General features: G+C 53.3%; 2 protein-coding genes and 1 long non-coding RNA gene across 3 annotated transcripts; all 3 read right to left on the reverse strand.

Moving 5' to 3' along the window:
• Positions 1 to 15,454: 15,454 nt before the first annotated feature.
• Positions 15,455 to 33,352, reverse strand: LOC131504215 (chymosin-like). The gene is made up of 9 exons (XM_058716252.1): positions 33,004 to 33,352; positions 22,771 to 22,921; positions 21,810 to 21,927; positions 20,869 to 20,987; positions 19,507 to 19,706; positions 18,005 to 18,118; positions 17,106 to 17,250; positions 16,500 to 16,598; positions 15,455 to 15,729 (listed from the first exon to the last, which is right to left on the reverse strand). The coding sequence occupies exons 1-9, from the start codon at positions 33,051 to 33,053 to the stop codon at positions 15,592 to 15,594; spliced, it is 1,134 nt and encodes a 377-aa protein (XP_058572235.1). The 5' UTR covers positions 33,054 to 33,352; the 3' UTR covers positions 15,455 to 15,591.
• Positions 33,353 to 45,622: 12,270 nt separating this feature from the next.
• Positions 45,623 to 53,779, reverse strand: PROK1 (prokineticin 1). Its single transcript, XM_058716253.1, has 3 exons — positions 51,118 to 53,779; positions 48,472 to 48,597; positions 45,623 to 46,889 (listed from the first exon to the last, which is right to left on the reverse strand). Exons 1-3 carry the CDS (start codon positions 51,187 to 51,189, stop codon positions 46,770 to 46,772), a joined length of 318 nt encoding a protein of 105 aa, XP_058572236.1. The 5' UTR covers positions 51,190 to 53,779; the 3' UTR covers positions 45,623 to 46,769.
• A 4,711-nt stretch (positions 53,780 to 58,490) lies between these two features.
• Positions 58,491 to 60,058, reverse strand: LOC131493318 (uncharacterized). Its single transcript, XR_009252562.1, has 3 exons — positions 59,080 to 60,058; positions 58,860 to 58,932; positions 58,491 to 58,711 (listed from the first exon to the last, which is right to left on the reverse strand). It is a non-coding gene; the product is annotated as an uncharacterized LOC131493318 (long non-coding RNA).
• Positions 60,059 to 60,948: the final 890 nt, after the last annotated feature.

Here is a 60,948-nt window from a genome sequence, read left to right on the forward strand (position 1 = left end):
AGAGCTGACCACGACGGGTGTCTGCCCTTGGGGAGTAGAAGTGGCCTCTCTATGAAGCAGAGCTCTCCCAATGAAGGAGGAGAAAGCCTGGCTCACTCCCTGCTCCCTGGCTCACTCACACTGGAGGGAAAGTGGCTCCGTGCGGCTTACTGTCTACCGGGTCCTGGGACAGAACCTACAGAAGCGAGGGAGTAATGAAAGCTGGGTTTTCCCACCGCTTTCAACCCCCCTGGGAGGCCAGTCACCACATTCAACTAGGAAAGAATCTGAAGCCCTGGGGGGCAGCGGGGGGGGGGGGGTGCCTACCAGTGCTGGACACAGATTTTGGTTCAGGAGGGAGCTCTTGCTGGAGAAAGCTGAAAGAGCAAAATGTTCCCTTCTAGTGCTGAAGAATAAAGGATCACAATGCTTCCCTTTGGGTGGGGAAAGGCAAAACGAGGTTTGCATTTCCCAAGACAGAGTCATCTGCCTCATCTTGGAGAGAGTGGGGACCTCGCTGCAGGGGGTAGAGAGAGACTGGGCCTGTGGCTATCTGTCTCTTCTTGAGGACAACAGAGGGGCACAGACAGGAAGAGAAGCGTTGTGGCCTGGGAGCTAAGAGACTGGGGGTGGGCGGTGGGGGGGGGGGGCGGGTAGCTGAAGTCCAGCACATTGGAAATAGAAGGGGCTTTTTAAAAAGCTTCAGTAAGTGAGTGGAAAGAGCACTCAGCTCCGGCCTTCCTTTTGAAGCTGGATAAAGGGGAAGAAAGAGGGAAAAAACTAAGATTAAAAATAGTTGCTTGGAGAGGAAAGAAGTCTTCAGCTGTCCCGAGGCTTGTTACAATTTTCTCTGAAGCATCATCTAGAAGTGAAATGTTCAAGGTCAACTGTTCTCACAATAGGTGGGTGATTTTTTTATGGAAACGAGGTGCAGATCACTTTCCTTGCTTGGGAAGCACAAGCAGAAATCACCATATTGAATCTGGAGGGTCAGTATGTAGAAGGGAATCCTGGTTTTACAGGACTAACATGATGGGTGCAGGTTCAGATCCCAGTTTTGCTGCGTGACTGTGACCAATTTACTCAAACTCTCTGAGACCCAGTTCTTTCAACTGTACATTGGGACCCACTGTGCCTTTCTATTAGAAATGTCAAGAGAATCAAATGAGATGTCAACGATAAGCCCCCTTGCATAGCATAGGCACTAAATAAATAGTAGATTTCTCCATTCATGTGGGATCTCAAAAAATTGTTCAAAATGTAAGTAGGGCCCTTGTTGCCACTTGGTTGCAGCATACCTGAGTTCAGATTGGGACAGTAAGCACCAGGGGCCACTGTGGGCTCAGGTACTTACTCACATGTGAGACTAAGACAGTCTCACATTTTCCACGAAGAAGGAATGTCTACCTCCAAGCTTCCCTGGACAGTTCTCTGTGTTCTCAGAATCCCCTCCTATCCCAGGAATGACTACAGCAGTAATCAATCAATGCCATAGAGTTTGGAAAATGATTTCACGCGTGTGTTTATCTCATTTGAACTTCACAGTAACCCTCTGAGGTATTCAGGAGGGTTAGGGTGGAGTTGGTAAAGCTAAAATTCTGACAACCTCGGTGACTTGCCCGGGTCTCACCATCTAGGCATTGGTGGAGCAGCACCCCGAGCCCGCAGCCCCTCCCTGACGCCACAGTCACCTCCACGCGAGCAGGGGGTGGGTCAGCCCAGCTTACAGTAACTGAGCATTTGCTCTGAGAGGAAATGGGGGTCTCTCCCTTCTACGCCACGGAGAATCGGGTCAGATGCTTCCTCTGCGTCTTCTGGTGAATAACAGAATGTGTGGCTCAAACAACCGAAATGCGTCATCTCATAGTTCTAGAGGCTAGAAGTCCAAGGTCACAGGTTGGTTCCTTGGTGCACAGATGGCTTTCTTCTCTCTAACTTCTTCACATCATCTTCCCTCTGGGTCTGTTTCTGTGTCCAGATTTCCCTCTTTTTATAAGGACACCAGTCATGTTGAATTAGGACTCACCCTAACGACTTCATTTTAACTGGATTACCTCTGGAAGGACCCTATCTCCAAATAAGGTCGCATTCTGAGATACTGAGAAGATGCCACCATATCGTTGGGGGTGGGAGAGGGGACAGAATTCAATCCATAAAAATTATCAAGTCCCCTTTACAAATGAGGAAACCAGTTCGGAGAGGTTAAATCACATGCCCAAAGTGATACCAGAGCCTGCGTGGTCACCGACAACACCATGTTCCTGGCTCATGGAGCCCACCTTGGGCACAAAGGGCACTGGGCTGCGGAGTGGCCCCTTATGACTGTGTCAAGGATTGGAGTGGGGAAGGGGAGAAGGTTCCCTGACAGCAGCATTGACCTTTCCCCTCCCCTACGCTGCTGCCTCCTGGGCGATGGGGGTGGAGGGGGTGAGCAGAAGACCTAAAGATGTGACAGGCAAGGAGTGGGTGGGAGGGAGAGGAGGAGGCACAGCAAGCCTGAGGGGTGCTGGGGTTGCCAGGCAAGTAAGTCCCCCCGTCCCCGGCTCCCCAAGCCTGCTTGGTGCACAGCCATCTGAGCAGAGTGCCCGAGCAGGTTCTGGAAACAGCTCCCACTCATGACTCGTGAAATGAACTTGTTTTTACTCAGATGCTTGAGTCACGTTGTGGAGTTTCTTAATGGCTTGGTTTTCCTGCCTTGGGTCCCAGTAAAGGACCCCTGAAGCCAAGAATTAACCCCGTACAATACACATGCACGCGCACCACTGGCCTCACTCATCCACAACGTCCCTGAAGTCCTTTCCCAGGGACTGAGGAGTATTTAGGACTGGGGGCAAGGAGGGAGGTGGGAGGCAAGATCACTGTGGGGGTGTGACACGGGCCTGGAGCAGAGCAGGGAGGCAAAACAGGCAGCCCAGCATAAAAGGCGTTTTCTACCAAGATGACATTCACAAGGTCTGCTCTGCCTGGCTGTGAGAACAGGGGCCCCAAGCCCCGCTGGCCACACCCTCTATTTCTGCCCCACTCACCCGGCGAAGAAAACTCCCCAAGCACACTCTGCAAAAGCAGATGCTTTTCCTTTTAGGCACCACTTTACTCCTTTGTCTGGATTGTGTTCCATTTGCCCAGGAGAGCGGGGAGCCCCGTGCTCTGTGCTGGCCGCAGGGCCCAGCAGGGCAGTCATCCACCAGACAAGTTATGGTAAGAAATGCAATAGATAATACATGAAATTGCTTAGCAAACAGTAAAAGGTGCTATGCAAAGTAGGGGGGAGGTGGACGGTGACAGGTCCGTGCTCAGCTGACGTTGTATGAAAGGTGCATAAAATCTAGATTGGAAACTCACCAGTAAGTTGCAAACCCTTCTGGAGCCATGGCTGTGACCTTTTCATGTTACCATTCCCCACACGGCGTCTGGTGCATGACAGATGCTCCAGAAATGAAAAAAGGAAAAGACTAAGAGAAAGAAAGAGAGATGTTGCAAGAGCAGATCACGTCCCTTGAAAAATATCAGTAACCCACCTTTATTGCATGCTGCGCACTATTCTTTTTTTTTTTTTAATGTTTATTTGTTTTTGAGACACAGAGAAAGACAGAATGCCAATGGGGGAGGGGCAGAGAGAGAAGTAGACACAGAATCCGAAGCAGGCTCCAGGCTCTGAGCTGTCAGCACAGAGCCTGACATGGGGCTTGAAATCACGATTCCTAAGATCATGACCTGAGCACAAGTCAGACACTTAACCGACTGAGCCACCCAGGCCCCGCCCCCACCCATGTGCTATTCTAAGATGCTTAATGTAAACGAGCTGCTTGAGGCTCATGATGCGCTATGAGGTAGGATGCGTCATGAACCTGACCTTATACATGAGGCGGTGCAGTCACAGGGCAATCACATAACTTGCCCGAGATGCTCCAGGGAGCAAGTGGCCAAGCAGGACTGGAAGCCAGGGGCTCTGCGGTAGGTATCAATGCTTCCCCATCGCCCTTCTCTGCTTTCCTCACAGTGCTGTCTCAGGAGAGCCAGGATGACTGAGCCCAGACTCTAGGTAGAGCCCTCGAGTCCCTTCCTCCTCCTCCACCCCATCTCCCATACACTACAGTTCCCACACTCGCCTGACCATTCTGCGCCGTTGCCATTGCTGGGAAGCTGCCGGAAGATGCATCCTCCCCCCATCTCACCTAGTGTCAACCCTATCCAAATGAGAGGAGCCAAATCTGCCCAGCTTTTTCTCCTCTGTGGTCGGCTCAGTGTCCCATGCTTAAAAACACTTTAAACCAGGGGTGCCTGGGTGGCTCAGTTGGTTGAGCTTCCGACTTCGGCTCAGGTCATGATCTCATGGTCTGTGAGTTTGAGTCCCGTGTTGGACTCTGTGCTGACAGCTCAGAGCCTGGAGCCTGCTTCGGATTCTGTGTCTCCCTCTCTCTCTGACCCTCCCCCACTCATGCTCTGTCTCTCTCTGTCTCAAAAATAAATAAACATTAAAAAAAATAAAAAATAAAAAAACTTTAAACCACCTCTGTTCCTTCCACCGTGACATACCCTTTACCTTATTTCTGCCTTTTGAAATCCTCCCCATCCCTCAAGATACTCTAAATGCTCTTCTCTCCATGAAGCTTGCTCTGATCTCACCTTGCCCATTCCATGTCTACCTGTCCCCGTCCACTGGGAGATCCTGGAGGGTGGAGTCTTGTCCGGCTCATCTCCATAGCCTTACAACCCTGACACCATGCACCCGGCACAGAGTAGGTGTTCTGTATTGCCCTCACCAAGTTAAAAGTTCAATGATACTGAGATTCCTTAGTGTTGAACGACACTTTATAGAGTGCATTAGCTATCTCTTGCTGTGTAACAAATTATCCCAAAATTCAGCAGCTGCAAACTTGCATTTATTGCCTCATGGTTTCTGTGGGTCGGGAATCCAGGCTCAGCTGGGTTGGGTCCCCTGGCTCAGGGCCTGTCATGCCCAAGGTGTCAGCCGGTGCTGCAGTGACCCAAAGACTCAAAAGGAGGTGGATACATCTCCAGCTCCTTCACATGACCAACCACGGGATTCGTTTTCTTCAGGGCTGTTGAACTGAGGGGGACAGCTCCCCTCTGGCTGTTGGCGGCAGATTGACCGTCGGATCCTTGCCATCTGAACCTCTTCATACGGCAGCTCACAACAGGACAGCTTGCTTCCTCAGAGTGAGCAAGCAAGACAGTTGTTTGTCTTTGCAAAACGACCTTGGAAGTGACACTCCATTGCTTTGAGCATTCTGTTTGCAATTCAGTAAACCCGGGCCACACTCGAGGGGGTGGATTACACCAGGGCATGAATCCGTGGAGGCCGGGATTATTGGAAGCCATTTGACAGGCCGCCAACCACACAGGGTAAAGCAGTTCATAGGACGTTATTTGCCAAAGTGGAGTCAGGCCTGAGGCAGCAATGGTCAGACCGAGAGGAGCAGGGGCACCCGGGTAGCTCAGTCGGTTAAGCATCCAACTCTTGAGTTCAGGTCACGGTTCGTGAGTTCGAGCTCCACATCAGGCTCTGCGCTGGCAGCGAGGAGCCTGCTTGGGCTTCTCTCTCTCTCCTTCTCTCTCTGCTCCTCCCCTGTTCACATGTTTCTCTCTCTTTCAGAATAAATAAACTTAAAAAAAAAAAATAAGAGAGGAGCACATGGGGAGAGGGCTATGAGTGTTTTCACCACATGAAAATATAAGGTCTCCCACATCAGCTCAACTCCTAGACCACTCCAACTGCCCGCTTCCCCGTAGGGGCTGTCCCAAGGTGCCATTGTCATCCCGGTCCCTGGACTCCCGCTGCTGAATGCTTCCCAGCCTGCTCACATTCCCTTTATAACAATAACACTCCTGCGTGGCATACCCCTTTGTACCTTCATTTCCTCACTTTTCCTTATTTCTGCCCTTGGTGGGTAGTTCTTGTATTCCCATTCTACAGCTAAGGACACTGAGGCCCGGGAAGGTCAAGATCACAGGGCCTAATGAATGGCAGGGTCGGAATTGAACCCAGTCTGACAGCCTCAAGTTTATCTAAACTGTTAAAAACTGGCTTCTTTTTCAAGCCAGTCACACCTCTAAGTAGAAGAGGTTCTGTAAACCGACGGCGAGAACAAGACAGTTGTATTTATTTCTCCAAAACTTAGCATCGAGGCAGGGCCATCTTCCTCACGCTCGTGGCTTCGGTGACCACATGCTCCCTGACACCAAGTCCAACACCCAGAAGGGCCCAAGCGCCAGCCCTAGGACCTCAGAGGGACCACCCCCCCAGCATCGGCAATTGCAGGTTTTAGCAGCGGCTCCTTCCTTCCCTTCCCCTACAGTGGTGCCCTCTCCCTAAGCTTAGACACTGAGAAGCCAAATATTCTCCCTCCCTTCGTAGAAACAATGCTCAGTAAAAAAGACAGTGAGGGGCACCTGGGTGGTTCGGTCAGTTAAGCATCCGACTTTTGATTTCAGCTCAGGTCATGATCTCACGGTTCATGAGTTCAAGCCCCGCATCAGCTCAGATGCTGCTTGGGAGTCTCTCTCCCTCACTCTCTGCCCCTCCCCCACTCACATGTGTTCGATCTCTCTCTCTGTGTCTGCCTGTCTCTCTCTCAAAATAAATAAATAAACATTCCAAAAAAAGCGAGGCTTGGTAGACTGGGCATGGGATCTGAGGGGACAAGTGTCTGGCGGTGATGTCTTAGCCCTCAGCTCACTGAGTTTTTGTTAAGGAGATCATCCTGCTGTGGTTTGGGGGAGGGGCGCTGATGTTGAGGGAGCTGGATGGTATTCTAATGAGTTTGTCCCCAACAGCCGTAAACAAAGGTCACCCCCAGAGGACAAGGGCAAGGTGTGCTCTGAAGGCAGAGGACTCTTGATCGTCATCTAAGGAGGATAGTCGTGGGCAGGTCGGAGTGATGAGGCCACCAGCCAAGGCACGCAGGCAGCCAGTGGAAACTGGAAAAAGCAACCAAAAAATTCCCCCCCCCAGAACTCCCCAAAAGAGGGCCGACCTGCTGACCTCCAACCTCCAGAACTATGAGCTAATATATTTGCGTTGTTTGGAACCACTAGGTCTGTGCCAACGTGGTGCCCTGGCAATAGAAAACTAACACAGCTCACACCCATCATGAAGAAATTGACCAGGAGGTAGAGTGGGTCGACACCATAGCTCTTAAACCCAACTGTCTGGGGACACGTCGCTCTAGTTTACTCCCCTTTGAGCCATCCAGAGCCCATGGACTACAGCTGCGTGCCTATACTGGGGCTGGAGAGCTGGGATCAGCACCTTCAGGGTGTCGGGTGGTGATGATGGCAGAGGTGAGGACCAGAGACCCCCAAGGGGGAAGTGACTTGCCTGAGAGGTCCAGCCTCTGCTGTCCAATGACAGAGTCTCTGGACAACAGTCGCCCTGGAGAACCAGGTCCCATTTCATCAAGGAAAGAAGTCATGGCTTTTAGTTCCCCACCCCCCTCCCCAACACCCTCTGTAGGGCCGGGAAGCCTGCTGTGAGGGTCCTCAGCTCTAGGGCCCGATACACTGGGGCTTCCCACCAACAGACCGAGGAAGATAGTCAAAGCTGCCCAAAGCCTCAAGGGCAAGTCCTAGAAATGCTCCCTCTCTCCGCTCACCAGGCCCAGCTTTGGTCCTGGAGCACTGCTGAGCCTCCATCGCTGGCAGCCCACTGAAAGTCTCCTTCCTAGCTGTCCCCATAGGTCATAGCTCTCGGCTGTCCTCTGGCTCCCGCTCTCAGACCCTCTAGCAAACCCTGTTGGGATTATAAAGGTCACATCCCGCCTGGGGGCCCTTTGTAGGTTGTCCAGAAGCTGTCAAAGTCCAGGTGGCCCATCTGGAGCAGCCGAGCAGGGGGGCCGGTCCTAGAACCGCCGGAGACAAGGACAGGCTTCCATGAGCCAGCATGGCACCTGCCTGGGGGCCCCTGAATGGGGACGGTTTCCCGATGCCAGACCCTCTCCCCTTTCCTCCATTCAGCTCCCTATGCCACATCAGGGGCTCAGAAGCACAGGCTGAAATGGGGGCTATACCTTCTAGACTAAAAACTGGGACACTCGCTGGCACGAGAAACAATCTGGCAGATGGAGTTTGATTTCAGAATTACCAGCTTTTTTTAGGACTCTGCAATCAATTGAGAGAACAATAAGACAGAGTATTTAAAATGTAAAATATGGTCCCTCTCAATAAATCTCACCATGATAAAGCTCCCGATTGCTCTCGTCCCTGCAACACGCTACGAGGACAAAGACCATGGTTCGCTCACCACCACTCCAGCATCTCTGCCCGAGGCATTTTGTAAATCTGTGGTGGGAGAGAAGGAGAGAATACACTCTGGCAAGGCCCAGCACGTTGTTAGCCCCAGACGTCGGGCCAGGCCCCCTGGCTACACGGGGAAGACGGGAGGCCCCATGTCACCCTCAAGCTCAGGTACTTCCAGTGGGACAAGTGACTTTCCAGTGTTCCTCTGCTCGGGGAGACATGCTGCTCCCACCTGAAACCTGTACCCCCAGGGGCCGACTAGCCCCGGAATGAGCTAGGGGTCTCTGAGCTGCCAGGGCAATTTCAGCCTAGGTGGAGCGGCTGCTTTGGGGGCCGGATGGAGAAGGACCGATGAGCAGCAAGGAGGTGTAGAGGTCACAGGCACAGTGGGGAGGGGAGGTCACTCAGGATCCCACTCGTAACGGACTCAACTGTGTCCCTCCAGAATCAATGCTGGAGCCCTAACCCCTTCAGTGAGTGCATTTGGAGATGGGCCTCTAAAGAGGCAATTAAGGTTAAATGAGGCCATAAGGGTGGGGCCTTGATCCAATGCGACTGGTGTCCTTAGAAGAAGAGGAAGAGACAGGAGGGGTGTGTGTGCACAGAAGGAAGCCCTCTGCAAGCCCTGGAGCCAGCCGGAGAAACCAGCCCCACCAACACCTTGACCTTGGGCTTCCAGCCTCCAGAACCACGAGAAACAAATGTGTATTGTTTCGGCTGTTGGTCTGTGGTGATTTGTTATGGTGGCCTGAGCAGCCTGAGACACCACACCAGGGGAGGAGGTGGTCAGAGAGAGGAAGGGGTGAGGGAGGCACAGTCCCGAGTGCCCAGTGACCTTGGCCAGGGAGCACCCCATAGGCAGAAGAAACCCCTTCCTCTCCCTCGTGAATCTAATTAAGTCCTTAGGATGCAGTCCAAATCTATAGCCCAGCTGCCACAAAGTGACTAGAATGTCCACATGGCACCTGCACCAGCCTGTCCGTTGGTCCACCTGACTGTCAGGCCAAAGGCCATGGTTTCTGAGGTTTCTCGGGTCCCCACTCATTCTCTTCCTGACCAGCCTGTGGCTGGGACTCCCTGGGAACGTGCAGACCCAGGAAAGTGGTCGCAGATTCTCTACTCTTTGCATATTATCCAAGCCCAACGGGGACATAGGCCGGGGCACTGGAGATGCCCTCAGATGAGAAACGCCCCTCAGATTGCTGATGTGAGGACCGAGCCTCCGATTTGGCACTCCCGGGGGAGGGCCTGGCTTACAGAGCTTCCCAGGCAACGGTTCAAAGCTGCTGCGGAAGGTATGGCTGGGCCCAGCCCAGGACACTCCCCAACACACGAGCAGCCTCTCCAGAAGCTCCTTGTTCCCTCCCAGAGGTCCTAAAAATAAAGCTCTAAGGACACAGTTATTCTGGTGTCCGTGCTAAACAGAGCCCTGGGAAAGAAAGGGGCTCTCAGGTTTCATGGCTGAGGCCAGAGGACAGAGCAAGGACAAAAATGTGGGGGAGCTCAGTACCTATAGATGGAGCGTCGGTGTCATGCGGAGGAGACCAAGGTCACCAGCCCAGAGGAGGTGGCCAGAGCCATGAGCAGTCCTCCTAAAGGAGGTGTTATTCCACCAGCAGAGCAGGCTCTGCATCGTCTCTAGCCCCAGCCCCGGGGCTCCAGCTGTCCTGGCTGCCTACAGACCCGCTGGAGCTTAACTCCTTGGGGTGAAGGCTTACCCTGCCCGCCTGGATGGGCTAATGCTGTCCCCAAGCCCCTCAGCACACACAGCAGGCATATCTTGCCCTGGCCAGCTCTAGCTCAAAATGTTATCCTGGGATTACAGACGATCCAGAAAGATCAAAGGAGGAGGAGATCAGAAAACAGAGAAGGGAAAAGCTAGCCCTCGAGGGGTCCAGTGAGTGAGGGGTTTGAGGACAGAGACCGTGTCCCCTGTGTCTGTGCCTCCTGCAGAAGCAGGCACTGTGCCCTGGACATAGTAGGCACTTAGTAAATTCTATGATTTGCTTGGCTATTGCCCCCAACCCCTGCCAAGGTGGCCTGCTGGGGTGGAGAGAAAGAAGGTTGCAGGATACAAAAAGGTATGCAAAGCTGGCATTTGAAATTGGATCACTAGAGGGCGCTCCAGGACAAGAGCTGAGTCGGGGCCGCCCAAGGACAGTTTGGAGTTTGTTTATTCATTCAACGCACCTCCGCTGAACACTCGGCTGTGTCAAACGCGAAGTGCTATGAAGGATACAAAAGGATTGAGATATGACCCCTGCCCTCAAAGGGTCATCTCAGAAAGGTACGAGGGGGAAGCAGATGATAATGTATCCATATTTACCTATGGGCAACTTCTGTCTGTTAAGTGCTGGCTACTTTTCACACACTATTCCTTTTACCTATAATACTTGTTCCTCTTTCATATCCGTGTGTCACCCCCTTTTGCATGTCTTTGTCCATATGGCCCCTTCTCGTGAGGCCTGTGTTCCCCACCTCATTTTATTTTTTTATTTTTTTTTAATTTTTTTTAACGTTTTATTTATTTTTGAGACAGAGAGAGACAGAGCATGAACGGGGGAGGGGCAGAGAGAGAGGGAGACACAGAATCGGAAGCAGGCTCCAGGCTCTCAGCCATCAGCCCAGAGCCCGACGCGGGGCTCGAACTCACGGACCGTGAGATCGTGACTTGAGCCGAAGTCGGACGCCCAACCGACTGAGCCACCCAGGCGCCCCCCCCCCCCCCGCCACCTCATTTTAAAGCATATGGTGTTCTCATGGCATTCGTTGTCCTTCTCCACTTCCTCCCATGGCACCTAAAACCAGCCCACATCCTACACAGCCTGCGTCCCCACAGAACTCCGTGGCAGTGGAGGCTTCTGTACGGCGTGTTTACCGAGGGACTCAATGCGTGGAGCAGTGCTTCACGCGCAGTACAGACTCAAAACACTTTTTTTTAATGTTTATTTATTTTGAGAGAGCGTACGTGCAAGTGGGGGAGGGGCGGAGAGAGAGGGGGACAGAGGATCCCAAGTGGCGTGCAGAACTCACAAACTGTGAGATCGTGACCTGAGCCGAAGTCGGACGCCCAACCGACAGAGCCACCCTGGTGCTCCATCGAAACATATTTTTTAGTAAATAAGGTAACAATTCTAAATAGCCCTGGGTAAACCGAGCAGCCAGGGGTCAGTGAGCAAGCATTGCTGGGCTTTGGAGGGTTTGGGTGAGGTGGGCATCATGTGCAGTAGGGGCTCTTCTCAGAGGAAGTGACATTTAAGCTGGTCTTGAAGGATGAAGAGCAGTTCACAGGTGGGAGAAAGTGGGCGGGGCTCCCGGCAAAGGAAGCAGCATGAGCAAAGGCCCAGAGGCCAGCCCTGCAGGGTGCTAGGTATGGCCTTGGCGGAAGGTCAGCGCCTCCTGTTCTCAGCAGGGAGCTGCTGCAGGTCCTGGCCTGTAGGGGGCGGGTGTGGGGGAGTGGCCACAACCAGGGCTCCTGGGCGGTGGCCAGGCCACGTCCCTTTGCCTGCCCCAGGCTGTCCCTCACCCCCCCTTCCCATTGCCCACTTCCTGCTCTTATAGTGTGTCTCCCTTGCCTCTCTTGCTGCCTGGGGCTTCCTGACATGGGGCAAACTTCTACCCCCCGCCTTCAGTTATAGCCTCCCTTCTGCTGCTGCCAGCAAGAAACCAACTGCACAGCTCAGAAAACAATCCATCATTTTGTCATAACATTTCCATTTCAAAGACTTCCTTTCCAAGCTTCTCTCTGGCCAAAGCTTCCTCTCATTAGCATGAGAGGAACTGGCTTGGAACTGAGTGACAGGGGAGGGAAAAGGACAGAGGGCGGGGGGATGGGGCTGCGAGCTGAGGCCTCTGCCCCTGTGTATGCGGGGGACAGGAAGGGGCGCTGGGCCAGCACGTGTGCCTGACTGTGTGCATCTGTGCCTGCGTGTGTGTGCGAGTGTGCATGCTCGCATCCTCCTGAACTTGTGTTTCCCCGCACTCGTGGTTCATGCTACCAGGCCATAGATTCGCCCGCTCACGTCACACAGCATAAACCACCCTTGGGTGCTTGCTCAACCTCCAAGGCGTGCCTGGCGCCCCCGCCCCGCCCCCCACCCCAGGCACGGAAGACTCAGAGAGGAAGGATGCCCATGCTGTCCACCAGACGCTCAGGCAGAGAGCGATGTGTAAGCGAATAAATACGACAGGACAAATCTGTTGTAAAGATCCCCGCTGAGCAATCAGGAAGCTAGAAGAGAAAGTCTGGCGGAGAGGGGTGTCACCTCCGGGGACACTTAAGCTGATCTGGAAGGATGAGGAGCAAGTCATAGGTCAGAGAGAATGGAAAGGAGAAAAACTGGCAAAGGGACGGCAGGCACAAAGGCCCTGAGGCCAGCTCTGCAGGGGGTTAGGTGTGGCTAAGGCGGCAAAATGTGGCGGGGACGGGAGCAAACACTGAGGCTTCCCCAGCTGCGGTCTCCCTGCCTTGGCTTTTTTGTGAGCAGCCGGTGCCGGTGGGGGAGCGGGGAGTGAGCAGCTGGCCCCGCAGGAACCTCCGCCCAGCATCGCAATTCCCCACTGGGCTCCAGGTGGCCCCTCTTCACAAGCAAATAGCAGATGTGCTAACAGCCCTTCCAAGGCCCCTTCATCACCTGGCAGACCCCACCCCACCACCAGAGAGCGGGGCCTGGTGCAGAGCCCAGTGTGGGCCCCTCCGGCAGAACCTTAAAGCCCTGGAAGCAGCGGCGGCTGCCTTCTGCCCCTTCATTGTCCCAATGAAGGTGAGCCATTCCCCAGGGACAGCAAAGAAGGGGGAGCATTGCAGGCTCAGCAACGAGAGGGAGAAGATGCAGAGAGGGCCCAAGTGTGGTGGGTGGGTGGGTGGTTGCAAGGATCCGAGAGAAAAGGGGGAGACCAGCAGCGAGCAATGCAACTCTTGAGGACCTTACTGATTGAATCATTCATTCGTTCATTCATTGATGATATTATTCATATCAACAACACTTGATGAAGGCATTCCATGGTTTAGGTACCCAAGATATCAAAATGAGAGACGCAGTGTCTGTCCTCAGGGAGCCCCCAGTCGGTGAGGGGGACAGATGGAAAACAAGTGTTAGAAAGCTAAGCACTGTGCTAAGGAGAGCACGGGGCACAGGGTGGCGCACAGGAGGGAACCAACCCAGCCTGGTAAGAGCATCCTGGAAAGATTTGCACTCAGCTGAGGTTTGAAGGACAAGTGAAAACTGAACAAAGGGGTTGGAGGGCGGAGAACCTTTCCAGCAGGGTATTCTCTGCAGCGGGGAGAAACCCTAGGGAGGGACTGGCCACTAACCACCTAGGACAGGGACCGCCACCGGGGTCCAGTGGGCTAGGGTCAGCAGTGGGGGGCCATTCGGTCTAAGCCTCCCATTTATGAAAATCATCATGTGGAGACTTTCCACATGATCTCTCATGGAAGTCTGGATGTTTAAAATGCAATTTGCTAAGTGTAAGCCATTAAAATATGACACAATTTTCGTGAGCTTGTTCGGGACTTTTTTTTAATCTACAAGAAGCCTAAAAATAATGAATGTGGCCCAGTTCTGTCTCATGCTTGGCAAACAGACAGTATTGGTCTTGGATGAGAAAAGCGAGGCTTGGCAAAGTTGCCCAAAGCCAGAACTCACTCCTTGACGCCATGTTGTCCTCCCTGACCTTGTAGGAACCAACCACCAAGGCCCAGCCTCTGTTCTTGAAGTCCTGGAATGTGTTCCTGTAGCCTCTGCCCCAACCCACCCTAGGCTCCTCGGCTCAGCTGGGGCTGCCGCCTGAGCCCTTCCTCCTCCACGTAGGCCCCCACAGCCCAATCCCGCTCCTTTCCTGCCAGAAACCACTGGGTGCTTCCGGGGCCCCATGCTGGCTGCTCCACCACAGACCCACAAAGGCACTGGGGACAGCATTTCCACTGCCCTGGGTTCCTCATCTTCTTTGGCTTTGCATACAGCTGAGAAAGACCCCAAGAGATGGCCCCGGGGAAGCCTGTTAACAGGATCCTGTCTGCCAAGCCCCTCCCCCCACTCCTCTTCCTAAAGCACAGTCTCCTTTGTCCTTTGTGAAGTGTCCTGGCCAAATCCATAACATCAAGCTCTCCGAGACTGCTGTGTGACTCACTTGCTCTTCAGCTGTCTGCAGGGCAAGAGTGGTCAGGATTAGGAGGGGCGGGGGCGGGACCTAGATGCTAACCCGGCAGGTGTGACTTGAAGCCCAGTCCCAAAATGGGGGCCCAGACTGGCTGTGGTTTAGAAAACAGAAGCCTGATCAATTATACTGCCTCCGGTTGGGAGGCTGCCAGGAGAAGGGGCCCAAAGAAAACGGAAGGAGGGTCAAGGGAGCAAACGTGTGCAGATCAGCAGACCACTGTTGCAGGGGGCCCGTCAAGGGGCTCTGAGCACTGAAATCCCCCCAGGAAGCTTGTCTGCCTGACCCCCCTATGGTCTCAAGGTAGCATAAGTGAGAAAAACACTTAAATCCACCTGGATCCCTTTGTTCTAACCCTCTGGTATCTCTATTTTCCATGTGGCCTCTCTGTTTCCAGAAAGAAGCCTCAGGAACCTGGGAGCAGGAGTGGTCTGGCCACCGACTGCTGGGGTCTTGACTGAGCACTAGGGGGTCTTCACTCAGCTCTAGCGGTCAGCACTGAGCACTGGCATGAGCTTTGACTGGCAGCCTCTGAGAGCCCTTGAACGTGGGTCTGTCCCAGGGATGGAGCCACTCTCCACGTGCTGGTGGGTCAGGTTCAGAGCCTCTAAGACTGAGGATGGGACTCTCAGCTGTGGTTCTTCCCCAAGGTTAATGGCAACCTCAGGACCTTCAGATCTTCCCACGTGCCTTCTGTCTACCCCACTGTCTTCTTCAAAACACCCAAGGCCCTTTTCTTAATGGACTTAGAGCTTTTCTCTCCTCAGCCCCACACCCCAAGCCCTTGCTCCTCAGGGACCAGCCTCGTCCTCCAAAGTCTCCCCTACTGTACCCTTTCCCCAGAAAGATCTAGAGTGAGAGAACAGAGAGGCAAGACGTGCCTTGGTTTTACCTGGCCTAAGCTTGAAGTGGCCAATTCCCTTGTGAAAGTCTCCACCCACCAACAGGGTCCTGAACCCTCCCCCAGTCACGAAACCCCAATGCTGCCAGACGTACCACATGACAGTCACTCCCCACCCCAAAACGGCGCAGGGCTTTGGCCCCACAGAAGCCACACTTTGCAGCGATATGGTGTTTATTGAAAACCATCTGCCAGAAAACCTGGTCCATATGTGTGCGTGTGTGCGTGTGTGTGTGTGTGCACATGCATGTGCGCTTAGGGAGTGCATGCGTGTTCCACGGTCGGCGGTGCAATCAGATGGCCTTGGCCAGCCCCACGCGGTTGTTGATCCTGTCAAAGACACTGTAATACTCCCGGATGAAGACATCTCCCAGGATCCACAGCGGGTCGTCGCCCTCACCCTGGAAACCGCTGGCGCAGAAGCCCAGATCCTGGGAAAGGCAAGGCTGAGATGAAGCTGGTCCCAACCACAGTCACCACATCTGATGACAAGCCTCCCCCACCACACCCCACAATTAGTCTCTCAGTTATTATTTCCTGTCATCCTTGAAATCACCCTCCGAGGTAAGCAGACAAGTATCAGACTCATCTCACTCAACAAGGTGAAAAAACCGATACTCAGAAAATCAAGTGATGTAATGCAAGATCACTTGGGATGGTCCCCTGACCCCGCTCCTCCTCACTTGTCCTCTCTAGCCTCCAACCCTCCTCTTAGCACCTACTGCCCTGAGGACCAGCCAGACCAGGCTGGGTTGGGGGGGGGGGGGGGGCGGCGGGCGGCAAGGCCTTACTAGTTGTATATACTCAAGGCCAGGCCAAAGCTGAGGCCAGTGGGTCGGCGGGGGTAAGGGCTGGGTCCCCACAAAGCCCAGGTTATCCACAAAAATCCTGGACAAAGCTCCAGAGCCCTGGGCTTAGAAGCTAGAACAGTGGATGGAGGTTCCCACGGGAAGCTGTGGTCCTGCCTACCCCACCCTCCCTCAAGCCGCTGGGCTCTGTCCACCCCATGTCTCCCAGGATGAGGCCATAACAGCCACACGTGAGGCCCAAGGACAACAGGGCCCCACTCAGAAAGGCCAGTTGATCTACATGTACCTCCCACACTCTCCATCTGGGCCACGCCACCAAAGAAGTTCGCTGACTTGCCAGGAGAGAGAAGGGGTGCCGGGTGAACCCAGGCTTCCTCTCCTGAGACTCATACCTGGCTGGTGTAGGCAGAGGGGGGCAGTGGGTACTTCCTGCCGTTGATCTCAAAGACCACCATAGGCATGCTGCTCAGTTGCCCGCAGTTGATGTCAAACTAAAGACCAGAAGGAAGTCCTCTTAGATGGGCAAGGGATGTGATCTGGCTGGAAGAGGCAGAGGAAGGCCGAGGCACAGCCCCTTCTTCTACACTGGAGCCAAGCGGTGGGGAGAGGCTTGCCCACCCAGAGGACTCTAGGGAGATTCTCTCTCAGGCCTCAAGAGTCACAATGATGAGGACCTGCTGTCAGTCAGTGCAGGGACAGACCCCAGCTTGAGACAGAGGGACTGGCCTCAGTGTTTCCCCTCCAGTCTCAGCCAGGACACTGGGAGCTCTTAGCTGTCAGGGAGGAAGCAGGGAGACCCGTGGGGTGGTGAAGGAACAAGGAGGTGCAGCAGAGCTCGGGGATGCACGGCCCTCCTGGAGACCCGGAGGCCAGACCTTGGCCACTGCAGCTGCATGAAACGTGAGAGCCTCAACGGCAGTGGTGGGCAGAGCTGGAAGGCCATTGTGAAGGTGTTCGGAGAAATCCCAGCCCCTGGGGGGAAATGGGCCTGGCCTCACCTGGCCAAACTCGTCCTGGGTGGCTCCAATGGCCGTCTGGATGTTGAGGATGTCGCTGCTAGGCCCGACCAGCATGGAGGTACCTGTGTCCAGGATGGCCTGGCAGCCACCATCGCAGGCCACCACCACGCCATTGACCGTAACCCTGCAGAGCGGAAACAGGACAGCCTTGCAGCACATCCAGCATCCAACCCTCCCTCCCCTGCCAGGATCCTCGGGCGGGGAGCAAGCCCAAGCACCACTTCCAGAGCTCATAGAAAAGACCTGAAACCATTTTCTCCCAAGTCATTAGCTACATCAAGGCTGCCCCACCTTCTGTGGGACAGAAACGTCAAAAAATTGTAAAATCACATGGCAAGACTTTGGAGTCGGGGCGGAATGAGTCCTGCACAAGTCGCCTAAAGATCTGGTTTCAAATTTTCTCCCCGCCATCCACCTGCTGCAAATCTTGTACAAGTCACCCAGCCTTCCTGAACTCGGGCTTCTCATCCACAGAATGGGGTCACAACCCCTCCTTCCTTGACTTCCTCAAGGGATGGTCACGAGGTTCAGACTTGAGGTCAGTAAATTATAAAATGAGGATTACTAATGGCACCACCTCATAGGGTTTTCACCAGGAATAAACGAGACGGTCCTATTATCACTCATCCCAATGCCTAGCAGGTAGTAAGTGCTCAGTTAGTGCAGCACTCTTAAGAATGAAGCATCGGTGAATGTCCAGTGTGCTCATCGGCAAAGGCCATTGGCCTTGGAAGCATCTAATTCAGAACCTGTTGTGATGGTCTTACAAGCTACGGTGTGCGGGCCTTCTCAGAGCCTCCCGGGCTGATCCCCAGGCCCTCCCGTCCCCATACCTGGAGCCACCCTGTGGCTGGGGCCCAGGGCTGCTGCTCACTCACCTGTCCACGGTGAACTGCCAGTACTCCTGCACGGTCACGGGCACCCAGTGCAGGGAGCCTGTGTAGTAGGAGGGGTCAATGGCTCCCAGCGTGAGCATGCTCCCCGGGCCATTCCTGAAACCAAGGAAACTGGTGACGGGCCGCCGCATCCCCACCCAGGGGCAGATGCCACTGAGACCTGGCCCTCCTGTCCACCCTGCCCTCGACTCCCACCTCCACCCCGAAGGCTTCAGATGCGTTCTCCGGGCCTCCTGCTCTTCGGGGCTTTTCCCTGATAACAGCTGCAGCATCCTCTCTCTGAGCTCTGTAGCCCCCCCGGCTGAGGCAGCACCTGCCTCCCGAGGGTAGGTCAGGAAATGACCACCACACAGGTCACATGACCACTGGGCTCTGCTCAGGTCACCCTCAGGGGTCCCCCTGTGCCCACCCCCTGCCCCCAGGCCTTTGGCTACAAGTAGGAGAGAGAGTCTTCAACAAGGTCCCACATACTCTGGGGCTCTTCTCTCAGCCAGGAAACATGGGCACACTGCAGTGTCACTGAATTCCCCTTCTGCTACTTGTTTTTTTAATGTTTATTTTTGACAGTAACAGAGACACAGGTATGACTTAGCCACCAGTTCCTGGGGTGATCGTCCCTCCCAGGCCTCAGTTTCCTTCATAGTGAAAGAGAAGACTGGACTTCTTTGGAGCCTACTCTAAAAGTCTGTGGGGGCGCCTGGGTGGCTCAGTTGGTTGAGCATCCAACTTCAACTCAGGTCATGATCTCATCGTTCATGGGTTGAAGCCCGGCGTCAGGCTCTGTGCTGACAGCTTAGAGCCCGCAGCCTGCTTTGGATCCTGTGTCTCCCTCTCTCTCTGCCCCTCTTCCACTTGTGCTCTATCTGTCTCTCTCTCAAAAATAAACATTAAAAAAAAATTTTAATAAAATAAAAATAAATAGAAGTCTATGAATCTCAGTGACACCCACAATGATTATGGAGGCCTGGCTACTTTGGAAAAAAGATGTTAAATGCCCCCATGCAGGGGTGCCTGGGTGGCTCAGTCAGTTAAACGTCCGACTTTGGCTCAGGTCATGATCTCACACTTTGTGAGCTCGAGCCCTGTGTCAGGCTCTGTGCTGACAGCTCAGAGCCTGGAGCCTGCTTCAGATTCTGTGTGTCCCTCTCTCTCTTCCCCTCCCCAACTCATGCTCTGTCTCTCTCTGTCTCAAAAATAAATAAATGTTAAAAAGAAAAACTGTCCTCGTGCAGAGATGGGGTCAGGCTTCGTTTTTTAAATGCCAGAAATCAAAGTCACATGTTGGTCCAATGGACTCTGTCTGTATCAATGGCTATGTGGGGGACTTTGGGACAAGAAGTTGGGTCCGCCTGGAAACAAGGAGAGGTTTTCTTGGATTCTGGACACCACCCTTGAGTTGCCGTGTCCCAGAGGGGTGGACATTCCTCAGCCAAGAGACCTTGCTGGGCTGTGGACGTCTGACCCTGCCTAGGGACAGCTCCTACCTGTCCAGGTAAACAGAGAACAGGTCTTTGGCCACCAGGTGCTTCTGCATCATATTGTCAAACACAGGCACTGAGTACTCGGACGCCAGAGAGGGGTAGGCCAGCCCCAGGATCCCATCGAACTCAGAGTAGGTAAAGACGTTGCCAGGTTCCTGGGTGCTCAGGCCCACAGTCTGCTGGGGGTCCACGATGGAGGAGACCTGTAAGAGAGGCAGAGTGACCTCCACCAAGGGCCCCTCAGCCAGAGGCAGGAAGATCCCAGGGCAAGTGGGTATCAGGATCAGCCTTGGGGCTCGCCCTCCCTCCTCCAGGTAATGTAGTTACTCGAGCAAAGAAAAGCCCTCCTTTCCCAGCTCTGCGCTGTGGTTTTGAGGGAATTGGTCCAATAAGCCAGGGACCGAGGAAGAGGCTCCGGGCCCCTGCTCCCTGGTGCTGCTGACTCTTGGGGAGGCCTGAGCTGCATGGGCACCTGTCCTGCCTATGGGAGAGGCTGAGGACAGGACTGTCAATGGAGAAGAGCCATGTCTCCCTTTTGGCTCAAAGCAAAAGAGCCTTCAGCCAGACCCAGAAAGGACTCAAGGAAGATTGAGGTGAAAATCATGGAGGGATGCTGCTTAATCTTGGATAGTGGGTGAGGAAAGAGACAAGGAAGTTAATGTGTATTGTGCCCTTACTGTGTGCCCACCCCTATGTCGAGTACTTTACAACCAAAAAGTGGCAACAGACAGGGGAACCCTTGTCCAGAGGGCACAGGTGCTCTCCTACGTGAAAGAGTATGCTGTTCCATGACACCTGGGTAGGGGATTCGTCCTCCAGGGCGACTGAGGGAGGCCAAGCCAAGGGCACCACTCAAAGATTGGGAGGAGGGGTTCTGACACTCAGCTCCCAGCTGTGTGACTTCGGGCAAGTTACTGACTCCTCTGAGCTTCCACTTCCTCCTCTGAACAAGGGGATAATAGCACCTTCCTAAGAACAACATTTCCAGTGAAATCACACGGGCGACACTGAAGAGAGCTCAGTGCTGGCGCAAGCTGGGGATCCTGGACCAATTATGGCAAGCATAGATGGAGAAGATTGGGAAGATGGAAAGTAGGCATGGAGAAGCCTCTCAAGAGGACTCTGGGGGTTGTCACGGGAAGGAGAGGAGGGAGGAGGGAAGGTCGAGCCACAGCAGCTGCTGGCTAAAATCCCTCTCAGATTTTAAATCCCCACCAGGCCACGGTTGGTGGGGGGGAGGACAGGATCCAAAGGGCCTCTCAGCCGCAGCTGGAGGGACAGCTCACCAGAGCCTGGGCGTCTAGGTGGTGAAGCGGCTGGTTGGGGAGGAAAGGTGAGTGCCTGCTGACCCAAAGCCCCACTCACAGTGACGGTATCGAGACCCAGAAAGCCCTGCATGCTGCCGGTGCCGTACTGGATGGACAGGGGCTCGTTCAGGTTCTGGAAGGTGGAGGACTTGGATGGGTCAAAGCGATGATGGCTTTCTGAAACAGACCCAGAGTTAGTGAGGCCCATAGAATCTTCTCACCAGTGGACGGTGTCAGCCAGGGCTGAGACCCTCACCAGGCCCTGTAAGAATATGGTCTAAATACTAACCATTCTCTCTGCTGAAAATAAGCACCCATTCTCTCTGGATCCCACTCAGTTTAGTAAAAAAAAATTGTTCTTTGGTGCTCGACCCACCTCTCTGACCCCCGGTGCTACCCGTGTAGCTTCCAAACAAAACAGGAAAGCAAAAAGCCATCCCTGCGGTTTCCATGGACATTTGACTTTTTCCAACTTTGGCATCTTAGGCAAGACTCTTTTCTTCTCTGAAATTTGGTTTCCTCCTCTGGTAAATGGAGGTAGAGAGGGCACCAATCTCCCAGGATTGTTGGAGGAATAAATTAATAGCATGTATTAGATGTTTACTCATCATCAACAGTAAGACCCTCTCACTTCATTCTCCAGGCACCCACTGGCATATAATAGCCCCATTTTATAGAAAGGAAAACCGAGGACCCAGAAGTGTCAGCAGCTTGCCTTGGCTCCTGATGGAGACTAAATAAATAAGTAAATAAATAGCCTAAGCTTCCCTAATTTCCAGCTGGTGCTTTACACATTAGACCCGTGATTTGCACACCTTCCCAATCCATGGCCCGGTGGGAAGGGCTGAGCCAGGAGATGGGGCGCAACCGGGAGGCTGGGAACGTCAGAGCAAGCTCTCCTGCACCCACGTTCCCCCTGCCCAGCACCTTGACCGTGGCTGGCAGAGGGGCCCTGGGGTCTGAGCCCGGAGAGGCGGGCCAGAAAGGGAGGTCACTTACTGCAGGCATAACTCTTGCAGTCGACAGAGGGCACCCAGAGGTCTGAGGAGCCAGTGTCAAACACCACGGTGAATTCCTGGGGCGGGGTCCCGATGTAGATCTTCCCAAAGTACTGACACTGGGGACAGACAGCACGGGGTCAGGGGTGGGGAGCACAGCATAGGGGTGAGCGTCGATGTTTGGCATCGAGAACAGGGGGGAAGGGGGAATGAGGGTCCCTGGGGAGAGTTCTTCACCTCCAGCCGCCACGCTGGCTCCCACCTGAGCCGTGATCTCCTGGCCCCTCCCACAAGCCCCAGACATTAGATCAAAATGTGGGCCCTTCTTGGCAGGAAGACTGGGCCCTCCTGGCAGGGGCAGGGACATAAAGATGGGGCACCAGCGAGGTACGGACCCCCACGTCCCAACCCAAGCTGCCCCTGCCATGCCGCCTTGCCAGCCTCCCCATGAGTCAGAACTAGGGCCGGTGAGGAGGGTGGGGAGGGGGGGTGCCAGCGTGACCTAGATAAGGAAATGAGAGCACTGGAGACAAAAGGCTGTTTACTGCAGTGACAGATGACAGATGAGGAAGAGACAGGCTCCAGAAAGGAAGAGGGCACAAGGGGCGTACCTGTCACATCCTAGGCGGTGGCACATGGGTACCAGTACCCCATCCCTGCCCAGCCTGGACGAAGTCATGGGTTTCCTAAGGCATGGGGGTGCACCTGGGAGCAGATTGTGTGCCCCCAAGGGATGTTTTCTGCAGGTTGCCTGAGCTCAGACCCTTCCGGGGGTAACATTCAGAGCCCTGCCTTTGCCGGGTCCGCTGGCCCACAGCAGAGCTGACTGAGGGGCAAGGAGATGGCCTCCATAGCCCACAGGGCTCCATGATTCCTCGAAGTGGGAAACAGGCCGGGTCCGGGAGGGGGCGTCCATCACACTCTGTGAGAAGCATTACCGGAAGGTGGGCAGAGCCACTTACGTCCAAGAAGTTGGCCAAGGGCTCGTTGGGCACCTTGTCTAAGTTGGAGTACTTCTTTCTGATGCCATATGGGTGTTCCTTCAGAAACTCCTCCAGCAGCCCGTGCTCTTTCAAGGCCTTCCTCAGCGATTTGCCCTTGTGCAGAGGGACCCTGAGGAGACGGGGGAGAATTCATGATGCTGGGGGACATCTCCCCAGGGCTGCCTGGCCTCCCAGAAGGTGCCCAGAGGCTTTGGGTTCCATAAGCTACTCCCCCACTTTCTTTTTTTATATCATAACTCAAAGTAAAAATTGTATTCTACATCAGTTCACAAATCAGCGCCTACCCTTACTAAATACAACGCACTCTGATATTCCCTGTTCCTTTCTCTTTTTCAATGCTGCCAGAGACTCAGTGAATGTATTTCATAGCTTGCTAGTGAATACTGTAACTCCAAGGTGTGAGAGACCCAATATCATCCAGTCTCCAAATTCTTACTATCTACCTACCATGTGTCAGACATTGTATGGGGCACAGGGGTACAGTCTCTCCCCCCACCGGGACATGCTGTCTAGAGAGGAAATGATGTCCCCCACACCCTGCTAAATTCCGTGAGAGTACTCTGCCCTTGTGACCCCTATGACTGGCTCTCTGGGTGGCCTGAAGTGTGTGGAAAGTCTTTGAAGGGTCTCAGTACAGAGCGTGGACCTCAAGGGAGCTTCTAGAGTTTAGGGGTTGGATGATGGAAGCAAACCAACAGAAGAGAGTCTGGAGGGGAAACATGAAGGAGGGTTCTAGACCCAGCTTTACAGGCTGTGGCACTTTGGGTCGCTCCCCAAAACCCTCTGAGTTTCAGCTCGGTCTCAGCATAAGGGGTGAACTCCTTCCTCTCTCCAGCCACTCTCCATCCCTGCCTTTGGCCAACCGTAGCTTCACCTCTCTGGCTCCCAGGTCCCCCCTCCAGTAGTGTGAAGGAATGGAGCCAGATGATCCCGGGGTCCCTCAGTTCTAAGGGCCATGCGGTCCTCCTCTGTGAGCCTCGTCCTCTGAAGGACGAGTGGCGACCACAGCCATGAAAGTGCTTTGAGAGTAATAAAATGGCAGCAGTCAAATAAAATAAAAAATGGGTTCTCTCGTGTTGTTCACATCCCAAACGGATCCCATATGGAACAGGCCTGTGTGTGAATTATGGTCTCTCCTCTGGTGCCTCTCTTCCCCAGCCCTCATGTGTGAATTCCACCCAACGGAAATAAAAGGTCCTCGAGATTGTTTCTCAGCCTTTGTCTCTGATGATAGAAAAGGACGTAAGCCCAAAAGGAAAGAAGTTAGTCTGAGCTCCCAAGACCAAGCCCACAGCTGCCCTTTCCTGTGTCCCGATGTCTCCACTGAGCACTTGTGTCCAGCACGAGGTCCCAGAGAGCCTCCCTCTGAGGGACACCTGCAGCCCACTGCCCCACACAGAGACCAGGAAGCTCACCGTGGAAACCCCCACTGCCCCAGCGCTGCCCCTAGTTCCTGCACTGAGAGCCCCCCCACCCAATGCCTGGCACTCAAAAGAGCCTCACTTTCAAGGACCATGAGGAGCTCCGACTGGTCAAAGCCACCCTGACCCCTTTTTAGGGATCCAGCTTCCCAGGGATGGATTCAGGTTCCCCCAGTCCCGGGGCTCAACAGGGCTCAAACCTGGGATAAGGCTCAAACCAGAGATAGCATGATTTTGTGGTAAGAGTGCCAGTCTGCTTGGGACCAAGTCCTAGCTCCTCCCTTTGACCCTCACAGTCTTGAGTAGCTCAGGGGTCCTCCCTGAACAACAGCTTCCTCATCTGTAAAATGCAAATAATACTATCTACCTAATCCAGGAGGATTCGCGGTAGCAGAGGTAAATATCCAACCAAGTTTCTGGCACCTGGTAGCAAGCAGCTCAAGAAATATCAATCATGGGGCACCTGGCAGGCTCAGTCAGGAGAGTGTGTGACTCTTGGTCTCAGGGTCGTGAGTTTGAGCCCCCCATTGGATGTCGAGATTACTTTTAAAAAATCGTTTCAGGGGCGCCCGGGTGGCTCAGTCGGTTAAGCGTCCGACTTCGGCTCAGGTCAGGATCTCGCGGTCCGTGAGTTCGAGCCTCGCGTCGGGCTCTGGGCCGATGGCTCGGAGCCTGGAGCCTGCTTCCGATTCTGCGTCTCCCTCTCTCTCTGCCCCTCCCCTGTTCATACTCTGTCTCTCTCTGTCTCAAAAATAAATAAACGTTAAAAAAATTTTTTTTAATAAAAAAAATTAAAAATCGTTTCAAAAAAAAAGTCTCAAAAAAAAGAAATATCTGTTATAATTTTTGGAGGAGAATTTGGGAACTTCCACCACAGAAAGAACTTTATTTCGTTTAAGAAATGCATACATAGGGGCACCTGGGTGGCTCAGTCAGCTAAGCATCCGACTTCAGCTCAGGTCACGATCTCGCAATTCGTGGGTTTGAGCCCCGCGTTGGGCTCTGTGCTGACAGCTCAGAGCCTGGAGACTGTTTCTGATTCTGTGTCTCCCTCTCTCTGCCCCCCCCCGCCACCGCCGTTCATGCTCTGTCTCTCTCTGTCTCAAAAATAAATAAACGTTAAAAAAAAAAAAAGAAATGCGTACATAGCTCTCATCATGCCCCAGACGCCGTTCAAAGCATTTTACAAACACCAGCTCATATAGTCCGCGTGCCAACCCTGTGAGATAGATGCTTTCTGTTACCCTCGTTTTATAGCAGGAGAGGAAACAGGGCGCAGAGAGTCAGGTTACTGATGGAGCTGGGGATCAACTCACAGGCAATTTGACTCCAGAAACCATCCCCTTAATCCCACAGGCTGTCCCCTCTGGGCCCTGGTCCTTGGCCACCGCACCCTGCAGTGGCAGGGCTCACTCAGAGGAAAGGATCCCAGATGCAAAGGCAAGACCAGTGGAGCGCTTCTCCTGGGAACCTGCAGCATTTCCTCGGAAGATTCCCCAGGGCAAGGAGGGGAAGCCCAGGAGAGACCCACCCGGAGCAAATACACCTGACACCTTTCCCCCCACGTCCCCCTGGGGCCTGACACACACCTGGTGATCCCACTGCCCTGGGAGAGAGCCAGGACTGCAAGTAGCACCACGAGACACTTCATCCTGGATGGTGGGTTGGCCACTGCTCGAGCCAGTGCCCGTTCCCACAGCCTTTATAGAGCGAGCCCTGTCCCCTCCAGCTGGAGGCCCAGGCTGCGGAGATAACCCCCTGACTTCGGGCTGTTCCCCAAACACATTAAGACAGGACCCAGAGTACCTAACACCCACTCCGATAAGGGCCACGAATTCCACCACCGCAGGGACTTCAAAGTGGAAGTGTATATGTGCTGGGGAATGTCCCAGAGGCCTCCCTGACCTGATTTCCCCTTCCACAGGGGACTTCTCGAGCGAACCCAGGCAGGGCCACCCCCGGAAACCTGTGTCGCCTTCCACCTTGCGGGCTGTAAAGAGGTCTCTTCTCAGCAGCCCCCCTCCCCCTGTCTGAGCTGCCTCTCCTGCCTGGGCCTGACTTCACAGACAGCCAGCAGCCTGCTCTGCCTGGGATCCTCCGGCTCAGGCCTCCCAGCCCCGTGTTCCAGGGAGCACTCAGTGCACTGCCCAGGCAGGGATGCTCCTTCAGTTGGCCACCCCGGTCTAAGAGAGACGGCAGGCCCAACACTCCTGCACTGTCAGGGCCGTGGCCCCCGGTTCCATGCTGGAAGGGTGTTGGGAAGGGCGGGATAGGTGCCGGATCCCCTGAGCAATGGAGGGCTGGCGAGGGTGAGCAGGGGAGGCAGGCATGTGCCGCGCACACACGGAGGGCGGAAAATGTGGCATGATAGTCAGGTTTAGGCAACAGGTTAGGCCAAGAGCCGGCACTCTCGTCCACACAAAGGTCTAGGAAGAGCTTCTCTGAAACACACATGTGGGGCTTTGTGATGAGTAGAGGGCCCCTGAGAGAGAATGAGGGCCAAAAGGAAAACAAAGACTCAGCCACAGAAGCGGTAGAGAAGACCACACCTTGGGATGAGGGGAGGCTATAAACTGGAAAGTCAGGATCAAGTCAGAATAAGGCAGGGGCTTTGGGGCCACGGGTTGGCAGGAGAGCATGGGGCCGGCCACCGACAGCCTTCAGGACAGACATCAGGGTAGCAAGGCAAGACTGGTGGGGGTGGACTAGAGAGGGCAGGCTGGGTATCCAAAGAGGCGGGCATGTCGTGGGCCCTGGACACAGGGGCACGCTGAGAGAGACAGGCCTGGAAGTTTCCTGCATTTGACGTGAGGGCCTCAGGAGGTCCATCGACGGGGGACCTGAGTGCTTTATGGAAGGACTTAGGAAGACAGCCAGATGTGATCCCTCCCATGAGATGCCACACCCAGCCATCTACGTCCTGCTCAGAAGGCCAGGACACTGCTGCCCCCGGTGCCCCAGGACATGGCCAGGAGCACATCTTCATGGCACCCTCCCACCCTGCCATTCCAAAAGCCAGGGAAGCAGAAAGAAAAAAACACCACTCAATGGTACCGCGTGTTTCCTGTTTCTTCCCTGAAGACATTTGCCCTGCCAGGCCGGGGCCGTATGTCCTGCCCCAGTGGCCCTGCCTCCGAGTGGTCTTTCCTCCCTCACCCCAGCACGGAGCATGAGGCACAGAAGAGGCTCACTAAACGTTTGGTTAAGCAAATGAGTTAATGAATGGTCTTCCTACCCTTCTGGAGGCACCACAGGTCACATCTTTATTATGAGCTACAGATGAGGAGACAGAGACTCAGAGAGGTTGAGGGACTTGCTTGAACTGCCACAGATCCCTGGTCTGACACCCTACACACTGCCCCACAGGGCCCGGCATGCTGTGGCAATTTCATGAATTTGCAATATCCTGTCTGGACCGGCTCTGCTCCTAGCTCACTCCTGCTGACCGCCGGATACCCCTTGGGACGGCCATGCCTGTGCGCACCCTCCGGGGCTGGGACCCTCCAGGGTCAACACCACCAAGTGGGAGCGTTGTAGCAACTCTGCTCCACGTCACTAGGGGCCCAGCCCGACCCAGAGGCAAACAGTCCTGGACAATGAGCCTGGGAAGTCAGGCTCAGCCATCCCTCCCATCGGAAGGTGACCCTCAAAGCCAAAAACTAAAGATCCCTTAGCACCGGTTGCTTCGTGTTTACTCACGAGATTGAGATCATTCTAACAGCATTCAAGTGCACTCTATCAGGAACGTTGCCCCAGATGGCACAGAGCGTTAGAACTGCTTATCCATGGGTGCAGGCCAAGAATTGCAAAAAGCTTTTAGAAAAACCATGATAAGATTTCATCACTGGCTACCCAGCACCAGGTGGGGACAACTCCCCTTCGTCTAGATTTTTTTCTAAGTTTCTTATTAACTTTGAGAGAGAGAGAGCACACATAGGGGAGGGACAGAGAGAGAGAATCCCAAGTAGGGTCCACACTGTGCATCCGTACAGACCTGACACGGGGCTTGAACTCACAAACCATGAGATCATGACATGAGCCAAAATCAAGAGTTGGTTGCTTCACTGACTGAGCCACCCAGGCACCCTCCACCTTGGTCTACATTCTTTGTGCCTGGCGACTAACCAACAAAAGTGGCTAAACAAAATCAGGGACTTGGGACAACCTGTCCTGGGTGCCCACCCTGTGATCTCCACTCAGACATAAGCAGCAACAAAGCCAGTTCAACTCATAACTTGAGAAGTTCTATGTGTGAACCATGGCCACTGAGATATGGAGCTGGTGTCATCTCCACACCTGGGGAGCCCACAGTCAGGTGGGGACGGATCGGATCCCATGTGCGACCCTTCTGTGATAAGCAGTATATGAGGAAATCCAAAGGGACACACATCTATCTCCCACTGCAAGGTGCCAGTTGACAAGGGAGCATGGCTTCTGGAAAGTGCATGTGTGACCATCCTGGGCTTCAGTCCTGGGTCTGTCACATGGTCCTGTGGCCTTGAGCAAGTTCCTTCATTTCTTGATGCCTCAGTTTCCTCTTCTGACACTGAGATGCTCATGTGAGGATCAAAGGACAGTCCAGTGCTACCATGTGTTAGGACCTCTATAAATACAGGTCATAAATGACTGCAATTGCGTGACCTTGAATGTTCCACATCATTCCCCAGCCTTGGTGATATGTGGGATTTACAAGCTCATGTTGCTGGTCTGAACCTCAGGTCTGTACAAAGCATCTGTTCATCTCCTGCTCTAGAAATCAACTGAATTTTGGCATTGACCCTCCAGGCCGGGGGCAAGTTAATCTTGGTCTTTTTGCATAGTGCCCCACAGATATGCTTCAACACACATGACTCTCCAGCAGACCAAGCTTTGGGGTGCGCTTGGTGATCTTTCCTTGCCCCTGCCTGAGGCCCTGTTGCCTCCATGCCTCACCTGGGCCAAACCACTCTTCTGGAAGCTACCTGGGTCATACTCCCCGAGAGAGGCCACACATTGACTCCTCTCTGGTCTTGCCACGCCCCCTGGGCCACCACTAGAAAGCAGGCCCAGGTCCCTGCCACTGACGACCCACCTGTCTCCCTTGCCTCTACCTTCTACAACCTCTGAGGATCCCTGAGTTCTCTTACGGGCTTAGGCTTCAGGCAACAACATCCTGACCTGGAAATCCTACACGTTGCCTTGGCTCTCCGCCCTGCCTACATCTTCCTCGAGGCAAAAAAAAAAAAAAAAAAAAAAAGGTAGTGACGTCGCTTCTTTTCCTGAGGAAAAGAGAAAGGAGAAAATGAGAGAATTTTTTAAAAGCATAAGTCAGGGGCGCCTGGGTGGCTCAGTCAATGAGGCATCTGACTTGGGCTCAGGTCATGATCTCACCATTCGTGGGCTTGAGCCCCTGTCGAGCTCTGTGCTGACAGCTCAGAGCCTTCAGCTGCTTCAGATTCTGTGTCTCCCTCTCTCTGCTCCTCCCTGGCTCATGCTCTGTCTCTCTCTCAAAAATAAATAAACATCAAAAAAAGTTTTTAATTTAAAATACATCCACCCATTTCACAGATGAATAAACAGGAGCTTAGAAGGCTGAACCGATCTTCCAAAGTCACTCAGCTATTAACAAGGGATCTGGGATCCAAACTTGGGTCTGTTTGGCTCTTGACCACACATCCTCTCAGCCTGACCACGTGGTTCTCACAGCACCAAAATTCCAAATATCGGCAAAGACAGCCACTTTGTGCCCACACTTGACAAGCCTCAGGCTAAAGATGAAGAAGTCCTGGGGTCCTTCACACAGGACAGAGAAACAGCAAAGGCTCACCCAGGAGAGACCTTGAGAGGGCAGAGACCTGGAAAATGCATCAGAAAAAAAAAAAAGGTGGGGGTGGCACATGGGTGGCTCAGTCGGTTAAGCAGCCGACTCCTGATTTCAGCTCAGGTCATGATCTCTCATGGGATCATGGGATTGAGTCCCAGCTTGGGCTCTGTGCAGACAGCTTGGAGCCTGCTTGGGCTTCTCTCTCTCTCTCTCTCTCTCTCTCTCTCTCTCTGCCCCTCTCCTGCTCAAGCTCTAAATAAATAGACATTAAAAAACAAGAAAATACATCAGAAGCCTACCCTGAACATTTGTAAAACTCCCTACACTTCTCCCTTCTTGCCCCAGGTGACCTCTGTGAGTGATATACTGGCCTGTCCACAAGTCTGTCAGCAGAACTTTGTGGGGAGAACCGCTCCCAGCCTCCAAAAGATGCACCTCTATTTGTTGTGCAGTAAGCACCCTGAGGCCTGGAAACACCTGTCCAATGCATCGTGGAATTGCCAGGTCCTCTTGGGAGAAGGGCAGGGTGGGGGTCCTGCCCTGCCGACAGCAGAGCACATTACTAGTCACGGCAAACTGCCCTGGGGAAGCCCATCCAGCTCCGGAAGGGGACGAGGAGAAGGAGGGAGGAGTCGAGGCAAATCTCCAGAGCACTGATGCAGGACTCTGGGCACTTGGCCAAATCCGGTCTCTAGATCACTGTGTCACGCATCTTGAGATCACGTTTTGCGTGATGTCAGTTTCACCAAGTTCACAGCTTTGATATTCGTACTGATTCGTATTTTAGCAATGATAAGAAAATGCCCTTGATTGTTGGACACACTGAAGTAAAGGAGTAGTGTGCCTCCCAAGTTCTAACAGGGTTTCTAAGAGACCAGAAAACATGCCGAGAGGGAGAAGAGAAGAAAGCAAAGGTGGAGAGGTATCAACGTATGAGGTGTCTGGGTAAAGGTGTGCAGGACTTCCTTGCACGGTTTCTGGGTGTTTGAAATTATTTCCGAATAAAGGGATTTTAAAGATCGAGGTAACGCAAGTACTTCTTCAAAGAAATTCCGTATTTATGGATTTGATACATGCCGTCCAGTGTGTCCAGAGGAAGAGGATGGAAACCGAACAGCAACAGAGTCCACGACTCGGGCAGCCCGGGGCCATGTGCCAGGGGAAGCCATTCAGCTGAGGCTACAGACAAGTGGGGGCCAGCTGGCCCTAAATCCCCTTCCGGGAAGGTGAAAAAAGGAAGAAAGTAGAACAGGAAAGTGGAAGGATGGGATAGGAAGATTCTCTGGTATGGCTCAGGTCATGATCTCATGGTAGCTCATGGGTTCGAGCCCCAAGTCGGGCTCCGTGCTGGCAGCAAGGGGCCTGTTTGGGATTCTCTCTTTCCCTCTCTCTGGGCCCCTCCCTCATGAGCATCGTCTCTCTCTCTCTCTCTCTCTCTCTCTCTCTCTCTCTCTCTCCTTCTCAAAATAAATAAATAACCTCAAAAAACCAAAAAGATCCTCTGGTAGAAATCAGGCCTCTTCCAACTCTGCCTGCCTTCCACATGGGACCTACGTATCATGACCGGGCAAGGTGGTGCTCAAACGGGACATTGAAGATGGACATGGGGACACGAGGCCACTGCAGGACAATGAAACAGAATCACAGCGTCATGAATCTTGAGAATGTTTTGCTTCATAAATACAGTTTTAAGGAATCTCTAAATAGGAAGGAGGACCTGGTCCAAAATTTCAACTTCAAAAACTTCATGACCTTGGATTTGGCAATGATTGCTTGTAGACGACACCAAAAGCATAGGCAACAAAAGAAGGGAAATAGATACATTAGACTACATCAAAACTGAACACTTTTGCCCATCCAAGGACACTACAAGCAGAGTGGTAAATGCAACTTCTGGGATGGGGAAAAATACTTGCAAATCAAATATCTGATAAGGGGTTCATAACCAGAATATATAACAAAGAATTCCTACAATGCAACAACACACACACAAAACAAGTAACCCAATTATAAAAAGGGCAAAGGACTCACACAGACATTTCCTCAAAGAAGATGTAATAGGGGTGTCTGGGTGTCTCAGCTGGTTGAACATCCTACTCTTGATTTTGTCTCAGGTCGTAATCTCATGGTTTGTGAGTTTCCACACCACGTTGGGCTCTGTGCTGACATGCAGAGCCTGGTTGGGATTCTCTCTCTTCCTCTCCCTATGCCCCTCCCCTGCTCCCTTTCCCTCTCTCAAAATAAACAAACATTTAACAAATTTTAAGAAGATGTACATTGGCCAACAAGCATATGAAAACATGTTCAACATCACGGATCGTTAGGAAAATGCAGATCAAACCACGATGAGGGATCAGCTCACACATAAAATTCACAGGGCACCTGGGTGGCTCAATCAGTTAAGCGTCTGACTCTTGATATAAGCTCAGGTCATGATCTCAAGGTCATGAGCTCAAGCCCTGTGCCAGGCTCCGTGCCAAGCTCGGCACGGAGCCTGCTTGGGATTCTCTCTCTCTCTCTCTCTCTCTCTCTCTCTCTCTCTTTCTTCCTCTCTCTCTCTCTCTCCCCCTTCCCCACTTGCATGCTAGCTCTCTCTCCAAATAAATAAATAAACATTGTAAAAAATAAATTAAAATAAAATTTACTTATAAGTAAAAAGAAATACACTCTTGTGAACCAAACATAAAATGTGATATATACATCTCTTTAAAACTCACTGGATGAGGAGCGCCTGGGTGGTTCAGTCAGTTAAGTGACTGACTTCGGCTCAGATCATGATCTGTCAGTTTGTGAGTTCAAGCCCTGCATCGGACTCTGTGCTGACAGCTCAGAGCCTGGAGCCCCTTCGGATTCTGTGTCTCCCTCTCTCTCTCTGCCCCGCCCCTGCTGGCGCTCTGTGCTCTCTCTCTCTCTCCTTCAAAATGAATAAACATTAAAACTCATTGCATGTGAGATGGACAACTTTACCTGTCATATCCTCTCTTTGAGCATCTGGAAAACCAGCCCCTTCCTGGCATGGTTCCTCAAGTCCCTGCATCCTTGTAGAAAGGGAAGAATGTGAGGCCTGAGCCACAGGGTTTTCAGAACTGGAGAACGTGGCCCTCAGTCCTTTCGGCCCACCCTGTGCCAGGCGCCCCTGCTTCGCCTTTGTTTTGTGATCACCAACCTCACAGTCCTCATCGGTAAACATCTCCCACCTCGTAGGGTTTTTGTGATGACCACTGAGGCCCCGCGAAGTGCCTGGTAGACAGCAGGCACTCAGGAAATGCCAGCTCTTAGTATTATTCTCTTCTCCTCTAACACCACCAAAAGTATTCAGAGTTGGTAGTGTTACCCATATTTCACAAAGAAGAGAAATGGAGCTTAAAGGGATTAAGTCGCTCACCCAGCTCCTGCGTCAGAGCGGTGTTGCCAGGATTTTAATCCAGAACCGCTTTGATTCCAAAACCCGAGAGCCTTCTACTCCACCCTGCTTGGGCTTCATTTAACAGACGAGAAACCTGAGGTTCAGCGACACCGGCAAGGGGTCGGTCTCAGACGCCGATGGGCCAGGCAGGTAACTCAGAAGAGTATGGGAGACGGTGCAAAAAACTTCATCTGCTGGAGATTCTACCAAATAAGCTCCGGTTTGGTTTTTTTTTTTCTTTTTTTTTTTTAAATTTTTTTTTTTAATATTTATTTATTTTTGAGAGAGACAGAGACAGAATGCGAGTGGGTTAGGGGCAGAGAGAGAGGGAGACACAGAATCAGAAGCAGGCTCCAGGCTCCGAGCCGTCAGCCCAGAGCCCGACGCTCGACTCACAAGTTTGAACTCACGAGCTGTGAGATCATGACCTGAGCCAAAGTCGGACGCTAAACCGACTGAACCACCCAGGCTCCCCAATATTCTCTGTTTTTACCACCCTGCGGGTTAGGCGTGTAACATGACAGGAGCCTGTGTGGCACTGAAGATTGTTTCAGAGTCTAATTTTTAAAGTAAATATCAAATACGCAATGAATTTAATTCCCTTCCAAAAACTTTTTTAAGCATGATGCATGCTAACGCTGTGCAGGCCAAAGTATTCGCAGGCCCGATGCAAGCCCCAGAGGCAGGTGGAGGCCCCGACGAGTGGTGGGCTCAGGTATGCCTAAACTACTGTCAACTGGGAACCCAATCCAGAGGTTCCAGAACTTTCCATTTTCCAAGAGACATGGAACATGCTGCTTTGGGGGGAAATATATCGATTATCAAATAAGGGTAAGGCCTTGTTTCAACACCATGCAGACAAAGGAAGACAGGTTTGCAAGCGAGCCTCTCTGTGTTGGTCTCTAGTATGAGCCAGTGTTTTCTCCAGCCTGGACCAGCCCAGAACTGGAGCCGGAGGCACAGAGGAAAGGGTGGGCAGAGGGAAGGAAGTGCCGGCTGCCGACCCTGACAGTCTCAGCCTAAAGGGGCAGGTCTACAAGGAAGTCTTTGTAGGTGTCACTTTTTTTTCAGGATGACTTTCTCTTCTGCCAGATCTTTGCCGGAAGCTACGCCCAAAGATTTTTCTGCAAGCCCTCCTCGACCACGGGAGGACCGCCCAACATCCAGCCACGTTAATTAAAGAGGAATTTTTCCCTCTGAGGTGAATGTGTGTTAAAAATATCAAATATTCATCACTGGCAACATTAATTTATAATAACGCTTGTCTCCCTCTCAACTTCCAAGCCCGGCATCTGGCCTGACGGCTTTGAAACTGACACCCGCTCCATCGCGGGAATTATAAATAGCCTGAGTCAAAATCTTCACCTTGAACTGAACAGACTGGCTCCATGGGGTGGTTTGCAGAACGAAGAGGGCTGCAGTGTGCAGTGAAGTCCTGGGTGGGTGTATTTGGGGTGGTGTTTAGACTTTTTTTTTTTGTAAGACCGTAATTGTGGATTGGGAGGCAGGGTGATGGAGGGGCATGGGTAAAGGGGGGGGGGGGGGTCTGGCCTGCTTCCTGCCGGTTTGGGGGGATGTGTCGGCCTCACTCCCACCTGGCCCATTTCATGATCTGTCAGAGGCAGGAGTGGGCATGGCTGTTTCATTCCACCCCAAGTTCTCGGTCCAGTTTCCATAGTTGCCCTTTGAGGACTGATCGGGGCAGACACCATCTCTCCTGAAGGGGGAAGAACCCATGTTACGTAAACAGAAGAGAAATGCATCCCAGCCGACGGAGCACTTTCTGTCCACAAGCCCATGCCGTAATCACAGTTCACACTGACCGTGCATCCACTATGTGCTAGGTCCCCACAGCAACCCTGCAAAGTAAGTTCTAGCGGGGACACTGTTTTACCCAGGAGGAAACTGAGGGTAGGGAAGCTGGTTCCCTGAGGTCATTCAGCTAGCAAGCGGTGGGCAGAGTCCAAGAAGAGTGAGTCGCTGGGGTCTCCTTGCTTAATCCCTTTCCAAGCATTCTTGATGCTGCAAAAACCCCGGCTTTCCAGGCCCCCTCTCTAGCAATTCCCATCCAGAGGCTCTGGGATGGGGCACAGGACGCTCGGTACCCACCAGATGCTGGCCACCACCATGGAAGGTACTCTTTGTGACAACCCTGTGAGGCAGCGAGAATTATTGTCCCCCCACATCACGTATGGAAACAGACCCTGGGAGCTGCCTGACCCCTCAGGTAGCTGAGTTGAGAATCTGCAGCCTGGCCCTAGTGCCACCAGGAGGGATCAGACCACCAGCTGGAAGGGCAGGGAGAGGACAGAGCACCTCGTGGAGGCAAGAAAGCAGGTGGGAGAAGGGGAGGGACGTGGCTGGGAAGGAGGGCAGGAGAGGCTGGGGACCCCACTCTGATTGTCCTCAGCGGCCCAAGGGCTCAGGGCATCCCCAGGGAAAGCCAGCAAAGCCCCTGCTGGCCTACCCGCTTTGCCATCAGGCTGTCTCCGCATGTCCCTGCCAGCCCGGGTCTCCTAGGAGGGCGAAGGCCGTCCAGGGGCATGGTGACCATAGGCAGGCTTTCCAATGCACAGAGGCACCCACGGGCCCTACGGAGAGGGAGAAAATGAATATCCTGAGAGCAAACCACTGATAGTGCACCACTGAGTAATTTCACAGCACCCCCTTGCCAGTTAGGGGCCGGGGGGCCCATCTTGTCCACACAGGACTGCAGCAGGGAGCAAGAACCTTCTCGCCTGTCTTTCTCCAGCTGGGGCCTTGCCAGAATCCAGCTCCAGCATGTCCAGGGGTTCCCGAAGGATGAATGACGTTGGCAAAAAAGTGAAAAATAAATAAATTAAACTAAAAATGGACACAGGCCACAGCAGTGTGTTGAACTGGCTGCTTTATTATGGCAAACGTGACATTACATTTGCTAGCAATTTCCTTATAGCATGCATCATCTATGTTTTCTAGCATTACCTAATTCTAAAAATGTTCCTATGTGTAATCACCCTTTAGGGAATAACATGGTTATTTTCTCACAACGTTTCCTCCTGCCCTTTGCTTATTGATTAATTTCTTACATTATTTTCATTATGTATCTACGTTTATCTATAATCTAGAAAGCATTTGCTTTGCTGTTTTCATGAAGGTCATCTATCTCCCAACACCTCAAGTGGAACAGTTGCAGGGACATGACCTCTTAGTTGTTTCCCTGAACCACTTGTGGCTTGAGGAACAAAAGTGTTCGCCTCAGTCCGAGGTGCCAGGAGTGGGCCAAGAGGGCCTTAGGAACCCACGCCTCATACATTCTCAGAGAGACGATGCACCTAGGAACTAATGAACCATTCTGTACTTTAACCGACTAGGTTCAATCATCATCTGGAATGCCTCCCGGGGGCCAAGGGGGCCTAGGGGTTGGAGTAACTTGTGCCCATAGGTACACTCCTTTGTTGCCGGAATGGGGCTTTCAGATCCATTTGTTCCTTCCTTGGCTGAGAAATATATGAAGCTCTCCTTCCTTCAGGTAGAAGAGTCTTTACAGGAGGTGGCAAGGGCTAAATGTAGGGCCGCACAATTTCCTTGCGGAAACTTATTTCTTTCCCCAATAGTTCTTTTCCCAGGGGGCCTGTCAAGGGCAATTCCCCAGGTACTTTATTAAGGCCAAATTACATAAAAGCGGGAGTACGAGAAGCTTCGCTGTCTATGGGCCGCCCTGCCGTCCCGATCCATCCACTGCCTGGGCCCTGCCATCAGGCTGGTTGGATAGCTCAGCTTCCAGCAGAGCCTGACTGCCTGGCAGGGACCGTGTCCTCCCCAGGGCTTAGTTCCCCCTGAGAACACTCCCGAGGTCTTCCCTCTGACCCTGCCTCACTGCGCCTGCACCTGGATCTTTCCTCAGTGTCCCTTCTTGGACACTAACGTGATCCACCTGGCACAGTGCGCTCTCAAATGTTTGAGGGGTGCACCCGGGAGCAAGTGTGGGCTGCCTGCCCAAGGCGCTACTCACTAAAATACCTGCCCCCAGCCTGTTCCGGAGTAGGGGACCCCTAGCCGAGGGCCGGGCCCCATTTTTCTGTTGCCTGACTCCCTAACACTCCCTCCAGACACGGAGCATCCCATTTGGTGGGTCAGATCCCTGTCCCTCCCTTTCCCAGCTGGGCCCCAGCTGGGGGCCTGGGGAGCACAGGAAGGACATGTGTTTGCCTTCTGGCTCGGGCCTCGGGGCACCGAGCACGTCTGCTCACCTGCAGGGCTTTCTAGCATCCAGATGTGGGTCCAGCTGTTGGCCTGGAAGTGAGCAGAAATTACAGCCTCTTAGAGGGGTCTCCTCTTTCTGTTCCACCGTCACCCCGTCTTCGTGTTCCTCTTCCTGTTTTGCCACGCTGATGATGGAGGTTTCCATGGGGGCAATAGTGCCCCCTTTGAAACCTAATTCTGGACAGATGCAGGAGCAGGCATAGCCACACACAACCCCTTTCCAGCCCCCTCCTATCTTGCTAGTCCTTGTTATTTGTTTTTAAAATTTTTTTTAAGTGTTTATTTATTTTTGAGAGAGAGACAGAGCACAAGCGGGGGAGGAGCAGAGAGAGAGGGAGACACAGAATCCGAAGCAGGCTCCAGGCTCCCAGTGTCAGCACAGAGCCCAACGCGGGACTCGAACTCACGAGCTGTGAGATCATGACCTGAGCTGAAGTCGGATGCCCAACTAACCGAGCCACCCAGGCGCCCCTCTTAGTCGTTGTTTTAACCTTAAGATCATACCCTAGCTTGACTGCAGCTTTTCCTAATGGAAACTAGCCTCTCTACCCCCTGGAAGGACAATCACAACTTCATTATACAACTAATTGATTTCCTCCAAAGGTTGGGGTTAGTCTCCAGGACTCAGCATTTTGACATCTTCCTTTGGGAAGCTTGGGAACTGCAAGTTTATGGGCAAATGACATTTCCCAGTACTGCCCGGCCCTGGGGGGCAGCCACCACCTATGGTGATATCTGCCCAGTACCAGGCACAGACATGCTTTGGCAGGTTTAATCTGAACCCAATTTGAGAAGAGCCAGGATGGAATTCAGAGCCCACCCTCCTTATGCTCTAGGAAAAAAAGAGATTGAGTAGCACAGTATTAAGATCATAGCCCATATTGAGCAAACATTCATTTGGCTTTAAAACAGTGACTCATGTGTTTAAGCAAGGTATTAAGAGGCACTTAGATAAGATTTGCGTATCTATGTTCCCAAACGGAGCTGTTACTGAGCTCTGCCTCCATACACCTGTGCCTCTGAACTTCGTAATATTAACAGAACACGATCTGGACAAACTGCAATTTCTTCCTACCACGTTCCAATTCTGGGGAACATCCAGGAGACGCCTCCAGGGAACGTTGGCCTAGTGAGCCGGTTACAAGAGGGGCAGGCACTGGGCAGGGGGATCCCGGTGCTGACTGTCCGAGATGTTTTTATAAAGGAACAAAAGAGTGGGGTGCCTGGGTGACTCAGTCGGTTAAGCGTCCGACTTGGTTTTGGCTCAGGTCATGATCTCATGGTTCATGGGTTTGAGCCCCGTGTCAGGCTCTGTGCTAACAGTGTGGAACCTGCTTGGGATTCTCTCCCTCTCTCTCTGCCCCTCACCCCCTCAAAAATACATAAATAAACATAAATAAACACCAACCCTAAAAGGCAGGTACTATTATTATCATTGCCATTTTACAGATGGGGACACAGATCGTTACTGAAGTTTGGTAGCTTGCCCAAAGTCCCTAGCTAGTAAGTAGCCTGGCCAGGGTTCAAACTCGCACAGTCTGCCCTATGAACCACTGTGCTGTGCTACTTGTCAGAGAACATAAGCAAGGTAACTTTGCTGCTAATTCCATGAGAAATGCCAACAGAGCAAAATGCAAAATGACAAGAAAATGTCAAGCCGCCATTCAACATGTTTGTTTACTTAGTCTTCAGGGCTTAGTTTTGTGACAGAATTTCACAGGCTCCTCCACGCCTTGTCTCTGTCAGAACTGTGCCCACGGCTTCTTACTCATCAGTGTTTCTCTCTGTTTAGACCCACTTAATCCTCCTCATGAGTCTTCAGCCCCAAAGTAAAGGTTCCCTTACTTTGTCCAGGAGTTTTCTCTTGCCTCGTACAAGGGGAGGTGCTGTGGTCACTCTGATCCCTTCTGAGGGCAACACTCAGGCTTTTCCTCCAAGGTGCACTCATGTTTTCTTTTTTATGTTTTTGTTTTGTTTTGTTTTTTACTTTTGAGAGAGACAGAGTGTGGGAAAAGTGCAGAGAGAGAGAGGGAGACACAGAATCCGAAGCAGGCTCCAGGCTCCATGCTATCAGCACAGAGCCCGACGCGGGGCTCAAACTCACCAACTGCCAGATCGTGACCTGAGCAGAAGTCGATGCTTAACCGACTAAGCCACCCAGGTGGCACCCAAAGTGCACTAATATTTAAATGAAACAAATGTCCCTGTGGTCCATGGGGCAACAAGGACTTCCAAGTAGGTAGAGGCAAAGATAAGAAAGAATCTTCTGGACAGAGGGCCATAAACCGTGTCCCTCCTGTGGGCTGAACCAATGGTCTTCTTGAGGCCCAACCCCTGCGCCCTCAGGCTTGTAGCTGGTTGCAGTCTCCACCAGGCCCTTTCTTTGTAAACTTTGAGAAGAAGTCCTCAGTGGCTGGCGAAAGGGGCCTCAAGAGAGCTGAGGGGGAAGCCTAATCTTTCCCCAACATGAAAATGAATAAAAGAGGGGCGCCTGGGTGGCTCTGTCAGTTAAGCGGCTGACTTCGGCTCAGGTCATGATCTCACGGTCCGTGAGTTTGAGCCCTACATCGGGCTCTGTGCTAACAGCTCAGAGCCTGGAGCCTGCTTCCGGTTCTGTGTCTCCCTCTCTCTCTGACCCTCCCCCGTTCATGCTCTGTCTCTCTCTGTCTCAAAAATAAATAAACGTTAAAAAAAAAAAAAAAAAAGAAAATGAATAAAAGAAAGCTCCTTCAAAACAGAATCAGGGGTGCCTGGGTGAACCAGTAGGTTGGGCGTCCGACTTCAGCTCAGGTCATGATCTCAAAGTTCTCGAGTTCAAGCCTCACATCAGGCTCTGTGCTGACAGCTCGGAGCCTGGAGCCTGCTTCAGATTCTGTGTCTCCCCCTCTCTCTGCCCCTCTCCAGCTCATGCTCTGTCTGTCTGTCTGTCTCTCCCTCTCAAAAATAAACATTAAAAATTTTTTAATAATATATTTTTTAAGTTTATTTATTTATTTTTGAGAGAGAGAGAGAGAGAGCATACGCAGGGGAAGGGTAGAGAGAGGGAGAGAGAGAATCCCAAGCAGGCTCCACACTGTCAGCACAGAGCCCGACCCAGGGCTCAAACTCCAAAACCTTGAGATCATGACCTGAGCCAAAGTGAAGAGTCAGACGCTTAACCGACTGGGCCACCCAGGCTCCCTCGCACGGTATTTTCAAGGCCTGTCCGTGTTGTGACACGTAGCACTACTTGGTTCCTGTTTATGGCTGGATAATACTCTGTTGGATGGGTACAGCATCTTTTATTTCCAGATGATGGAGGAAAGTTGCTTGTGGGAAGGTGGTTCTTCACTTTTCCTTCTAATTCCCCACGGGAAAGGGCGGAAGAGATCCCTACAGAAAGCGGGCCCCAGACCACCCGTGCTCCCCTCCTCATCTGGTGGGATCCGAGTTTTGGGCACATTCCAGGTGAATTCTTCCAGGTTGACTCTTGGGCTGGTCCAAGGTCAGACACAGGGCAAATTTTCAAGTAGCAATTTCTCGCTCCCAGGGTTTATCACTGTCAAAGCTCTGGGAGAGCAAGAATGCCAAGGCCTTGGCCCCCCTCACCCCGCCCCCAACCAAAGCCATCCTGGGTAATGCACAATCAAAGTGCAACAGTGTGTTTGCTGTGCAAACTCTGCTCTGAGGCGGCTCCCCAGCCCTGAACCTCCGCTGAGCGACCTTTCTCTCTGGCTGAGGGGAGCTTCCTGCTTCCTCCTCGGGTCTCGCCTTTGCTCGGTGCACCCCCCCCCCCCCAGGAGCCTGGTGGCCAGAGTCTCCGAGATGGGAGAAGTGCATAGGAGAGGTAGGGATCCATACGCCCTCGTGTGCTTATTCTGTGTCCCCCAGCTGGAATCCTATCCAATCTACTATCTCGAGGTCATCGTTCAATATTCAGACGGAGTAGGGCTTAGCAGCAGATTTCCAGGGAATCAAGCCTCTAGCATTTCAGGCCCTTGCTTGCCCTCGGAGGCTTGCCCTCTGCCCTCGGCTCAGTCTGTGTCTGGCCCTTCGTCCCCCACGTGGAGGGCTCCCGGTGCTGGCCCACCTGGCTTCCCTCAGGCCCTCCTCTTGCTCAGCTCAGCAACAGCCTCGGACTGGTGACATCTCCCCTGCCAGGTCCCCTTCCTCTGCCCTACCTTCAACTACCATTCTCTTAGATGGGAGGGTCCTTTTTTGTTTTTCTTCCACCACGACAAAGTCCATCCAGCAGAAGTAGATGTAACTTGTGTAATTCGAGATTCTCGCACTCACAAACAAGGGCAGTTCTGCACTTTCCCACTGCTGCTCTGCCCTGGGGGGGCCCCTCCTGGACCCTCAGGGCTGCCATTGACTTTGTGTATGGCTCTCCCCATCTCCAGGGCCCCCGAGGCCCTTCCCCCAGTGAGGAAGAACCTGCAAGGAGACGGTGGGGTGAGCATTGGGGTGTGGGGACTCTGGGAGGAGAGGGTCTGTGGGAGGTGGCAGCTATAGAAGCCCACGTCCCAGAGACCCCTGAGACCCTCACCAGCCCGCCTCCTCCCAGGAAGCGCCGTCGCTGCTTTTCATTCATTCATTCGTTCGTTCATTCAGTAAATGTCTGTTGAGCACAGCTCTAGGCCGGGCACAAGACACAGGAAACAACCACGGTCTCTGTCCTCCAGCAGCTCATGGTCCTTTGTTTACCATACAACAAAGGGACCCCTTAGCTGATAAACTGGTAATGAATTAATTACCGGGGCTTAATCGACCGGGGCTCTACTTCAGATGACCAGAAACTTCTCAGTCCCCTGGGGGCCCTCCCTTCCGATCTGCCGAGGTGTCCCAGCATCCTCCCCATCCACAGCATGGATCCAGGCTTGGGTCTTGAAAGCCAGCCCGGCTGCCACATCCAGTGTCTCCACCCTGAAGATGTAGGGAGGGGTCTGGGCCACGCAGGCCCTCCCCCCACTTCCTCCTCCAACTCCCTTCTGCCATCAGTGACAGGCCACAGTGTGGACGGCAGGAGGGCAAGGCCTTGTGTAATTTGGGTCTGGAGAGGGACTGCCACGGGAGGCAGGTAGCCCACCAACATCCTTTGTCACGTACTCAGTATCCCCTGGTACTTGGGCTTGGTACCCTGGTACTGGGCTTGGTCTGTGATGAGAAGAACCCTGACCCCCATACCCTGAAGCCAGCCCTGTGAGACAACAGTCTCTGGCCCCGGTGAGTGCCAGGGTCTGTGGCCGACAGGCTGTGAGGCAGGTGCATGCACCTGGCCGTGAGCTGGGTCCAGAGCCCTGCTCCTGCCCTCCTTCCACCTCACCTCCACCGGCAGGCCTGGGTCCTTAGTCCCTGGGCCTCATGCCCCAGGGATGCAATCTGCTGCGTGCTGAGCACAGGAGTGGAGCTTAGGTCCTGGGAAGTGAGGCCACGGAGAGACAGGCTGGGGGAGAGGCCTCCGGAGAGGCCACCATCATCCATCCTGTAGGTGCTCTGGCCCGGTTCCCACTACTCAACCCTGGGACACAAGCAGGACTCAGACCCTGCCCTTCCTTCTCTCTTGGGTAGAAGCTGACCTAGGCACGGGTGTCCCCTAACAGCAGGTGCCAACTCGGTGCCTGAGGTGTGTTTTTGTTCTGATGGATGCAATGGGGGCAGGGGTGCACTTGAGCGGCTCTTGAAGATGTTGAAGTCACCAGACACCAGAGGAGAAGCGGAACATTCCCCATAGAGGAAGAGCCTGGGCAAAGACACACGTGGCATCTTCCACACACTGTGGGCAAGTCCTGAGGCCGGGAAGCCTGGTGGGGAGCATGGAAGAAGCAGAGAAAGAGTGGGCAGGTGCTTTTCGTTCCCTGCCAAGGTTTGGGGTTTCCCTTTTGGGGCCGAGAAGCGCTGTCGGGGAGCACAGACCAGGTAAATGTGCCGCCTAGAGAGATGACTGGTAGAGATGCCAGGGTGGATTTTACGGGGAAAACTGGAGGCAGAGAGAATAGGTTGGCAGCAGTTGCCATAGGCCATGCTGGGCAGGCTGATTGCTTAGACTTGGCCATGGTTGCAGGGAGAAAGGACAGGAGAAGAGACAAAAAGTCTACATTGCTCTTGAGCTTCTGAATTTGATCCTGGGGGTGGTGGAAGCTGAGAACGTGGAGATTCGGTGGGGGGGGGGGGGGGGGGGAGGGAGGTGAGGCAGCGCCTCCAGGGCTGTGTCCGGGAGCACAGGTGGGGGGCAGGAGCATCCCATCATCCTCTGGCCCCGCCCACCTCCGTGGTCCCACTCCGGGAGAAGCTGGGAGAAGCTGGGAGAGATGTCTCACTGGAAGACGACAGCAGCTTCTAAGAAAGAGGTATCTAGGTGGGACGGGACCCATAGGGACAACTAAGTATTTCTCCTGTGCTCCTTAGGGTGACAGATTTCTTTCCACAGGTGGAAGAATTGTCCCTCTAAGCCTCTGGTTGAATCTAACACTTGGGGACGTCTAGGGAATCTGTTTTGAGAAGGGTGCATCTTGACCCTTCCATGCCATCCCCAGATTGGTCACTAGATGGCACCAGACTCCACCCGTCGGGAAGGAAGGGTCCCGAGACTAAGGGGAGGTAAGGCTGTCACTGAAGGGGCCAGAATCCTGAAGGGGTCTCCATTTCACCTAAACCTGGCTTAATTTGATTCTTCTGGAACACATCCTCGTTATGGGTGTATTATTCTCATAAGTAGATTCTTTTTGTAATTATGAAGAACCTATTCCCGAATGTAAAGAATTCTCACAAGTCCACTTTTCTTACCCCCTCCCACCTTCCCCTTTCTGCTCTTCAGTCTTTAGGGGGAAAATGCAGCAGGGAATTGGAGCAGAGGCCAATTATACATTCCTCAGCCTTCCGGTATAAAAAATGAGAATTGTTCCTGTTTGATTCACCGGGGTCTGCAGACCGGCCAGCTCCCTGGGGGGGGGGGGAGGGATGGGGCTACAGGTGGCGTCCCCCTCTCCACTGTGCTGAGACACGTGGCCGGCACCTCCCTCAGGCTGGCTCTGCCTGCAGGGGGCGCAGCAGGGTTGGGAAAGGCCCGGGACACCTGCACGACCGGCGGCAGCCATGGGTGGTATCTGGAGACCCACAGAAAAAGGATGGGCAGATTGGAACCCCGGACGTGGACAGGAGCTCTATGTCCAGCAGCTGAGCCTTGTCCAGAGCCTGGGCAAGAGATTCATGGCTGCAGAAAGGGGCAAAAGTCAGCAAGAGCAGGCAACAAGGTCCATCAAAGGAGCTGAAAACAAAACCTACGACCCCTAAGTGGGGCCCAGTCCTGGCCTGAGTGGGCCTTGCAGTAAAGGCTGCGCTGAGCACCCCTGAGCAAGGCTCTCGCAGATCAAGCGTAAACGAGGGAGGGCGGGAGCCCCCAGGGCCTCAGGAACCTCAGGAACCTCAGGAACAATGCGTTTGGAGGCTTCTGGGAAACACAGGATACAACGTACTTTCATCTTCCATTTTGCATTTTTTCTAGGCGAGGACTTGAGGTGAGGAGGGGCCATGGGGACAGCAACCTGGCACTTAGGGGATGCTCCGGGCCCTGGGTTCAGACACAGCCTCAGGGCCATCCTGATATGGACTCTTCACCCCACACGTGGGGGTCTGGTGGACACCAAGCAAAGGGGACTCAATTGCGGAAATGGGAGTTGTCCTGTCACAGTGGAGTCCCTACCCAGACACCGGCTCACGGCTCCCTGCCTGTCTCCAACCCAGCCACGCGCCTGAGTCACATACCTGAGCGGCACCTTCGCTGTGCACACTGCTTGTCACCCTTCATTCAAAAATACCCTGAATCTACTTTCTCAAAAAGATTGCCCTAGATGGGAGGACAGCAATGGCATCTTTCCCCACCTGGAAAAGGCCCAGTCCCGCCCCCCTCCCTGCCCCTGGGTCCCCATCCTGACACAGCAGAAACACCACAGCCGCTCGCCCCTTGTTCATGCTTTTATTCTGCAGCCTCGGGCATCACCACGCTGTCCTGGGTGGGCCTGGGGCAGGGTCCAGATGCGAGGGGCTTAGAGCGACTGTGTTTTAGATGACAATGGAGGCCAGTGACACAACTCCCAGACAGACAGCTTTGAACTTCAGGAAGCCCTCACTGTCTGGAGAAGACGCTGTCTCTGGGTGTGGTGCCTGTGCAGCCTGGGCCCGCAGTGGTGGTTGCGCGCCTGTATCCAAAGTCAGTGTCCCTGCCTGCTGCCTCCCCCCCCCCCACCTGACACCCCCACCCCCCACCAGCTGGGCAGAAGCCCTTGGTCCTCAAGGTCACAGACATGCTCCCAGGGACCGATCCTTGGGAAGGAGCTGTTTGAGGTTACTCCCTAATTGCCTCCTAAAACGTCAATAGCTGATTAGATCAAATGGCCGCCGCTTGCATTTTAGAGCGAGGTAGTAGGAATTGGGGGCTTCCCTGCTTAACTGGTAAGGCGTGCTGGGAGGGGTTCGCAGGCCATGCAGCACTGGCCTGGTGGCTTCCCGCGCCTGCCATGAGGTCACCGCCTACTGCGCCCCGGGAAGGGCTGATCTTGGGCCCGTGGCCTACAACCGAGGGGTTAGTCAGTCAAAGGAAGACCGACTCCCGGGTTGACAGTCACAGGCCTCACAGAAAGGGCCTGAGGCTCAGGCCAGAGACGCAGAGCAGCGCACCCAAGGGGCTGTGCAGGTTCAGGCAGAGAGCACATGCGGGAGGAGGGACAGATGGGCCCGGGGAGGAAGACAAGTCACCTCTAAGGAGCAGACAGGTGAGTGAGGCAGGAGCTAAGGGAAAACAGTGTCCTTCCGATCACATACAACCCCTCAGCCAGCCGGAACAGCTGCTGCCAGGACCACGGCCCTCGGCTGGGACACCCTCAGGCCAGCCTGGCGGACCATGTGCGGGTGTCTGCATGAATGCACAGATGTAAGCTAGGAAGGAGGGATGGGGGGAGGCAGCTTGGGGCCTGGGGACTGGGGACGGGGTGGTGGGGGAGCTGGGCCATGTGGCAGAAATCAAAATCCATAAGAGACCCCCCACCTCCCCCACAGGCTGTTCTCATGCAGAGGCCCAGCGTGTGTGCCGACAACAGCCAGGCTCCTAAAAGTTGATGTTTTTCAAGTCCGTGGAGCAGCGGTACCTGCCGTCCGGGCACCTGGAGCACAGCAGTTTGGGCAGGCAGGGGCAGGTGTGGTGCTGGCGTTTTCTGAAGAAGGGGACCTGGAGAAAGAGGAGAAACACGATGACACCTTCACCATAAGGGAGGTGGGCTTCCCGCAGGGGCCCCGGCCAGCTCAGCCCTGCCCAGTGTCTCACCCCTCCACCCAGCATAACAATCACAGTTATTGCAGAGGAAGAAACTGAGGCAAGAGTGGCTGAGCGACATGCCAAGATCACACAGCTGATTTGGGGAGGAGTCAGGATTTGAACCCGGGCAATCTGGCCCTCGAGACGATGTAATCGGCCACAATACTGTGCTGTCCGCTCCAACCTTAAAGTCCCAGAGCTGCCTAGCCAAGTCCCCTCGCTGACCTGACACCCACGTGAATTCGTGCACACACGATCGTTGACTGAATCTCACTTACAGTTCACTTGGCGTGCGCTTGATGTTGGGTACTGGGGACGCAGCCGTGGACAGGACAGACACTGCCCCTGCCCCGTGACTCTCACCCAGAGGCTAGACCACTGAGGCTTCCTCAAGGGAGGGTGAATAGGAACGGTTGTGACCACAGACAGCGTCAGACTGCCCCCGGTTCCAATCCCAGGTCTGCCAACTTCCCAGCGGTGTGAAAACCGGCGAGTCCTTTAATCTCGGTGTCTCAAAAATGGGTGTTATTATCCTCAAAATGGGTTCATAATAGCACCTACCACAAATGGTTGTGAAGAGGTTTAAACTATATATTTGCAAAAGCAGGTAGTCTGAAAAGTGGCACGCGGTTATATTGTCACCAGTGTCCCTTTTGGGAACGGAGGTCTGCAGCCGAACCACCTGACACACCTCGAGGCAGCAAGGACTGCTGTGCTGTCCCGAGGGTCTTGGCTCAGCTGCCTCTCCCCCCCATTCCCCAAGCAGCTGCAATGGCGGGGGGGGGGGGGGGGGGTGACTACAGGATGATGCTCTGACCCCAGAAGAAACCAGGGCTCCCCGTGTAGGCATATCCCCCAGGAGAGCACGAAGGACTCCTGAACCACAGGAAGCCAGGGAAGGTGACAGACACACGGGTCCCCGTACACACCTGCGGCTGCTCCCGTACCTGGCTGTTCAGAAGCAAAGACCTCGTGGCCCTTCGATGCCCCCTGGGCTGGGAGCAGGGCGAGAGTCAGGTGCTTGGGGCCCCAAAGAGTGAGCGCCTCCTTAAAGTGTATGCGCTGGGCACGGGCCTTGCCTCACCCTAACCAGGCCTTGGATGGAAGGCCCTTCCATGAGTATTACTGCATATTCTTGAGGGAGGGGTCCAGGGGCACAGGCCATTCGGGACCCTTTGAGAATCTGAGTTCATATTCAGATCTGAAAGAGACTTCAGGGGTAATCATTCTACTCGCCTGGTTGTATACAGCGCCCGAGGCCCAGACAAGTCCCGCTAATTGCCCAAGACCACACAGCAGAGGAGCAGCTGGGGTCCCAGCCCACAGATCTAACAGGCTGTGTGCTTAGTGCCCCCCTACTCCACCCCAGGCTTTCTCCAAAAAGCAAGGAGGCAGTGCCCAACACCCGTAAGATGATCCTAGAGTCAGTCTGAAAATCGGGGTCCAGTCCCAGCTGTGTCGCCAGCTCTCTGCCCTGAGCAAGTCTGTGCAGTACCTTTCGGCTGCCCGGGTGACACTCATCTCCTTCCCGCCCCAGCGGGGTGCACATCCGAAGCCCACGCAGCCACAGGCTGATGGCGCAGCAGGTGCCCGTCCCACACTGCACATCCCTCTCACAGGCCTGAGAGGGGAGACAGGAGTCGTTAGTGCCCGTTAGCGCCTCAAGAGAAACCGGAAGGAAGAGGTACATCCGAAAACCCTGGTGGCCTCACACTTTGGGCAGCTCATTCTTGCTCCTGCTCCGCTCACGACAGGATGCTCAGGCCTCCGCGGGGCAGCAGAACTGCATCTGAGGACCACCACCCCCCCCCCGAACCAAGCTCTACTGAGGCTGCCCAATAGGGAGGCAACTCTCCTGACAACCTTAGAAGTTAGGAGACATGGCCCTTCCAGCACTGGGAAATGCTCAAGGGACACCGGTGACATCAAATTAATTTGAATTCCCAAAGGCGGGAGGGGCATTGATGGCCCAAGCCCCTAGGTGGTCAGTGCTGAGTCTCCTGGGACCAGACTCTCCAACCTTGACCCCACACCCGGGGTTGGTGCTGGCCCCCACCTCGGCCCTCACCGGAATCCCCGCCTCAGCCGGGGGCTGGCGCCTTCTGAGAAGCAGTGTCTCCCCCAGTGTTTCTCAGCAGGCCTCTTTGAACCCCAGATAGGGATGGACCCCTCTGGGTTGGGCTCCAAACAGGAGCTGGGCGGCCTTGCCTGGTTTCTGGAAGTTGCCATTTGAAAAGAAGGCCACACAAGCCTGCTTGAAACAAAATCGACCTCTGAGCTGCTCCAGACTCAAGTGGGGCCACGATGGAGAAGCACCCAATCTTTCCACTTGCAGGAAAGCTTTGTGGCTTATCTGAGCTGAGATTCACAACTGGGTTTTGGTTCACTCTTCTCCAACAGAAGGCCATGGGGCAGGCTCTCTCTGCCTGCCTGGAACCTGGCAGGAGCGGGAGGCTGCCCACTGGCTCAGCCCCAGGAAGGAAAGTGGGGGTGCAGGGTCTGCTTGTCACCCAGAAGAGGTGCAGGGGGCAGTCACCTGGCCATGCAGGTCTCCAGCCCAGCGAGGGTACATCTCGCACACTGACCAGCCCCTGAAAGCCCAGGGTTGGGGCCAAGCAGGCCCTACCTGACTCTTCTCCCACAGAGTTGGGACATCATTGTACCCACTCTGGCAGGAAGGACCATCCAAGCCCGAATTTGGGATGGTCACTATGCAGGGAGCAGGGCCGTATGACGATATCCTACCAGCCTCTTCTCGGGAGTCCCCCCGGGGCAGCCCCTGGGCATGGAGAATGGAGGGAGGTCCTGACCCCCTCAGCACTGGGTCCCACACTCTCCTGCACATGTCTGCCATGCATTTCCTTCCACCCTAGATTTCTCCCTCACTGTGCTTTTCAAAAGGTCCAGCTGAAGTGTTTGCTAGAAAGGCATTTTCCCACCGCCACTCGGCCAGATGTTGGAGCTCACACAGTGAGGTAACATGGGCATCAGTGTGAACCCTCAGCCCCCATCCCTCTCGGTGGCTTCTGTCCCTCTTTCTCAGCCTCCCCGATGGTCAAGCTACACAGTAGGAAGATTCAGAGGCTGACATTCATTAGGTATAATTTTGCGCTAACAGTGTTATTCATGCTCCAGGTCTCAGAAGCATTGACTTGCTTTTAATATTTGTTCTTCTTTGAAACTCAGTCTTTTTCCTTTAAAAAGGAGAAGAAAGAAGTTTTCCTTTCTGTGAACATTAAAACTAATACGATTCCAGGAATTGTTTGGCATTTTTCTACATTTTCATTCTCTATGTAAAAAGTTGAGGGACTTCGGAAAAAAATTAATTTCCCTCTTTTTTTTTTTTTTTTCCTCTAGCGGCTTTTATCTGGAAAGCTCTCTGGTAAAGTATTACTCTCTGTTTTAGTAAGAATGGTCCCACCACTGTAACACATTTGAGGGTGGTTCCGGTTAAAGCCAAAATGCTACAAGAGAACCATAATCCGAGTGTTTTGAATTCTAAGACAGGCAGCGCCTGTGTGTGGCGAACGTCCCTTGGGAGACTAGATTTCTGCTTGGTACCCGATGGTTGTTTTTGGGTGCACCCAGCCAAATGTTCTTATCAGAACTGGGCACGGCTAAAATACATAAAAAATAAAGGGAAGAAAGAATTTCAAGGCAACCTTTCTCAAGAGTGGAAAAAGCAGAGGTTAAATGCCCCTAATGAAAGCTAATAAGGTCACTGGCGTTTAATCAAGTCATCATGCTGTGTAAACTAAACTTGACATGTGGACCACATTGTATATGAAAACCAAAATTTTCACAAAAGATAAATCAAGGGGTGCTAACCCACTTTATAGAGGAATTTCTTATTACACAATAGGAATCTTCATGTTACCAGAGGTCGAAACATCAAAATGTTTGATGTTCTCCTAATGCAGTTGGAAATTAGATTTGGTTTACACACAGCTGCTCAAAAGTGGATCCCGCCTAGTGGAGTGAGGTCTAACTAATCCGAAAATCATGTGGAACACCTCTCTAAAATGCCGGCTGACGCCCCAGTTTTTTTGGCTTGCCCCCTGCATGGTCGCTGGCTCCCATCCCGTGCAGACCCTGACATCCCCCCCCAAACCCAGGGCGTAGAGGAAGTTGGACGACTTACCCCTGTGATCACGGCACAGTCCGACACAGTCACCAGAAGGAACATGATTGAGACTCGCATGGCCCCTTTCATGGTCACTTGGGGTGAAGGCACAACGCCTCCTGCTCCACTGCCTGTCGCTGGCTTCCACTCAGCCTCGTGTGCCAGCTGGGAAGGCCAGGCTGTCCAGCCCCCTCCCTCCTCCCAGATTTATACGGTCCGATCCAGGCTGCCTATGGGTGCCTGTCTCTGCTCTTCCCTTCCCCGTCACCAGTGCTATTCAGATGATCGCAGGGACGAACGTGAGACCTGAATCCCTGATGACATCAAATCACCATCAAAACCAATAAAAATGAACACATCAGGACGCTGACTGGCTCCAGCCCTGCCAGGAACACAGAGATGCAGTCAGTTACATACATTTCCCTCCAACTTAGTCTTCTCTGCCTCTGGGGCATCTTTCTCCTTTGCTCAGGGCGGGGGTGAGGCGGCTCTGGCAATGAATTAAGGGGTTTACAACATCACCATCTATCCTTTTCTGCTCCAAACCGTGCAACATGCGGGATCATCACAATCAAGCCAACAAGAATGATCTAGGCATTTACCATCGACCGTGTGTTCAACACCGAGTCGGTGGCCGAGAGGACACAAGTGGGTAAGGGAGTGTCCCTGTTCCTCTAGGTGAAAATTCCAATAGGGAGAAATGAGACAGTAAGAGAGCAAGGCCAGGTTTGTGGGATTGATGTCTCTGAGAGGCACACCTAAGGAATTGTTCTCTAAGAAGCTCAGGAGAAACACCAAGTGTCACCTGTACAGGAATCAAAGGGCAGAAGATGAGCCTGTGCCCAGATCTCTGTAGAGAAGCATGCTTGGGCCGGGGTGCAGCTAACAGGGGCCAGGAGCCTCACTGCTGCCTTCCTGGTTTGGGGGTGAACATGACAGTGGGTGAGCAAACATGTTGGGTTCAGGTGCCAGCTTTGTGGGACGCTGACTTCAGGCACGGGCCCTCCTGCTAGGAGAGGAAGCCCTGGTCCCAGACTTCTCACCCCAGCCAACCCAGAGAGAGCTCCCAGAATCCTGTACCAGACAATCTGCTTCTCTCCGCAAGGATAAAAGCTATTGCTTCCAAGGTAAGCTTTGCAATATGTTAATAGATGTTACACACACCAATAAATAAATACAAGATGTCTACAGTCAATGCTTTGGGAAACACTGATTACAGAAGTTCAACCAGGATTTTTACTGCAAGACTTTTCAGAGCCTTTCTTAGGCCACCAAGCAGGAAATGTAATTTGCAGTATTTTCCAAACGGAGTCACCCATCGAATGGCTTTTTTCTCGGAGTGTCTCAGGAAAATGGGGTTTTCACATAAAAACACTGGCAGGCACTTAAAAGTGCAGAGAGAGGTGAGCTAGCACAGAAGCTAAGAGTTAGACCCCAGAGACAAGACATTTTGACCTCTGGTCCCAGACGGCTCATTAGTTTTATGACCCTGAGAATATGGTCAGTCTCTCTAAACCTCAGTTTTCTCATCTCTAGCATGGGGGTGATAGTACCACTCACATTATGGGGTTTTGTGAATATTCATCCATTTATTTATTCATTGGCTCTATATTTATTCACATTGAAGGTACGGCTCTTGGTGCTAGAAATAAAGCAGTGGACAAAGCAGGGTCCCTGCTCTCATGGAGCTTTGCTTTCAGTGCATAGATCAGTAATAAACAACCCAACAAATAGATTTATAATAAAATGGCTAAGGGTGCTGAGTTCTATTAGAAAGGAACAGAAGTCAGCAGAGCTTAACGAGTGATATTTGGGATGGGGCGAGTGTCTCTCTGAAGAGACGCTAGAGAAGGCCTAATAAAGTGAAGGGGTGCTCTGGGCAGGGCCCGGGAGGAAGAACCAGTACAAAGGCCCTGCGGCAGGGCCTTCTTGTCCAGGTCCGGAGCAGCAAGGAGGGTGATGATCAGGGGAAGCGGGGAGAGGGTTGCAGCTGGAATAGGAGCCTTGCAGGACGTGGTGTGGGCCTGACGGCAAGTGTGCCTGGGTCCTTGGGGAGGGACAGGATGTGATTTCTACTGTGAAAGGATCTCTCTGGCTGTATATGGGAGATTAAATGAGATGGCGGGTGTGACAGGCTTATCACTACGCCTGGTACAGAGTAGTGTTTGCTAACTATTAGCAATTTCTATCATTAAAAAAATGGGCCTATCTGCCTTAATACAAAGTTCTCCTGTGAGAAAAGAATCAAAACAATGAACCTGGAGGGCATCTGGGTGGCTCAGTCAGTCAAGAGGACTCTTGATTTTGGCTCAGTTCATGATCCGTCCTAGTTCACGATCAGGGTCGTAGGATCGAACCCCGAGTCAGGCCCCACACCGAGCGTGGAGCCTGCTTGGGATTCTCTCTCCCTCTGCCCCTACCCCCACCATGCTCACATGTACACTGTCTCTCTCTCTCTGTCTCTCTGAAGAAGAAAAAAAAAAAAACCTGGGGGGACCTGGGTGGCTCAGTCAGTTAAGCGTCCGACTCCTGATTTTGGCTCAGGTCATGATCTCTTGGTTCATGAGATCGAACCTCGTGTTGGGCTGTGTGCTGACAGCACAGAGCCTGCTTGGGTTTCTCTCTCTCCCTCTCTCTATGCCCCCCTCCCACGAACGTGCAAGCGCTCTCTCTCTCTCTCTCTCTCAAAATAAATAAACTTTAAAAAATTGATGAACCCGTACAGTCCACCAGTACACTGTGGCACTGAGTCAGGTGCACAACCAGAGAACAGAAAGACCACCCAGCCCGTCAAGACACTCACCCGGAGGAAGAAAGCAGGATCGTGCCGGGTGCTGGAGGGGTTCCTGAAAGAGTCTTGTGGGCTCCGGGTGCCCCGTACAGATGCCCCCTCCCACGGGCCGCCTTCCACGAGACGATGGTGGATGGGGGCTGACCACCCCCATCCCGCGCCCGCCTCCCATGCTCACTCCCTTCCTTCGGCACAAAACTAATTACCCCACACAGTGGGTGAAGCATGATACTGAGAAATACTGTTGCAAACAAAACCAGCAACACTGCTTGAAAACATTTTGTTCACCTTGAACAGTGGGCACTTGAGGAAAAGCCAGCTTAATTAGAGAAGGTGAGGGATACATGGTGACCTTGCTGGAAATGCCAGAAGAGGCTTTGGGGAGCTTTCGGGGCTCTTTACCCGATAACTCGATTAAGCAAACACTCGCTGAGCGCCTCCCACATGTCAGGCCCAGGAATTCCTGGTTGCTGGCTCTGATTTCTCTGGGCCTTAGAGCTCCTCCTATTCCTGTGTACAGGTGGATTTCAGCGGTGTTCTTGACACGTTTTAGCCAGATAAGGGTTACTTTGGCTGACAGAGGGAGCACAGAAGAAAGAGCAGGAAGCGGGGAGGCCCTGAACTAGGCAGGCAGGCACCCCAGGAGACAAAGGCGACGTGAGAAAAACGGGGTGACAAGCGCTAACAATGAACTTGCCTCCCCCAGGGAGAAGAAAGCTGGCAAGCTGTGTGGTGGGGCCAGAGAGGGTGAGGCAGGTGGGCGGGGGCAGCCCACTGCTGAGCGACTGTAGGAGAGGGTCCCACGCCAGGTGCCTCGTGACTGGGGCCTGGCCCTGCTTCTCGCTCTAGCGGATGCCAGTGTCACCATTTTCCGTACCGTGTGTACAGCTGTGCGTGTGTGGGTGTGTGTGCGCGTGGTGAATACGGGCCGCTCTCTGGACCGAGGTCAGTGCTGAGCTGGCACCCTCCCCTGAGGTGCTTTACCTCCGTCCTTAGATTGATCTGACTCCAAGGGCGCCAGTGTTCCCTTCCAGCTCCACAGTGAGGTCCTTGTCCCACAAACTACAAAGCAGTGCGTGTCCCAGGGCCTCGCTGGCTGCCCCCGCCTGAGTGGGATGGAACGTGATCACTATTATCAGTTCATTGCCTACAGACTAAATGAGAATTGGCTCTGGGTCATTTAAGAACAATAGGAAGGGGGCGCCTGGGTGGCGCAGTCGGTTAAGCGTCCGACTTCAGCCAGGTCACGATCTCGCGGTCCGTGAGTTCGAGCCCCGCGTCAGGCTCTGGGCTGATGGCTCGGAGCCTGGAGCCTGTTTCCGATTCTGTGTCTCCCTCTCTCTCTGTCCCTCCCCCGTTCATGCTCTGTCTCTCTCTGTCCCAAAAATAAATAAATAAACGTTGAAAAAAAAAAATTTAAAAAAAAGAACAATAGGAAGGAAGAAATCAACAAACAATGGAATCCCGAGCCCTGGGGCCAGGGCTTCTGAACCTTGGGTCACAGCCTCCCAAGGAGTTCCTGAACAGAATTCAGAGGACCTCTAACTGAACATTATTCTTCGATGCTCACTGCAAGCCACAAGCACACAGGTATCAGTAAAAACTGGGTTCTCGTCACCAAAAGAAGTTGCAGATGTTTTCATATCCTATCAGCCTCGTGGCAAACAGCTCGAAAGATTTCTACACATCACCGTGTTGAAGTCATGGGAGTTATTGGGCCCACTGCAAGGCTGTGTCACTTGAGGCATTAAGAAAGAAACACACGTCATATGTCACAGCTTTGTTTTTAACATAAGGCTCGATAGCTATATTTTAATGCAATTGATTTCCTTTATAATCTTACATACTTTATTTTATATATTTAAAAACACAGGGCGCCCGGGTGGCTCAGTCGCTTAAGTGTCCAACTCTGGATTTCAGCTTTGGTCGCGATCTCACGGTTTCGTGAGTTCGAGCCCGAGTCAGGCTCTGTGCTGACATTGCGGAGCCTGCTTGGGATTCTCTCTCTCTCTACCCCTCCCCCGCTCGCATTGTCTCTGTCTCTCTCAAAATGAATAAACTTAAATAATGAAAACATTCTTCTGAGCAGGGATCATGGACCCCAGTGGAACCCATGGTAGAAAAATAGCTAAGAATCCCTGAGGCAGAGTGAAGACACAGAGAAAAAAGAGAAGACCCAGGTGAGTGAGGTGTAAGGTCATAGTCCAAAGAGAGAACCGTAAACTGGACACATTTGAGGAAAAGAATGTCGAGAAGGAGGAGGAGGGGTGCGGGGAGGGGAAGGACCAGAAGCAGCAGCTAGAATAGGCCCCATGGTGCCGTCACTGGGGTCAGACAGAGCAACAGGTCTAAGACAGTAGGGCTATGTCCACACTGAGGGATCACAGGGAGAATGGCTTCTAATCTGGATCCAGGTGGACTCAATCCCTGCTCCCTGTGCCTCCCCAACCCATACACAACTTATGCCCCTGTCTACCTCATCTTCAGAACACTTTAGATTAAAAACAGAAACAGGGGCACCTGGGTGGCTCAGTTGGTTGAGCATCCGACCTCGGCTCAGGTCATGATCTCGCAATTTGTGGGTTCCAGCCCCGCATCGGGCTCTGTGCTGACAGCTCAGAGCCTGGAGCCTGCTTCGGATTCTGTGCCTCCCTCTCTCTCTGACCCTCCCCTGCTCACGCTGTCTCTCTCTCTCTCAAAAAAAAATTTTCTTTTAAGAAAACAAAAACAGAGAAAAAACAAAAACAAGGACCCAGGTTCCCATCAGGCTTTAAAGCCTCAGTCCACACTCAAGTTACTTTAATCCCAACTGTCCAACTGGGTTTCCAATGTTGGCAAGACCTCTTTGTTCTACAAGTTGAAGATGTGATTTAAAGAGAAGACACCATTGCAATAGTGCCAGAGACCCTCAAGTACCTAAGAATATGCGCCCTAACGACCTGGGTGCGTTAACCCGAGGTCATCCTGACACCGTCCACATGCAGGCTCCGCTCACAGCAGCTGCTTGCACCCAGCCTGGAACGCGGCCGCGCTCTCTCCTTCAGCTGTACCTATTCCTTCTCTTCCCTCCACTGTCAGTCTCTAGAAGGATAGGCTACCTTCCTTTTCCCCTACCACCTCCGCAACCCTCTCCAGCCTTGCTTCTGGTCTCACCGACCAGTGACCCTGTCCTTCTAAATGCCAAGCACAAGGCATCATTTCCTTTTTTTAAAGGTTTTTATTTCTTTATTTTGAGGTGGGGGAGAGGGAGGAGCGGAGATAGAGAGAGAGAGGGAGAGCAAGCGTGAGTGGGGGAGGGGCAAAGAGAGAGAATCCCAAGCAGGCTCCACACTGTCAGCACAGAGCCCAACATGGGGCTCCAACTCATGAACCGTAAGATCATGAGCTGAGCGGAAATCAAGAGTCAGAAGCTTAACCGACTGAGCCCCCAAGGTGTCATTTTCAACTTTGTCTCAAGTGAATTTTTGCAGCCTTTGACGCAGTAACTACTCCCTCTTTAGATTCTTCTTTCTTATCTTCCCGACATTGTTTTCTCTATCTTCCCTACCCTCTTCCTTCAGAGGTTCCTCTGCTCCTTCCATCCCTTAAACTGTTCCCTGGGGTCACATTTAATAACCTCCTAGGCCTCCACACCCACCCGGAATGCACCTGCCGGCCACCGAAGTGCTTATGATCCCGACCTGTGTCCCCACCCCCGGGGCCCCAGTCTCATCCCTACGGCCAATGGCCCCAAAGCCTTTGATACCGTGAGACCCATTGGAACCCCATGTCACAGGCCCCTGTCCACAGGCCCCCAGCTCCTCTTGCTCACCCTCGCCCCTAAGCCCACTGGTACTGCCCAGGGTTCTCAGTTACACGGAACAGAATCCCGCGTAGCCAGCTTCAGCAGAAAGGGAATTTATTAACTGCTGGGTGTGTTGAGAAACAGGTTGGGGCTGAGCGCCCAAGAACAAGTCCCAGAGCCACACCGTAGAACTGCCTAATGGGGGAGGGTGCCTGCCAAAGCCAGATGTGCGGGGCCCTCCAGGCCACACCTGGAACATCCTTCTTCACACCGCCTGGTTCCCGAGGAAGGCTCACATGGGCCTTCTGACTGCAGAGCCCGGTCTCCCCTGCACCCTGCACCCCCCGCAAGGACACGTGTGGGGAAGGGCCTGACTCGTAACTGAAGACACAGTGCTCAGAGCTCTCCACAGTGTCCTGCTGCCCCGTTCTTCCTCCTGTGTCCCCCACTCAGTCAATGGCACCACAAGACACTCAGCAGCCCGTCCAGGGAGTTTCCTGGTTCCCTGAAATTCTCTGTTTTCATGAGCCCTGGTATCCTGTCACCTGTGCCCGCCCCCAACTCACGAGCACCTTCCCCCCACCCCGCACCTTCCGTCTTCACCACCACTGTCCATTACCATCTTCCCAACCTGCCCCCTCCGGGCTTACCCTTCTCCAACCAGCTTCCACACAAACCAGACATCTGCTGTGCTTGTGATCGTTCGCTTGGAGATCAAAAGTTCCTCAAGGACTCCTCACCGACCTCTGACCTCCGGATCAAACTCAAACCCTCAAGCTGTTGTCCAAGGTCCAACGGTGGAATGACCTGCCCTGCTCTCCCAGCATCCGACCACACACACTCACCTTTCCAGTGATGCAGAACTGCTCACAGCCCCTCCCCGGGCCAGTCTGCATCGTCCCCCAACACCTTCCACGTGCCATCCCCTTCCCTCTGGCCTGGGTGATGAAGCCCTACCTTTCCATCCAAGTCCAGCCACTTCCTGATGGTGCGAACTTAGACAAGTTACCACACCTCTGCGGCCTTGGTTTTCTCTTCTGAAAAATGAGAATGATATCCTCCTGGCAGGTGCGTGTAAAAAGTACACAAGGAAACTCTGCACAGTGTTTAGACATTGCAGTGAGTTCAAAGGTGCCCCCCCAAAAGATGCACCCTTATCCCCTCATTCCAACCTGTGGATGTTACCTTTGCAGATGTAACTAAGGGAAGGATCCTGACACGACATCATCCCAGGTTACCAGTGGGATTGCCAAATGTCCTGATAAGGAAGAGCCCAGGGGAAGATGGAGACAGATGTGGGGGCGATGCCACCACCAGCCCAGGAATGCCAGGAGCTGCCCGAAGCTGAAAGAAGCAAGGGTAGATTCTCCCCAGAGCCTTTGAGGGAGCAGAGCCCTGACATCACCTTGATTTCCAACTTCCAGCCTCCAGAACGGCGAAAGAATCCATTTCTGTGGTTTGAAGCCACCGAGTTGGTGACAGCTTGCCGGACAGCCACGGGAACTAGCACAGACACGCAGAAACCATCTCTCCTCCTCCCCCTCCATCCTCACCCCTGCCAGCAGGGGCCCCACCAGGGAGGCTACGGGCCTGGGGACCAGGGAGGCCAGGCCCCAACCAGCCAGCGGCACATCAAAACCCCGTCTCCTTTACAATCACTGCAGAGAAGGCCTCTCTGAAAAGCAAAGTCTGAACACAGACATTTGCACCACCCCTCACGCCAGGAAGGGAACAGCCCAAAGTTGCAGAGCTAGTAAACGTACGGGACAGGCTTCACCACTCAAGGGCAGGGCAAGGTGATTAGTTCCCATTAATCTTAGCTTCTTGAAAACTCCCCAGAAAAGTACAGCATTTGCTTGTTTGCCTGCTTGCTTGCTTGTTACGTTTGTGGTTATTATTACTATGATTTTTAGTAATCTCTACACCTAACGTGGGACTTGAACTCATGACCCCAAGATCAAGAGTCACATGCTCTTCCGACTGAGCCAGCCAGCCGCCCTCTTTGTTGGTTTCTTAACTTCTTCAAAGAGATGCTTGAACACTCTTCCCCCCTGTGGACGTCTGTGGGCCCTATAGCAACTGGTTATTTTGACTGAGCTTTTCTATCATGTTTCCTAAGGGTCTACATAAGGAACTTAAAGTCCCGGACATTGTAAGGACATTGGTGTCACTGTCCAGGGTTTTGATAGGCCAGGGCTGGCCGAGGGGATTCTGCAGGAAGCCAGCCATAGGCAGGACGGGGCTTTCTTTCCCCAGCTCTCTGGTACCCACTGCAGGGAGACCTCTTGTTATCTTCACCTTCAAGTTTTAGTCCCGAGACAGCTTGGTCCTGCCCTACCGGCTCACTTCTCAGAGAAGTTGCTAAGCCCAAAAACATTATGGAATTGTCCGAGGTCACACAGCTAGATGGTGGCGGGGCCCAAACTCCACCCAGCTGTAATAGAGGAGGAGGAGGGGCACAGAATGAAGAAGGCTGATTTTTAAATCCTAACTCAGCTGGAGTCCCTTACTCCTCCCCTCCCATGTTTTTGGGAGGACCCAAGGAGAGGGGGTGTGCTGCCACACCTTGTGAGCTGGGATGTCTTTCACAGAAGCGGAACACAGTCCTCAGCCCCATGGGAGCCCTCATCATTTGTTCTAATGGTGAAAAGGGAAGTAACAGAATCATCTTCTGAGGTCCTGGGGGTGGGACTCCTGTTAAAGATAATCCGTGGCAGTCTAAGCAGAGCTCTGAAGGGAGGCACAGTCAGGCAAGACCTCATCATAAGCAAGCACTTCCTCAGTGTCTGGCCGGGCACAGGATGGGGCTCACTCAGGAACTGCCAGGCTGGCCAAGCAGGCAATAAGGATTGAAGAAGGAGCCCAAGAGGATGTTAATAAAATCCACAGTCTCTTCCCCTCATCCTTCCCCCTACCAACCCCCTCCCCGCTTCCACTCTGGGGTATCTCCCACACCCTCCCCACCCCAGAGCCAGGCTGGTTATTGCTCCCCAGCCCAGCCCCCGTCCCTGCCCCTGGGTGAGGATCCCCACAGAGAGAATCTGGGGCACAGGAGGGAAAGGACAGTCAGGGGCCTCGAGCCCAGAGACATGGAGCTTTTTGAATATGGCCCAACTGAGGAGAAAGCCCAGAATCGCCTCTCTCTTGGACTGTGCTCCCAACCCGTGGGGTCGAGGTTGAGTTTGGGGGTTAGTCGGGAAGATTGACAGGACAATTTCCTGCCCACTTGACTCACCAGCCCTCAGGTCCCACCCCAAGGGCCAGCCTGCTAGTC

The sequence above is a fragment of the Neofelis nebulosa genome, chromosome 2 (assembly GCF_028018385.1).
Source record: "Neofelis nebulosa isolate mNeoNeb1 chromosome 2, mNeoNeb1.pri, whole genome shotgun sequence".
In the NCBI taxonomy this organism is placed as follows: Eukaryota; Metazoa; Chordata; class Mammalia; order Carnivora; family Felidae; genus Neofelis; species Neofelis nebulosa.

Excerpts from the sequence above, each read along its gene's own strand:
- LOC131504215 (XM_058716252.1), bottom strand. The coding sequence starts at position 33,053 with ATGCCAGGAAGGGGCTGGTTTTCCAGATGCTCAAAGAGAGGATATGAC. Across the intron at positions 20,988-21,809 it reads CTGCAAGAGTTATGCCTGCA|AAAGCCATCATCGCTTTGAC; the intron begins GTAAGTGACCTC and ends GGTCTGTTTCAG. Across the intron at positions 18,119-19,506 it reads TTCTCTGTTTACCTGGACAG|GAATGGCCCGGGGAGCATGC; the intron begins GTAGGAGCTGTC and ends CCTTGGTTTCAG.
- PROK1 (XM_058716253.1), bottom strand. The coding sequence starts at position 51,189 with ATGAAAGGGGCCATGCGAGTCTCAATCATGTTCCTTCTGGTGACTGTG. Across the intron at positions 48,598-51,117 it reads ACTGTGCCGTGATCACAGGG|GCCTGTGAGAGGGATGTGCA; the intron begins GTAAGTCGTCCA and ends CTCCCCTCTCAG. Across the intron at positions 46,890-48,471 it reads GTCACCCGGGCAGCCGAAAG|GTCCCCTTCTTCAGAAAACG; the intron begins GTACTGCACAGA and ends CTCTTTCTCCAG.